We start from the raw sequence: 70,540 nt of genomic DNA, 5'->3' as shown, positions 1-70,540 counted from the left end.
ATGAGATTTTAATACACAAAGATGTGGGGTCCAGGGACTGGACCTAAAAGGGCTGGGAACAAGGGACCGCAGCAAGCCAAGGACACATTTGGGAGCTAAACCCACATATTCTGTTCTGGGTCTCAGCCCACCTCTGTGGATTAGGCCATGTTTTAGAGGGCACCCATAGGGCTCCATAATGGGTGACCTCTTGCCACCACTCCACTGAAACCACTTCCTCAAAGGTCACCTGTGACTTCCGGATTCCTGAATCCAAAGGTCACATCTTGATCCTGCGTCAGGCATGTCAACGTAGGAACTAACAACCACTCTGGGAATCTTAAGCAGAAAGGGATTTAGCACAGGGGATTAGGTGCTTACAAAATCCTCGGACATGTGCTCTGGGGGAGTGGGTCCCCAGGACACCGCACAAGTGACCAAGGGGAGCTGCTGCCAAGTCCACATGCAGGACAAATTATACTTTATGTGATATCTTTATAAATCATCATCAGTGCACAAAAACCATGATGAGCAAAATATCAACATAAATGCATACATACATAAATAAAAGTTATTTACTTAAATTTAAATGTGGATTAAATCAGAGTCGGAGGCCACCCCCAGACACCGCACTGTGGCTGCTGCCTGGGTGCAGGAAGCTACTGTCCCTCCCAACCCCCCATCGCTCACCCCTTAGGAAGCAGGCGACAGGACACTATGGCTCAGAGTCCAACCACTGCCCCCTTGATACCCACACCCACCAGGAGAGGCAAGGAGACAGCCACCCTCCAGGCTCAGAAGCACAGGGAAGCACAGCAGTGGGAGAGGAGGGCGGGAGGTGAGTGGGCCCGCCCGTGGCTTCATCACAGCCCCATTTCTCCCAGCCCCTCCAGATCAATCAACTCGGGGACACTTCCCCCTCTTTTAAGTACTTTTTAAACACTCCCGAGTATTGGCGTGGGCTCTGCCGCCTGGCTCTGCGGGCCAGTCCATCCACTCCGCTGCAGGGGAGAGAAACCCGGCCGCAGGGGCTAGAACATGCAGGGGTCCTGGTCTCGGTCAACATGGCGTCAGGAGGGGCCGGCCGAGGCCAGACCTCGCTCCAGCCTGAGGAAAGGCAGTGGCCCGGCCTTGGGACGCAGGTGCTTCGGGTCTCACACCCCTATCACTCTTAGACCATGGGACCCCAGGCAAGACACTCCACTCTCTGGGCCTCAGTTGCCCATATCTAATTCTCTAAATGTCTAGAGATTAGAGAGCAATAAATATTTTTAAACAATATATTTAAGTGTTATGTGGATAAATTTAAATGTGACGCGATATCAAATGGACAGTGTGGATATTGAGTGGCGTCACAGGTCGCAGCCAGGATGCAGACTCAGGCCATCTAAGAGCAGAATACAAGTTCTTAACAGTATGGGCAGATGGACAGATGGACAGGCGACAGAGGGAGAAATGGAAGCATGGAAGGGGGAAGCTGAAGGGGGGCTGGGAGGGTGAACTCACTGGATGGAGACAGGGGGATTCCCTGAGAAGCTTTCCCAGACTCCCCAGCTCCTTCCTCCTCCTCCCCACCTCCTCCCCTCCTCTCCCCCCCCCTCCTCCTCCCTCTCTCCTCCCCACCTTCCTTCCATCTCCTTTCCCCTCCTCCCCTCTCCTCCCCATGATGGGCTGAGCCAGGGTGAAGCCGGTGAAGCATTCACCTCAGGCACACAATCTAAGGGGAAGCTAAAAATTCACTAAGCAAGACAAATTATACTTTATGTGACATCTTTATAAATCATCATCAATGCACAAAAACCGTGATGAACAAAATATCAAAATACATGCATACATACATAAATAAAAGTTATTTACTTAAATTTAAATGCAGATTAAATCTTATCCAGCACTTGCCTAACCTCCCCCACCTCACCCTGGTCCAGGCCCTACCTAGCAGCCCGTCACCCCTCACCCTCCTCATCACCTCTCCACCCCTACCCTGTGGCCAGCAATGGAGAGTCAGGGGGGATTCCATGGAGAACAAGGAGAAGACAGGGAGACAGAGCTGCCACGCTCTTCCCAGCACCCAGCCCTGGCCCGCTACAGGCACCATCCACAGACTCCTGGGTGTCTGGGTGAAGAACCCTGTGAGGTTCCCTGCACCTCCGGAGCCCAAGCTATGGCTTCTCTGAGTGGCGTCCCTGAGGCCACCGCAGGGGGGAGCCTGTGAGCTGGTTTATGGTCTCAGGAGACTGAGGAAGGGGGTGAAGGAAGAGGCCAGACTCTCCTGGACCTCCCTGTCTGACCAGGGCTGAGCCTTCCTCGTTGGCCCCAGGGAATTCTGAGCCCTGACTGTGGCCATGCTTCGTGCCAGCTGCCTTAGGTGGACTCTGTCGGGAAATCCCTCACACATGCCATTTTTGCAGAAAAGGAAACCGAGGTCCGGGCAGGGAGAGTCCCTTTGGGTGGCACCTGGCAGTGGTAGAAAGGATCTCTCCTACCGCCTGCACTAGTACCTAGTGGGTGCCCAGAGCCCCTGTGTCGGTCTCCACGGCCCCTGGGTCTGGCAGAGAACATTCTGAGCAGGTCTCAGGAATAAAGGGGCCAGCAGTCCCCTTTTGCAGAGTTGGAGACCAAGGCCCAGAATGGCTGAGTACTTTAGCTCCGGTCAGACAGCTGAGGGGGACAGAGGCAGTGGGGAAATCTGCATCTGCCTCAGCATGAGCCCTGCGCTCTCTGTATCATCTGTGCCCTCCACCCACCCGGCATGGCCCCCACCGGAGGCCCCGTGACCTGGCCCACAGACTCAATGGGGCCCAGATAGGAACTCTAGCAGGGAGGAGTCAGGAGTCCTTTGCTTCTCTGCCTTGCTGCTGACTTCGGGCCCTGTCCATGCCTGGGGTCAAGTGGACAACCAGCACGCTCACAGCCTGGTCTGGGAAGAATGTGTTAAATGACAATTTCAGGACAGGAAGAGAAAGGGGAGCCTACAGAGGAGATGGAGAGGTAGACAGGAGGCTGGAGGGGATCAGAGAGTGTGAGCAAGTGTCCACGGGCACACAGCAGGCTGGTGGCCAAAACTTTAAGTCTGGTCTCCCCTAGCTACTGCACTCATATTGTACCTGAGAATTTTTTCCTTCCTTCTTTCCTCCTTCCTTCTTCGCTTTTATGTTGCGAATTTGTATCTCCCAAACCATCACACAAATGCACTGAAAACTAGGAATATGAAAGTAGAAAATCAAGACCAAGGAGAAAAAAGAACCAAATATGCCAAATGATGGGTTGCTATAATTGAGTTTCAAATTTGCCTGAGTTTCCTGGCAGTTGGAGTGAAAAGGGAAACAGGCATGTTATTCAGTTCTCCTTACTAGAAAAGGGGAAATAGACCAGTTTCCTGTGAGATAGGTTTTTCTGACAGCACACTAGAAGAAAGCGCTCATGGGCTCCTGATGTAAGGAGGACCGAGTGACTTCATGCCTTCAACAGCAAGCACAGACGTAGTTTCTTTATTTCTTGTAGTAACTTGTCTGCTAAAGGCTACTTGCAGAGCTCTTAAGTCCAGAGTGTATCCTGACACTTCTACAGAGCAAAGAGGACTTCATCTCTCTTGCAGGGGTGACAAGCATCCAAGGATATGTTTAAAATAGTGATTTCTGGCCCCTCCTTCAGAGAGTGGTCTCAGGGGTCAGAGGCCTGGTGGTCTGTCTCTTAACAGCCACCCTGGGTGATACAGGTGCACACCCAGGTTGGGTGTTTCCTGCCTAAGACCAGCTTTCCTGCATTTCAGAAAAAAACAGGCAATAACGCGAGGCCCTACTGATCACCAGGCCCTGGAGCACTTTGAAAACCCCACAAGCAGTGTAGGGAACGACAAGGGACCGGCGGCTGCCCCCACTGAGGCCCTCTCCAGGCCAGACACTGCCACCGTGCCCTCTGACCTCCGTGAGCTGGTAAGACACCGCAAATATCTCCGATTACAGGATCTGAGCCGGGAGGGTGCTGCCCTGGCTCGTGGGTGGTGGTGCTGTGGTTCCAAGCCAGGGTGGCCCATCGGGGCCCATTGAGCTACAGGCTGAAGAGAAGCAGCCGGTCCTCCCAGCTGTGACACATATCAGCCTTGTCACCAAACACAGCCTGAGCTCCGCGGGTGACAGAGCAATATTCATTCTCTCAAGAAGCATGTATGGAGCACCTACTGTGTGCCAAGTCTGTTCCAGGTGCTCGGGGTGTCCCAGGGAGCCAAACCAACCACACTAATATATTTAACTGTATACTAACCCTATTGCCTCATTTTCTTTATTCTTGGTCCTCAGACATCCGGGGCCTTACTGCTGGGGAGCCACTGCCCCTCAGAGGGTGAGCTTATTTCTAGAGGTGGCCAATGAGTGACCTGCCAACACATGGTTCATAGGCAAACCAGCCAATCCTGAGTCCGGACCCCCAGCTTGCCTCCCCTGTCTGGCCTTACCCCCCAGGAGGCAACAGTCCTCTGCCCTAATAATCCCAGGGCCATGCACCAGGCAACCAGAGACCACCGCTCTAGCCCAGAGCCCCCCAAATTATTCCAGCAAGCCAATCCTACGTCTGCTCCGCAGCATACCCTGCCACGCCTGTCTCTTCCCTGGAAAACCACAGTGAAGATTCTTGTCCCTACTTTCCCCTCACTCTTCCCCTTCCTACCCAAGCCTGGTGCTTGCCCGTGTGGCCCTGCGAAGGCTGCCGTGCCATGGCATGCTGGGGAACTGTGAGTAACAAACCCTCTTTTCAGTGGCAGCCATCTGTTCTGTTGGCCCCTCAACACCTGAATACAACCAGAATCCCAGGGAACATTTTGAAATACCCAGCCCTGTCCTCTTAGTCCACAGAAATGGTTCTGACCAAGTGATTTTCAAAACTGGGGGTCCCAGGAAGCCGCGGCACGGCTTAGATGGTGTGGCAACCATAGCACGAGTCGCTGGGTAGCCGCACCGTCCCGCATGGCACAGGGCCGGTGAACGCGGACGGTGGCGGGTGGGGTGGCGCTGAGGAGACGAGAGCAGAATGACAGAAATGGGGACGGGAGATCCCAGACAACACGTGGGAAAAGGTCATTTTGTTCAAGCTCTGTCATTACACTTTTGAGCAAAAAATGAGACTCCACAGTAGCCCAAACCTAACCCACGCTGACATACTGAGGTATCAGATTTCAGGCTTTTGAAGGACCACCAAGACTCCGGAGAGGTGGCCTCCAGCAGACTAGAACTGATGTCGCAGAAAGATGACTCAACCCTAACCACAAGAGTACAAAAGTCAAGACCCAGCTCCAAGCCGGAATCCCTGTGAGCCAGCAGCACCCGGGGGCACCCTGCGGCAGCCCCAGCCTCGGTTTCCTGCTCTCTGAAGTGGGGAGCGGAGAGTCCTCGGGCCATTCCCCACCCAGGCCGCCCCACCCGGGGCCCTCCCCTTCTCCTGCCAGGGCCCCTCCCCAGTCCCAAGTGCTCTGGGTCTCTGATGCTTTAACTCAAGCCAAGCGACTCCCTTCTTTAAAGCACCCTCCTCAGCCCGCCCCCTCCACTCCAGCAGACCCCACCTCCGGTTCTCAGCACCTCCTCGCTGCCTCAATTTCCCCAGCTCCCCCTGCCCGGTGCCCCCGCCTCGCCACTTCCCACCCCAACGGCCCCTTTGCTAACACACCGGAAGCTCAAAGACCTTCACCTCCCCCCAGAGAAGACACCGCTGACTACCTCTTGAAGGGGCCTCATCTTGGGGTCTCTGAGCCCACCTAGGTTTTGCCTCCTGTTGGTCCCTGTGGTGGCATCTCCCTTCGGGGCCCCACAGACTGTGCCTTGGCTCCTACCAGCAGCCTCTTCCATCCCACCTTCCTGGCTGGGGGAGCCTGCCTCCCACCTAGATGGCACAAATGCCAGGTGCACTGTTCCCAGGATCCTTTGCACCCAGGTGTGAGCATGGACCTTGGACCAGTGAGGTGAGCGGAGCCCTCGTGGGCATGGTCAAGTAAGTATGAGACTCCTGGAACTGTGCAGACATCTGGTGGCTATGAGGGAGGCATACCTGGTGACACAGGGGGACACTGCCTCTGGCTTGTCTCAGACCTCAGCCCTGTCGCACCCCAAGACCCAGCCACCTTGGCCCTCTAGAGACCTCCTACTTCCTCCAGGCCCCTACTCCAGTGAGCTCGGGAGAGGGGTAGAGCCTGGGGCCACCTCCTTCCTGCACGTGATATGCACACATGCGCTTGGTGGACAAGTGTGTATTTGTGTCCCTCATAGAAACTGCTGGGCTGGAAAGGGGAAGCGGGAGCCAGGGAGCAGCTAAGTGGACAGTGGAGGCTCAGGAAGAGGAGGAGGGGGAGATGTGGAGAGCAGGACCAATCAAATGGCATTGGTCCGGTCAAGGTAACATAAACTATATAAAACAAAGTGGAGTCACTCATGTCAACCAAGATGGCTGCCAGTCAGCCATGACACTGTTATTCAAGAGGGAAACTACCTAAGTCACACTAGACACAGCCAGAAGGAGACACACCCAAGATATCTGCACATGTGATCAGAACAGCCATGTCCACAGAGCAGGACCACCCACAGACAGGCTTCTGGGGAAATTCCACACTTGCCAACAGGGGTGCCAAGACATTTATCAGAAAGACCCAGAAGGGTGGCGTTCACCACTTTCCAGGTAAAACTGAGGCAGGCTCCAGACCACTGCTGAGACAGCTGAGCTCCACACGCCAGAGCACTGCTCCATGCCACGCTGACCTCCCTTGGCATCAGCCGCCAGAGGCTCTGCCCTGCTGGGCTGAAGACCTTGCCTGCCCTGCTGCCCACCCAACTCCAGAGATCCTTCCTTGCAAGATGCTGACAACTCCCTTGCCCACCATACTGTCTCCCAGACCTGCAGACTGAGAGTCTGGGACTCGGGTTCATTATCCCGCATTGATGCTCTGTGTGTGTGTGTGTGTGTGTGTGTGTGTGTGTGTGTGTGTTATAATTCTTTGAGATTGTTAGCGTGTGAGTAGGATATTAATGCGTGTTGATGTTCTGCTTTGAGTGAACCTGCATTCAATAAAAGTTGAGTGAGTAGCATAGTTACTGTGTGTGCCTCTTGCCTGTTCCTTGGTGCTGGGCTGCTCAGCAGGCAGCTAGCTGAGCAGATGCCCAGCTGACTTATAGGAAAGACTAGATCACAAACAGATGCTCCTGACAGGAGAGGAGGGAGAGACCCTAGACAGAACTAGATCCAGGCCTGGATTTACCCCAAGCCCCACCCTCATTCCATCTTGTGGAGAGCAGGACTGAACAAAGATGGTGTCAGTCCTGTCAACTAAGAAGCCATGTGTGAAGCCTGTGCAGTAGAATAATGACTCAGAGGGATGATGCAACCCCCCCCGAGCATGCGCAGTACAATACACATGTGCTTATCTGAAGGGTAACACCGCCTTCTCAGAGCATGTGCAACAGAACGACTAAGTCACCATGTGCTTATCGAGGGGGCACAAAACAACACGTATTGATATTAATCAAAGGCTGATGCAATATTGCATCATACAAGAGTATGAAAGCAAAAGCCAGAACTCCCGGCCAAGATGGAGGCCTAGACAGGTCTCTATCCACAACTAAGAAGGAACACAACTACCTCAAAACTAGAGACAACCAAAAGTGCCAGAAATTGAGCTGCATGGAAGTCCAAAAAACAAAGATATAAAGAAGAAATACTTATCCAGACAGGTAGGAGGGGTGGAGCCAGGGCGGAGAGGACACAGTGTGGTGGCAGCAGCAGCAGGCTGGTGGAAAGCACAGTCAGACATTTTAAAAAGTAAGAAGGGACACCTGGGGAGTGTTCTCAGCTCCTGGCCAGACTGTGCAGCTCATGGTCTCAGTGCCGGGGAAAATCAAGCCTCATTGCTTCTGACTGTGCAAACCAGTGGGGGTTGGGGTGGAGGAAAAAATGCCAGTCTCTCAGCAGAGTCTGCTTGTTTAAAGGGCCCCCACAGTCCTAGAATGTCCGAAGACCCACCCATTCTGGGAACAATGGCCAGGGCAACAAATAGAGAGGTGCCAGTCCCATATGGAAGTGGGAGAAGTGCCTGGAAAAGGGGCAAGTGCTGAGCAAGCAGCATCATTTCCTCTTAGACCCTCCCCCATATACAGCGCCACAACCTGGTGAAAGGGGTCAACCTGTACTGACAAATACCTAAGACTGTTCCCCTTACAATGTAACAGGAGCGATAGCTCTACCTAAGACACAGACGCAAACAAACACAGGAGCCTGTCAAGATGAGGAGACAGAGAACTATGACCCAAGAGCAGGAATGGATCAAGGTTCCAGTGGGAGAACTAAGTGATTAGGAGATAGCCAACCTAAGAGACATAGAGTTCAAAACACTGGTGATAAAGATGCTCACAGGCTTGACATGTATGCTTGAGTATGGCAAACGCATAAGGGAAAAAGCGAAGGCTATGCTAAATGAAACGAAGGAAAAGCACGCAAAGCCAATGGTGAAGGGAAGGAAACCGGGGTTCAAATCAATGATTTGGAACATAAGAAAGAAATAAACAGTCAACCAGTACAGTATGAGGAAACGAGAATTTTAAAAAATGAGGAGAGGCTTAGGAACCTCTGGGACGACTTTAAACGTGCCAACATCCGAATCATAGGGGTGACAGAAGAAGAAGAGGAAGAGCAAGAAATTGAAAGCTTATGTGAAAAAATAATGACAGAAAACTTCCCACGTTTGGCAAAGGAAATAGACATACAAGTCCAAGAAGCACAGAGGGTCCCAAACAAGCTAGACTCAAAGAGGACCACACCAAGACACACCATAATTAAAATGCCAAAGGTGAAAGACAAAGAGAAAATCTTAAAAGCAGCAAGAGAAAAGCAGAGAGTTACCTACAAAGGGGTGCCTATAAGACTGTCAGCTGATTTCTCAAAAGAAACTTTGCAGGCAAGAAGGGGCTGGCAAGAAGTATTCAAGGTAATGAAAAGCAAGAACCTACAACCGGGATTACTCTATCCAGCAAAGCTATCATTTAGAATGGAAGAGCAGACGAAGTGCTTCCCAGACAAGGTAAAGCTAAAGGAGTTCATTATTACCAAGCCATTATTATATGAAATGTCAAAGGGACTTATTTAAGAAAAAGAAGATTAAAACTATGAACACTAACATGACAACAAACTCACAACTATCAACAACTGAATCTAAAAAATAAAAACAAAATCCAACTAAGCAAACCAGAATAGGAAAAGAGTCATAGATATGGGGATCATTTGGAGGGGGGCGGGGGAGAAATGGGGAAACTGTGCAGGGACTAAGAAGCATAATCGGTTGGTACAAAACAGACAGGGGGAAGTTAAGAATAACATAGGAAAGGGTGAAGCCAAAGAACTTATATGCACGACCCATGGACATGAACTAAGGGGGGTACGATTGCTGGGGGAAGGGGAGTACTGGGCAGAGGGGAGCAAAGGGGGAAAAAATTGGGACTACTGTAACAACATAATCAATAAGATATACTTTAAAAAAAAGAAACCACATTTTCTATAAATATGCAGAGCTATAAATGTAAATTATTCACCTTCTCTTAACCAGAATGTTGCCCCCTCTAAATATCAACATTATATTATGCACAAAAATCTACATTTATACAATGTTTACTTGCCTTACAATTTTTCTGCTTAAAAAAATAAATTACAATATTCATTTTTAAAAAAGGAAGAAAAGAAAAAGCCTTTGAACAGACAGCTGAGACAGCCGAGAGGAGCCGAGGCGGCCGAGGGACTCTCCGCTGAGCCCGTGGACCCTCCTCTAGCTGACTCTGAAGATGCCGCAGACTGTGTCTTGCAAGACGCTGACCGGCTGCCTGCCAGACCCAGGCCTGAGCTGGACTCTTGGGACTCGGGTTTGTTTTCCCCCAACCCTCTTGTGTGATGTTACGGCTGATTGTTTCTGAGTGGTTGTTATTGTTATTAGGTTAGTATGCATTTGGATCGAATCTGCATGAATGAAAGCTGAGTGAAAGGCATAGTCACCTGTGCTGACTCCCTGGAATTCCTGGGTGCCGGTGTAGCCTGTAGGGCTGGTGGCCGTGTAGGCAGCCAAGGGCTGGAGGCTGGCTTACATGAAAGACCATAGTGTGGAGAATCGTAAGGTTAGAATGTGCTCGGGACACGGCTTATGCTGGGCTCATGCTGTTTCTTGAATCTGGAACACCCTTCCCCAGCCCTCCTGCAAAGCACAAACTCCTGCTTGAACTTCCATTGGATTCTTTCCTTCCTTGTACAAATATCCAAGACTCCAGACAGGCAGTCCACTCTGTGAAGCCCTTGCTGAATGGCTTATCACAGTGTTGTTGGTGGCTATTCAGTTTTCTGTCCCCAGAACCCAGCAGTCTGCTTGGGACAAAGCTTGCACTCGGGAATTCCTGGCCACCTACTCAGAGTGAAATGATGGCTCTCACCTAAAATCTGCTCCCCCTCCCCCCCTCGGAAGTCCACCACGCAAGGCCTACCCTTGGGTTGAAGCACCCGGGCACCCAGAGAGCAGGCACATTTCCAGCACAGAAGGGCCAAGTTCTCGCACGTCTGGGCTGGGCAGCACACCTGCCCTCTGTACACTGGGCTATGGTATTCACTTATTCGCTTTTGCAACCTCCTCAGCCACAGAGGAAAGAAGGAAGCATTCTTACCTCCCCTTTGCAGGTAAGGGGAGACCCACAGCGTAAAGTCATGTGACCCAGGCCATACAGGTAGAGCTGGGATTTGAGCCCAAGTCCATGGCTCCACAGGCAAGAGGGGAGTTTACCCGCATGGACCACCTTCATTGAGAATGCAGCTTTGGCCCCACGCTGCTCAGCCCCTGCTCAGGGTCAAGGCCGGTCTCCATCAGCAGGAGACTGATTGCCAGCCCTGCCCCAAGCACACCCATCTGGCTGTTGTCCTCTCTATCAGCTCTTCCCGTGTGCCCTCCACCCAGTCTCTTGTAGCTCCTGCTGTCTCTTCTGTTGTCAATGTTGTTGAATAAAACATTCAAATACACAGAAAATACGAAGAAAGTTTATCACCTTAAATCCCATGACAATGTCTGTTGACATTTTGATGACCATTCCCCCATCCTGTGTTTACATCTGAGGCATCAACTGCGTGAGCCAGGAGCCAGTTCTACCCATTTTGTTGGCTTTTACCTTGTTCTCCAGCTCAGCATTTTGCAATTAAAAACAAACAAACAACACTAAGTGATTCTTAATATCACACAAAAAATTATAAATTTGCCTATTCTTAGAAAACAGAGCTCCCATGTCTGCATGGCAACAGTCAGCTAGAGCTGAGGAACAGCCACTCACTTCATATGGGACAAGCCAATTCATTTTGCCATAGTCCCTCTCGTGCCCCCCAGTAGGTCCACTGCCCTCGTTTACTTACCTGCCTGACCCCCGTGAGAATGCAGGCTAACAACTCCTGCTCTAGGTAGGCATCTACAATAGCTCACATTTACCAAGAACCTACTCCATGCCTACCACCATTCAAACATGCTTGATATGAGTTAACGTGTTTAATTCTCACAGTAATGATATGAGGTAGGCACTGTTATTATGCCCATTTTACAGATGAGGACACTGAGGCTCAGGGAGGTTATATCAATAGACCAAGGACATGGAGAGAAAGTGGCAATGTTGGAATTTGAACCCAGGCAGTCTGGCTCTAGGGTCTGCCTCTGACCCCCATGTTATAGACACATACACTCAGCTATATGCTGAGAATAATTTTCTAGGGTCACCTAGAATAGTCTAGGTTCACCTGTATAACAAAAACAAAGCACAAAAACTTATCTCAAAATAGCAAGAGTGGGTATCTGTTGTTTTAATCTGCCCAGTGTTCCTTCCTTTGAGAAACTGCCCATCTCCGGGTGGTTCTGGTGTGACTGTCCATCCCCTCACCTCCCTTCTGACCAGGCATGTGACCCAGACCAGACCAATCATGACTCTATTTCTCTCACACTGTTGCAGTGATCGGTCCAGAGACGGGTACATACCCCAGGCCTAGCCAATCAATGTCTTTCCCTGAGAATTTTTTTTTTTTTAATAGGCCCTCTTTCTGAAGTCAAAGGTGATTTGATCTGAGCCTGGAGCTGCCTGTGGCCAGGCTGACTGACCTATGGGGAAAACCCATCTGAAGCCAGAGGAAGAAACAACTAAGACAGACTAAGAGAAGGAAGAGGGGAAATGAAGGTGGGGGAGGGAGGAAAGGAAGGAGAGAGAGAGAGAGAACAAGGATATTTGAGCCTCTGGTATTCATATCGCCAAGACCTACGCCATCCCTGACTCTCCAGGAACTGAGCCAGTAAATTCCAGTTTAAGCCAGACTGAGTTATGTTTACTTAACACCAAAAGATGCTTGAATTCTACATCATCATTCTCCTTAATGACTCACACTGGCCCATAGTCTGCAAGCAGAATAATTTATTAACCATTCAGCCCCTGAGGAGCATTTGATTCTTCCCCAATTTCCCAGTTATCAGTGATGCTGCAAGGAGCCTCCATGTGCTCATGTCTTTCCATGTGTGTGCAATAATCTCATTGGGGCAATTTCTAGACATGAACTTGAACATCAAAGTGTGCTCCACTGTCCTTGACCCCCGCCCCTGCCTTTGGCTTCCTGAATTATGGACCCTCACTGAGTCTAACTTCCTTCTGTCTCTCTATGCTATAGGCTCCCAGTAAGTCTCGTGGCCAAACCCAGACAAGGAATGACAGGTCTGGGGGGAACCGGGCACCTTTGAAGACCCCCTAGGCTTCTGAATCCCTGTCTGCTGCTTGGGATTCACAGGCCAGATGCAAGAATGTTCAGCATTTCCAAGATGCAGGACTGCTCCATCTGGCAGACAGGGGCTGTCTCCAATTCTGAGTCATTAGAAAAAATGAGAAATCAGAGAAAATTATGAAGGGGAGGGACTTCAGAGATTATTCATCTCAGACACATACCCTGCCCACCACCTGCCATGTCCTACTCAGCTCAGCTGACTCACTCATGTGCCCCATGAGGGCTGGGACTTTTGTCTGTCTGGTGCCAATGCCAAGACCATCACGCAGCACATAGTAGGGCTTCAATAACCATCGACTGAACAGATGGATTGGTGGACGGATAGATGGATGGATGGATGGATGGATGGATGGATGGATGGAGTACTCTAACTATGTGACCCAAATGGGTTCAAGGGCAGATACTGCCCCTTACTCACTTTAAGTCCCCTCCCTCTCCAGGTCTAGTTATCCCACGTATAAAACGAGATTATTGGATGAGACCACCTCTAAGCTCCCTCCAGCTCTCTTACCCTTGAGCCAGCTGTGTCCACGTGAGGAATTCTGAGCTTCGGGACAAACAAAAAGTGTCATTCATACGCTTTTGCTATGATTTGATTCAAGTGCTGGACCTTTCCTATCTCTCCCCTGGGGGTGGACAGGCCACTGAACTCCTTTCTAAATATTTAAAGTGATACATTCACAAGTTCAGAGTGGAAATGAAGACAGACAACACAGGGCTTGAATCTGAGCTTTGCTTCTTCCCGTCTGTGTGGCCTTGGGCGAGTGACTTACACTCACTGAACTTATAAAACAGGGGCTGTAAAACACTTCATTGGGTCGTGGAAGGGATTAAATGAGGCAGCGTACAAACACCTGGCACAGTGCCGGGCATGTAGTGACAACTCCATAAGTGCTAATGGTGGTTATTTGGGGACCCCCCCCCAGAGCCCATATTTGAGGACTTGTGTGTTGTCCCAAAATCAAGTATGAACCTGCAACTAGTAAACCTGGACAAAGCAGAGCCCTACTTCGGGAAGAAGGGCTGACCTCAGGCCAGAAAGAGCCCCGAGAAGATCCCTTTAAAGGGAGGCCTCTCCCACCTTCTTCCTTCTTCCTACCTCCAATTCAGGCACAACGGCTGGAGACCAGGCAGCCACTTTGGAACATGAGGAGACCTTGAGGACAGAAGCAGAAAGGTAGAAGGGACTTGCTCCCTGAGATTACCGGGCTTCTGTTCCCTACCTTGGGCTTTTTTATCAAAAGAGATAAATATACCTCTAATTTCTTTAAACCATTATTTGGATTTTCTGTTTTATGTAAGCAAACTTAATTTTCTCTGTGCCCATTGTGCAGATGACAAAAACAAGGCTCAGAGGGGAGACATTCACACAACTAACAGGTGCTAAATCAGGATCTAAATCCAGATCTCAAATCCTTTGCCACCCACAATGAGAGTGTCCCGCCCGCCCAAGCTACCCTTATACAAGCTGTTAGACATGACTAGGGCTGTAGGGATTGGGGAAAAGAGGTATAATCACAGAAGGCTTCACAGAGGAGGTGGTATTTTATTTGAGTCTTAGAGAACAAGATAGTAATAATAACTGGACCATTCAACCAGCCCTTCAGACAAAAGGAGAGGTCTACACTATAGCCCTGCGCTAGGTACCAGGACATGTGTCAGGAGTCCCCAAGGTCATTCCCAGGTTCAGTGATTCACTAGGGCGAGCGTCACATAACTCAGCATACAGTTTTACCTAGAGCTACGATCTAGCACAGTAAAAGAATACAAAGCACAATCAGAAAAAAAAAAAAAAATCTTGGGGTGAAGGCCAGAGGAAACCAGGCATGAACTGGGCCCCCTCCCAGTGGAGTCACCCAGAAGACACCTCGTTCCTCCAGCAACAAGCTGTGAAAACATATCAGGGATCAACCAGGGAGTTTGGCAGAGACTCGGTGCCCACGCTTTCTCCTGGGGGGCCTGCCATGCAGGCCTAGCACATCCCAAAATTCCCAGCTCCCAGAAGGAAAGCATGTGTTCAGTATAAACCACATTGTTTGTGCAAACAGCGTGGGCACAGTGGGCCCTCTTATCAGGGGACAGCAGGAACCCTCCCTAAATCCTGGGGACCAGATGCCAGCCCTGGGCTGAACTTGCAAGCAGCCTTTCTAAGGATGGCAGTCCAGGCCTGCTGTGCTGACACCTTTCTGCACAGACGTCACACCTTTCTCCCCATTTCCCTTTGGAAAGTGACCTGGAAAATGGTTTTCTGTGCCTCGAGCCCAGGTTTGTTAAGAAAAATTTAGTTTGCCATGGAGATAATTTCAGTACGTTTCCTAGAAAATCACCTTGAGTTATGCAAGAACCCAGGGCGTGGGCCAGTGTGAGGGGTCCTGAGAGCCCTAGCCTGTCTTCCAGTCCTGAGCTGGCCACTCACTCTAGTTCCAACTTGGCCACGCATGTCCCCAAAAAGGAGCCTTGCTTTTCTCCTCAATGAAATGAAGGCACTGGATTTCATCTGTATCAGCAAGCTTTCGCTGCATAAGAAACCACCCCAAAGTTGGTGGCTTAAAACACAAACGTTTATTATTTATAAAAACTCCATGTGACTGTGATTTGGGTTAGGCTCAGAGTAGTGGCTCTTCTGCTAGTGTTGCCCAGGCACACTCGTGAGGCTGTGACCAGGTGGCATTGAGGACAGCTGGGCCTTCCTCCCTGTGGCTTTGCATCCTCCAGCAGGCCTGCCCAGGCTGGTTCCCATGGCAACTGGACAGGGGTCTAAGAACAAGGGTAGGAGCTACAAAACTTGTTAAGACCCAGTCTCAAAAGTCACAGAGCATCACATTCTGGTGGTCTGAGAAAGACATAGCCCCATCCAGATTCAAGGGGAGAAAAAACGGCCTCCACATCTCAGTGGGAGGAATGGCAGGGTCAGTACAAAGGGGTGTGGATACAGGGAGGGGTAGAAATTATAGCTAACTGCTCAGCACCCACACCATTTTTTCTATGCTCTTTTCACTCATTCATTCTTTTTTTTTTTTTTTCTTTTTTTTCTGCACACTTAAACCCCCTCTATGTCCCCAGCATTTGCCAGACACGGACTGATAGGGAGATGGATGAATAAACCAATATGTGCCACAAAGTTATAAAGAAAGAACATTTATTTTATAAGTATTCTTTTATACCATACTTCTTTTCTGCAAATGATTTGAATCAACCTGCCAGAGAAGGTACAAGCAATAAAATTGTGAGTTTTAACCCAAGAAGAAAATCAAAACCCAACGAAGAAAGAAGATAGTGTTTACTATGTCCCAGCTTCTTACACATTATCTCCCTCCATCTTTTCCATGACCCTTTTATAGATAAGCAAACTGAAGTTCATTGCAGATAAGTGACTTGTCCAAGTTCAAACAGGGCTGAGTGGCAGGGTGGAAGGTCACACAGCAGAGTTTGGCCCTAAAGTCCATATGCCACAATAGGAGAGCTGTAAAGGAGCTTTAGATTTGACTGTGAGTTTCCTAGCAGTCTAGGGGAAAAGGGAAACTGAACCTATTACCCAACCGGTCACTAGCGAGGGAAAAATCAGACATTTTGTTGCAGAAAAGGAAAGCCTTTCCTAGCACTGAATTCATTTTTTTTTTCTCAAAGGAGACTTGATGAAAGAGTTTAGACTCCAATTGAGTAAACTTTCATTTTGTATGTGAGGGGGTTGCTGAGTAAAACTCCCCATTGTCCCCTGGAGAAGATTCTGTCTTCCAGTGACCATCTTCCTCTGTGTGTGTGTGTGTTTGTGTGTGTGTGTGACTCACTTTCTCTTTTCATCCCCACCCCTCCCTTCGTCTCTCTGTCTCTTTAGCTTCTATCCCTCCCTCACTCACACCCTAAACGTAAAGAGAGCCTGCTACTCAAAACTCTGTTTTTGTTTCTCCGTTTTATTTGTTTGGGTTTTTTTTTTTTTTTTTTTTTTTTTTTTTTTAGGAAGTGCTGCTACGTCAAGAGCCTACACACAGACCCCAACAGGACAGGACTTCCTCCCCACACAGGGCAGGGCGGGGCAAGTGTGAAGGGGCCGTTATAACCGAGGTGACACATTTCTGCCTGGCCAGCTTGAGTGGCAGGCAGCTGGGTCAGCAGTTCACCGGAGCACTGACGACCCTTCCCCGGAGGCTTCAGAATGAACTTATGCCACCCAGGTAAGCACTTGGGGCCGATTTCTCTGGCCTCAGTTTCCTCTTCTGTAGAATGGAAATAATAGTGCCTGTCTCCTGGGGTCCTGGAAGGACTTGGCGTGTAAACAGATGTAACACAGGTGGGAAATGCAGAAGCATGCAACCAATGCCTGCGGGCCCCGGCCAGCTGCCAAGCTGCGCCCCGGAGGCCAGGAATGCAATGCCCCTGCCCTCAGAGGGGAGACAGACAGGAAACACGTTAACGTCCCGTGTCAGGTGGTAACAAGCCGAATGAAGAATAGGAAAGAAAGATAAGGAGAAAGGGAGAGGGTAATGGAGAGGCCTCGGGAGCAGAAACCTGTCCTGGCCGGGTTGCTCAGTGGCTGGAGCGTCGTCCCGTGCACCAAAAGGTTGAGGGTTTGATTCCTGGTTGGGGCGCACACCTAGGCTGCGTGTTCAATCCCTGGTCAGGACGTGTAGGGGAGGCAACTGATCAATGTTTCTCTCCTACATCAGTGTTTCTGTCTCTCTCTCTCTCCACCTTCTTCTCTCTTTAAAATCAACAAACATATCCTCGGGTGAGGATTCTTTAAAAAGAGCAGGGATCTGAAAGAGGGGAAGGAGTCATCCTTGCGGGTTTCCAGGAAAAGAACATTCCAGGAGGGCAGAGCAGACAGTGCAAAGGCCTGGGGGTGGGACTGAGAAAGGTTGGTGTTGAAGGTGACAGTGTTGGTCACGACGATGCCTCTCTGGGTTGTACAAAGTCCCTGAAGCCCCTGTTTGGTCTGTGGGGAGTGAGGGTGGCCTATGGGGAGGCAGAGGACACCGCCCGGAGCCCCTGGAGGGGCCAGGAACAAGCAGGAGAGGACCATGGCTGAGCGCCTTCCCAGGAAGCAGGACCACGCATCTGGAGGGACAGAGAAAGGAAGGCTGCACAGCTGGGATGGGGGAGAACAGACGGCGCTGTGTTTCTCTGAGACAGAGAAGAGGGGCTGAGTCTCTGCACCCTGCTCCTCAGAATGCTCTGGCATTGTCTCTCCCTGATCGCTGTGGGCTTTGGGGGGCAGAGGGTTCACAGACAGCATGGGGTCAGTGAACACCTCTTAGGCAGGGAGATACCCAGAGAGGGGTAGCCTGGCTCAGGGTCACTTGGCAGGTGCCAGGGGCAGAGGAGACAGTGAAGGAAACCCACCACCACCACACACACACACACACACATGCCTGTATTTCCATCATTATCACTTCGTTCTTTGGGGTCTTCACCGATGGGGGTCTTGAGGAACAAGGATGGTCGTCCGCATGATGTAAATGAGGAAATGGAGCGTCACCAGAGTAAACCAGAGGAGAACACTGACTTGCCCAAATTCAGGTGGCCAGTAAATGGCAGAATAGGGGACAAGCCCCTGGGAGGAGAGAGAGCCCAGGTTACCTTGGGTTGTCAGAGGGAGGGGCATCCAGGGAGGCCCAGAAGGCGGTCACTGCTTTGCTTTAGGCTGATCCTGGAAAGGAAAGGATGCAATGGGGTCGACAAGGCAGTCTGTTGGAAGATTTGGGGCCTCCATTGATGGGTTCTTCTATTCACTCACTCATTCCACAAACAGCCCTCTGGTGTGCAGGCCCTGCCACCGTGCAGTGCTGAGGACAGAATTAACCCAGACATGAGCCCAGCCCTGGGGAGCTGCTGGTCTGCAATGTGGTGGAGAGGGGACATATCTGCAGGGCAATGGCCCAGAACAGATGTGCAAATGGGCATAGACCTGGAGCGTGGGAGGAAGCCACTCTTTCCACATGAGCAGGGCAGATCTGGGAAGACTTCTTGGAGGAAGCAGAAGGAGAAAGGGAAGATCATTCCTCTGTTACCCAGACTGGATCTTAATCAAAGCACCTCCATGGCCAGGTGACTACCCCTCTTTGAGCCCAGACTTGTCACCTGTAAGTGGGCATCATAATCCCTGCCTGACCTAAACAATGAACAAGCATTTGGAGTCAGCTAGACTTGGCTCAGTTCCCAGCTCTGTACCAACCTGCCAGTGGTCATGATGGGCCTCAGTTTCCCCACTTGTACAATGGACAGGACAGTGGCAAAGGTCTCCCCAGGGCTGCCTCCCCTCCTCTAGCCATGGGTGAGTGACATTCAAGAACAGGTCAGTCCCCTCAGCCCAGGGCCTGCCAGGAAGGGGAGAGGACCAGGCAAGGGAGCCCCAACAAGACCAATGACAGTAGCGGCTCAGTGCAGGAAGGACAGTGCATTTAAAAATAGCATAGAGGCAGCTCAGCTGTGGGTAGGAAGCCACACGATGCACCCACAGAGCAGGCTGGGGTGTGGAGCAGCTCCCCAAGACACCCCCTCCTGCCCCCGGGGCCATCCCACCAGACTCTGAGGAGCCTGTGCCCCGAGGGCCCCAGGAGAGCACCCTCCTCCTGCCCTGGAAAAGGGGAAGGCAGGCCAGCTGTCCTGGAAGCAGGGCTGCAAGCAGAGTGATTTCTAAAAATACGATGGGGAAGAGGAAGGACAAAGGGGAAGTGGAGAGGGTGGGGGAGAGGGTCGGCGGGCACCAGGCTATGTACGCATGCAGGCCGGGCAGGGGGTGGGTAGGGGCAGAATCTGAAGGTGGCCTTCAGGAGGTGTGAAGAGCCCAGAGCCAAGCGGGGAGTACACAGAGCTGTGTGGGGTGATGGTTGTTACTGCCACACTGTTATTTTCTGTGTTTTATTACTGTTATTATTATTACTAAAAATCTACCTCCTGTGGCCACACCAGTGCCTGGAATAGACTTGGGATCAGAAGCGGACACTCTCACTCTCAGGCTGAGTTCTTCTCACACTCCCTGAACCTCAGTGCCCTCAACTCTGAAATGGGAAGAAATCCCACTTTAAAAAAAAAAAAAAAAGATGATTTATTTATTTATTTTTAAAGAGAGGGGAAAGGAGGGAGAAAGAGAGGGAGAGAAACATCAATGTGTGTCTGTCTCTTGTGCACCCCCAACTGGGGACCTGGCCCACAACCCAGGCATGTGCCCTGACTGGGAATCGAACCAGTGACCCTTTGGGTCACAGGCCGGCGCTCTATCCACTGAGCCACACCAGCCAGGATGAAACCCCACTTCTTAACAAGTAGATGAAGGGTCAGAAGGCCCCTGTGTGCCACATGGTGGGTGCAGCTGTCTAGGGGCTCTCAGCACTGTCCCATAGGTTCAAATACACTTGGCCAGTTGCCACCTATCGGGGTCAAGGCCCCAACAGAGGGGACATTGACCTGACAGTGTCCACGAATCTACCTGTCAAACCACAAAAGGCTCTGTATGAAGAGAAACACCAAATAGCACCCCACTCCCCCCATGCCACCCCATTCTCCTGCGGACAGTTTCCAACCACACCTGTGCCTCGGTATACACAGCTCTATGATGTTGACTTTGTTTTATTTCTTACCCCAAGTAAGAAAAGGGGTTCAGATTGCAAGTGACGTTCTGCATCTTGTCTTCATTCCCAAACGTGTAGCCATGGTCAGCAGGTCTGATGTCAGGACATCCCGGGTTAACATCCGATGGGGTCTTGATGGTTCGCACGTCATTATCTGGCTTGGGAGGAGCAACGTCAGTACTGAGGCCTCAGAGCCCCAGAGGGGCCTGGATGTGAACCTCAGCTCCCCCACCTCCCAGCTCTGTCACCTTGGGCAGGTCACTTAACCCCCTGAGCCTTGGGTGTCTCAGCTACAGAATGAGATGAGAAACACCTCCCTTCCTCCAGAGCTGTTGTCTGGATCAAATGAGATCGTGGATGGGAAGAGCCTAGAGCACACAGCGCCTGGCACATAGTAGGTGCTCAACTAGCACGCCTTTCCTTAACCAACGGCTTAGCTTGTTTATTGAGTCACGTGACCCCAGACCTGCTGCAGGGAGAGGGAAGGAGGTGAGGGAGAGGGCGATGCCCAGAAGGAGCACAGGAGACTCCTGAGAGGGGACAGAGGGGAAGAGTCGGAGCTCCTGGGCAGAGAGGAGAAGGGTGGTTATTCTAGATTCGGGGGAGCAGTATATGCAAAGGCCTGTGGAGGGAAGAGCCCTTGGAAGCAAAGGAGGGATGGCCAGTGAGGCCTGGGGGAGCGGCGGGGGCAGGGCACAGTGTGAGATGGGGATGGGGCTGCACCCATGGGACTGCTGGGCCCGGTGACATTTGGGATCTTTATCCCCTGGACAATGGGAGGTCATGGAAGACTGGATTGGAAGGGCAGAGTGTGGACAGGGAGACATGGAGAGGGACAGGAGCCACGGACCTGGGTGAGGGTGGGCGCCACACAGACAGAAGACAGATGGACCAGGCTTGGTGAGGGAGGAGACATGGGGATGAGAGAGAGGTGAGTGTCAGGGGCCTCCTGGGGCCCTGGCAGGGGACTCTCAGGGACCACCCCAGAGCCTGGGGAACACAGGAGGAATTGAGGGCAAGTTCTAGGACTTCTGTTTTGGTCAAAATGACAAGCAAGATGACAGCGTGTGTCCAGGGGGATGGGGTGGTCTGATACTCAAGGAGGGGTTGGAGCTGAGGGCGTGCGTGCGGCTCCTTGGCCCCAGAGGGGATGAGGGAAAGGAGAGCCAGAGAGGAAAGGAGAAGTCACCCTGGGCAGCGGGAGCCCAGGGCTCAGCCCTTGACCGTCTACATTGGGGGTTATCCTTACAAACGCAAAACCAGCGTGGCTTCTCCCCAACCAGCAGCCCCTCTGGAATCCACCAGCTCTACACCGGCCAGAAACGCCCCTCAGGACACAAACGCCTGCCAACAGGAAGACAATGGGAAGTAAACAAACCAAACAAAAAAGTCTGATCTTTCACCCCAAAGTCAACGAGAGGTGACTGGGTTTTTCCATGATAGCGCTCAGCCTCCCTGCCGCTCCTGACAGAGGACTTCAGTGCTGCGTCCCTTACCAGGTCCCCACGCCTCTCTCCACGTGGAGGGCCCCTCATGCCTTCCATCCCCACACGTTCCCACAGCTGCAGAATCCTGGGACACAGTCTTTCTTGGGTATCGGCAAACCAGGGTTGTGATCCCAATCCTGCCATTGCTTGACTGTGTGACTTAAGGCAAGTCACTTTGTTTCTCTGAGCCTCAGTGTCTTAAACTAAAAAGACCCACTTTACAGAGTAGTGAGGATTAAATGACATAACTTATATGAAGCTGCTGGCATGGAGTAGGTATTTTTGAGCTTAAAGCTTAATAGAACTCTTGCTTTGTCTGCTGGTATGAAAGCCACCTCCCCAGTCTCCCGGAAACCAGAAACTCTAGACCCACAGAGCCAGAGTTGCAGAACAGAAAGGACAACTCCCAAGTGAGTCACTAGGAGGATGGCAGGGGAGCCCCTCCCCCTCCTGGCTCCTGGGTCCATGTAGATTACCTACTGGGGGCAAAGCACCACGTAATGGTCATTGATTTAGGGCGTGGAGGACGGTGCCCATCCAAGCAGGATACCACCCCTAAGCTGATACCTCAGCTGCACCTTCAAGAGGCTGCTCCATCACTCAAGTAGGCCAGCCTCTACCAGGCCAGCATCTTCTGGTGGTGAAATGCTGAGAGGACCAGCGGGGCCCACGGCCATCTGCTCCTCCCACACCTCCCTTACTATAAAGAGGGCCCCTCGGTCTAATATGACATCAGGCACTGTTCTGTGCTGGTGGATCAAACCCTCTGGAAGCCCTTGGACACTGATACTGGCTGAGGCTCTGTGGGCAGGAAAGGCCACCACACATTCAGAACATGAGTGGATTCCAGTCAAGATAAACTGCTGGCCTCTGTAGAATAGGAGGGAGCCAGTGTAATCAACCAGCTACCAGGTTGCTGGTTAGTTTTCTCCAGAAACGATGGATCTCTGTTGTCAGCAGTGGCAGTAGCTTGGGAAGGCTGGGTGAGTGGGTCTGGGCAGGGCCTCCACCCAGGCCCCATGGCTACTTTATTCATGGGCCATGGTACCGGCACTGGGCTGGCCCATCAAACGGGCTGAGGTCCCCCGGCTGAGTCATTCTATCTGCTCGGCGGTTTGGTGCCCCTCCTGAGATTGGGTGCCTGCTGGGGCATCCATAAGTGTGCTTTACAAAAGTCTTCCCACTCTGCATCCACTCCCACGGGGCCATCCACGCGCCTCTCCCCCAGACCTTTCTGTTCCTGCTCTTCTAATCGCTCTCCTTCCCAGCCTCTGACCCGGCCGCCCTCTACTGCCCCCGAACGTGTGTGTATTCTTCCTCCCTGACACTTCTCTTCCCACTTGGAATGGACGACCGAGGGCCCCGGCCAAAGCTCTGCCCTTTGGGAGGACTTCTCACCACTCTTTCCAGAACCCCTTTGAGCAGGGCTACAGTTCCATCGCGGTCCAGTTTTTACGTGTGCCCAAACACTGAGCCGCCCGTCCTGGAACCAAACCCAGGCGTTTTCCTCCTTTGCTAGAAGGTCACAAGGCAGCCCCATGCAGACATGGCGTGAGCTGAGGGACAGGCCCTGGTGCCCTAGCGGCGGATGACGTGGGGGTCTGGGCCACCTGTCCACGGAGCTCCCTGGAGTTCTCTGGCTCTGCTCACGCTAGTGAACCCTTACAAAGGATTGCTGTTGGCCTCCCCTGACTTCACCACTTGATGGGTCAGACAGACCCACCCTGGCTACTTGGCCAAGGGAATCATTGCCCTCGAGAGTGTTGCAGGACCCTTCCTTCTGGGGACTCAGCCTCTTCTGCAGTCACTAGATTCTGGGGTCTGAAAATTGGTTCAGGTCCAGAAACGAGGCGGGAAGTTTTGACTTTTTGTGCCGTCGCTGCCCTTTGGGAGGGACATAATCTCAGGTGAGGCAGCTCCATCTGGCTGAGGTAATTGCCTGGGGAGGGACTCAGATGGAAGCAATCGGCAGGCTCCCCGCCCCCACCCCGGCCGCTGGGAGAATGGGGACCTTGGTTCTGAGGAGGGGAGCTGCACGGCACAACATGGCACCCACTATACACGTGGTGGACCCTCCCCTTATGTCCAACACTTGCTGGGTGTTTAACAAAACTCAGCTCTTCTAGTCCTGACAGCCACGCTCTAGGTAAGGATCATGGTCATGCTTCTCGGATAAGGACACTCTGTCGGTTAAGTTTCAGGTTTGACCGTCGTAACAGAGAGACTCAGAATAACAGTGACTGAGACCTTCCCAAAACTTACTTCTCTCTCCTTGAAAAGTCCAGAGGGGTAGCTGCTGGTCGAGGTAAAATGATGCCTTTTCTCCGCACAGTTGCCCAGGGCCCAGGCCCCTTCTCGCTTGCTGCCCTGCCATCTCAATACCCAGCTTCCATCTCAAAGTCCAAGACAGCTGCTTAGGCAGCAGGAGGGAGAAGCCGGGAAATGGAGGACTTGTTAGCCTCTCTGCATTTGTTCAGGAGAGGTAACATCTGTCCTTGTAGAACCTGTAAGAAACACGACCAGCCACTGCCCGGAGTGAGGACTTGAAAGCCAGGGGGCATTTGGGTAGGCGGACAGGGGAAGGCACGCCGGTAGAGGAACTGCACAGGCAAAGGTGGGGGCGTAAGACTGAGAGTTAGACAATCTGGGGGCAGTGAGGAGCTGGCAGCCTGGACTGCGGGCTCTTGTTGCGAACGGGGAGGAAAAGGCTGGCTGGAGAGGCCAGGGAGACTGTGGAGGACAGAGGACTTTTTCCTTGAAGCATAATGGGGAGTTCGTGGAGATTTTGACTAGGAAATGTGGATGGAACAGGAAGCACAATGGGGGGCAGTGGTAAGCCAGCTGACCTGGGTGTGGGAATTGTCATAGCACCATCTACAGAATTCCGGCCCCCACATGCTGATCTCCTGTAATTCATTTTCAGGTGAACTGGAAAGAGCTCTGTAGTCAGGACAGTCCAAAGTCAGCCCTGGTTCAGCAACTCATCCCTGTGGGACCTTAGCCAGGTCACCTCACCTCTCTGAGCCTCAGTGTCTGGGGCAGAAACTGTCAAATGTCCCCCAAAATCAAGTTTCCCCCTCTCACATAGTAAGGATATTCGGACCACCCTACTATGAGCTCACTTCCCAGCCTCCCTTGCAGCTAGGTGTTGCAATGTGACTACATCTGGCCAATGGGGTGTGAGGCAAAATGATACACCACTTCCTGGTTGTGCAAATAAGTAAGCGAATAAATGATAAACAGATGATCCAGTAAAGGAATAGACTAAAGTTCCAGGGAAGAGTGAATGCCGTCAGCGGCTATTTTACGGAGGACCTGCTATGTGCCAAGCTCTTTCTAGCTGCTGAGGATGCAGCAGGGAACAAAATAGTTGAAGTGCCCGCTTTCCTGGAGCTGAGAGTATAATGAATGCAATGAAAAGATACAAGTACACAGGATAATTTCAGGACATCTGTACAGAGGTAGGAAAAAACAGAAAGCTGGGTAGGAGGGGAAGGTGGGGAGGGGTTGGCTTAGAGTGGTCAGGGAAGGCCTCTTGGGGGTGTTGACACCTGAGCTCAGGCTTGAGTGAAAAGGGCTGGCAAGTCATGGGTTTCTGGAGGGAAGAGGGGCCTGAGAGCTAACCGGTGTGGCTGGAGCTGAGTGGTGGAGGGGAGGCCGGTGAGTGAGCCAGTGAGCACAGGTTCTTTTTCTCCAGACCCAGCAGAGTTGAGCAGTGGGGAAACCGAGGAGCTGCAGCGGATCAAATGGCACCGACAGCAGCTTCTGGAAGACATCCAGGTGAGTGCACACTGACAGATACACATGTGCGTGTGTGTCCACATGCATGTTCACGCTGACACACTCTCAAACCACACCCACCCACAGATGCTCATATGTGCTCACACCCCTCCCACTCACTCCTGACCCAGCCTGGTCAGAGAAGAGGTCCAATGCCGGCCACACCCAGCCGTAATCCCAGCCCCCAGAAGTGGGGAGAACAGATCCCCAGGGCACTCCCCTCGCTGCTGAGCCAGAAGAGCGGGGAGGGAAGGGCAGCAATGAGTTAAGTCCCTCCTGTGTGCGGAGCCCGCCTGGGGCTCTATGCGCCCCATCGGGTGGTGGGTTCTTTTCCCACTTGAGTGGCTTCAATCAGATCCCATCCCTTCAAAATGCTTCATCTGCCCCTAAAATGGGGATCACTTGGTCAACATAGCACCAATATGGGCCCAGTATCTGCCCATTCACCAGTTTTTCAGATGTTGGCACATCTGATTCTCTGCAGCCTTCTGAGACAGGCACTGGTTCTGTTCCTAGAATATGCTGATCTCAGTCCTGCCCCTGGGCCTTTGCACTCATGGTTCCCTCTGCCTGAGACTCTCCCAAGCTCTTGTCATGGCTCCTCCTCATTATTTCACTCTCGGCTCACATGCTGTCTCCTCTTTGAGGCTGCCCTGACCATCCCGGCTACAGTTGCTGGGATCCCCACCTCTCCCAGACACATGTCCACCTCCTACTACAGGGAAGAATGATGGTACAGAAGCATTCACTCAGCAAGGATTTTACTGAGCACCTAACCATGTGCCAGGCTTTTCCTATATCATTACTGTGATCTCTTTCTGCACGGTTGCTTCATTCCCCATGACCATCATGATCCCAACCCCCCTAGACTGTGAGCCTGGGCCTATCTTGCCCACCACTGTATTTGCAGCCCAATAGTCAGAGCATAGTAAGTGCTCAATTAATACTTGCGAGTCAGTCTCCATTTTATTTATGGGGAGACCACTCAGTAATTCAGCGGAGACCACATGGACAGGAGCTGACTGGGCACAGATGTAGGCTCCAGGGTCCAGGTTCCATGCTCTCCCTGGGTTCCAGGCAAGCCTCTGGGACCACTCCCACCCACAGATATCAGGGGAGGTAGGTGAGGACTGGGGGCCTTTGGGGGGCTTGTGCTGATGCCCTGCAGGGGGATGCTGGACAAGATGCCACGTTACCCTGTCTGCTCAGTGATGGCAGTAGGCAGAGACAGGGACTCTCCTCTGCCACTGGGCACCCATGCAGGGTCAAAAGGGACAGACTTGAGGCCTGACTCTAATCAGAGGCTTGAAGTCAGACCTTAAACATCTCACTTCATCTCTCTATGCCTCAATGTCCTCTTCTGCAACTTCCACAGGGATTGCAAGGCCCCTGTGTTTTTTAGCACCTGGTGCATCCACAGTAGCCGGCACACAACAGGCACCGAGTCAGGGACCAGTGTCAGAGCAGACAGGTAGATGGAGGGAAGCTGGAGAGGAGCCGGGGCCCCTCATAGGGCTGGACTCTGAGCCTCCTTACTGGAGGGTGGGGGCAGTGGGAGCCATGGAAGGAGTCTGAGCGGGGGCAGGGCAGCACCAAGTGTGCTTCAGAACGAGGGCAGCTGAGTAGAGATGGGCTTGTCGGGGGGGCTTGGCTACAGCTGCAGAGGGGAGAGATGGGAAGGCCGAAAATAGAATGGGGCAAAGGGTGGGGACTTGGGGACTGCCTGCCCCAGTGAGGAAATGGTGGAAGAAACGGTACAGGCACAGGCAATAGTCTGGTCTGGGACTTAGAGGATATGAGGCATCTGGGGTGCGGATCTGTCAGGAGAGAGCAGTTTGGGAGTCACACCCAGGGGTGGAGGTGGGTATGGGCGAGGGTCATGAAACCCTGTCTATCCCAGCTTCTGCTCCTGGACTCTCCCTCCCCTTCTCCACCCCACAACCCCACAGAAGCTGAAGGACGAGATCTCCGATGTGTTCGCCCAAATTGATTGCTTCGAGATGGCGGAGGAGAGGTGAGGGGCCTGGCCAGGAAACCCCGGGAAGTGGCCCTGGTGGCTTCCTAGGGATGTCACAGAGCATGAGTGAGCAGGGGCCACACCTGGTCTGGGGCCCTGGTGAAGTCAGGGATGATGCCCCCTGGGGAGGAGGCAGCAGCCCCGAAACTCCAGGGCGCTGGTCAGGTCCTTGTCCTCAGGCAGTGCCTCCCCCGAGAGACAATTCCATCATCCCAGCCTCTGCACCCAAAGTCTCTTCCAACCCACCCTGACCCATCCGTTGACCAATCACCACCCAGGAGCATCCTGGGAGGAGCTTGGGAGCAGGAAAACTCGGCCCCAAGGATGAGGACAGGGGGGACAGGAGCCTGGCTGGCAGCAGGACCGAGGCTGGTTTACTTCACTCCGCCCACAGGCTGTCATTCACGCTGCCCTTCTGTAGGATGGCTCCCACTGGCTCTGTGTCCTGGGCTAGTCCTCTCCCCTCTCTGGGCCTCAGTTTCCCCACTTGTGAGATGAGACACTCCTATATCCAGTGTCCCAGGAAATCCCTCCCTGCCCCTGCGCCCACTTTAGTTCTCTGCTGCCTCTGATATCCACACCTGTGTAGCCTGCACACAGATGCACACAGACTCCCACACACGCTCCCACGGCTTGTCTCCAGATTCCCCGGTCAGGCCTCAGCAATAACAACACAACATTTCCAGAGCACCTACCGCCACCTGTTTTCAGCGCTTTAACCTCCCAACAGTGCTGGGAGGCAGGTGGAAAGGTGACCCCATTTTACAGATGAGAAAACTGAGAGGAAGTGACTCTCCCTAAGTGGCTGTGCTGGCGAGGGGTGGGACGGGATCTGAACCAGGAGGCTGGCTCCAGAGCCCCGACTGTCAACCCCAGCCTCTCCGTTATCTTGCCTGCACTCTAAGCACAGGGCCCCCTGCGGGCTCTTCCTGGAGCCACTCTGGGCTCTTGAGGCCAAGGTGCGGGGCCATTTGGAAGAGTCTGGTGTGGTAGCCCCGGGAGGGCCCTGGGGAATATTGGCTCTAGCTAAAGGGAGTCCTCAAGGTACCTGAGAGTCCTTGGGGACTGGAAGGGGGTGCCCTCAGGTCCTGGGACAGCTCACACTGACATCCGTGTGTCTACAGCCGGATGGCCCAAAAGGAGAAGGAGCTGTGCATTGGGCGCAAGAAGTTCAACATGGACCCCGTGAAGGTAGGCAGTTGTGGGGGGCTCGGGTCATGGGGTCGGGGTTGCCGCATGCTGGGCACCTTCCTAGTGTTCTCCTGTTTCCCTCAACTGACACAATAACCCACCCTACAGATGAGGAAACCGAGGCCCAGCAGGGCTCAGCATCTTGCCCAGCCAGGGGGGGTGGGGGTCTCTGTCACCGATGGCACAGCAGCCCCAGCCAGGAGGTGGGAGCCAGGAGGTGGGGCAGGTGCATGCAGTCTATGATGTCCATGGACTTGGAGTCCCTTGGCACTAGGCCTCTGTTTCCTCCTCTGTGAGTAAGCCATCCGACAGGGTGGCCCTTTCATTCCGGGGCTCAGCCTCCAGAAGTGTCTTCCGGCCGCTCAGCTCGGGGGAGCATGATCTGGGGTGCGGACAGAGAGCACTGAGGGCTCAGCCACTGCTCACCCCACCCCAACACGCTCCCCCACCCCCAGTAGCCTCAGAGCAACCCCAGCCCCTTCCCCTCACACTGCTAGGTGGCTGCGGGCTCCTTTCCTGCAGGAACACAGACAGGAGGAAGCCACAAGCTGGCATACAGAGGTGTGTCAGGGTCACCAAGGGGCCCTGGAAATTTGCTGCTCGGCCTTAGCGGCTGCCTCCCTTCCTTGTCTCAGGTCCACTGCATCGCACAGGCACTCGCCTCCCACAGCCGCAGAAACCGGCCCTGCCCCGTCCACCGGGAGCCCACGCACTGACTCACATGGCCATGCCCCCGAGCACCTGGGAAGGGCCACTGAGGGGTCCCCCAGACCCTGTGCTTGTCATTCAGAGCCCCCTCAAACTGTCCCCCGACTTCCAGAAGCTTCTCTTTCTCCAAAAGGAGGAAGGACATGAAGGAAGCATCGCAGAAAACCTGAGACCAGCCCCTCAAATTCCTAAAATGACACGGACACACCCCGAAGTGCTTGGGCCATGGGGAGAGATATTTGTGATACTGTCAAATCAAAAGAGCAGGTGTCAGGGTGGAAGGCATGCTATACTTCCACTTTTGTAAAGAAAGGAACAGAAAGTCACCTCCATGGAAACTGTCTGCCTCCGAGTGGCAGGACATGGGCAATTTCTTTTTTTTTAAATTTTGCTGGTTTTTCTCATTTTTATACAATGGACATAGATTATCTGCAAGAAAAAAAAATGAAACACTATTTTTAAATAATGTGAACTTTAAGGGACAAAAGAAATGGCTGAATCATTGAGTCTTAAAATTATAAATCAGTGGAATCATTGAGGCATATAATGAGAGTGTCAGACTAAAGGGAACCCTGGGGAGCACCTGGTATGAACATGGCTCATTGCAGAAACCGTATCTGTCTTTGCACGCCTCCAGTGATGGGGATCTCGCCACCTTACAAAGGCTTCTTCTATTAAGGAGGGACACAACTTCCCAGCACAGTCTGTGCCAACGCCGCAGGGCTCTGGCTGCGGGGGCTTCCTCCGGTCCTCCTCCCAGGCTGGCTGCTCTGAGGGGCTGCTCAGGGCTCTGTGTACCCCTTGCAGGGCATCCAGTATCTCACCGAGCACAAGCTGCTGACCTCCGATGCCCAGGACATCGCCCGGTTCCTGTACAAGGGCGAGGGCCTCAACAAGACAGCCATCGGCACCTACTTGGGGGAGAGGTAAGGGGGCGGGGCCTTAGGGAGGCAGGGAATGAGGGTGAGCAGGCGTGCGTGGGTTAGTGTGTATGCGTGTGCAGGCGAGTGAGGAAGGGAATTGTGTGAGGAAAGTTAACTCCTGGAGCTGGAGGGGGCGAACTGTCACTGAGCCAAAGCCCACCTTCCTTCCTTCCTTCTTTCATTGATTCAACAAGCAGATATTTGTTAGTATCTACCATGTGCCGGACACTGTTCGAAGCCCTGAACTTACACCAAGATTTATAGTGATCAAGACAGACAAAACTCCTGCCCTCAGGGAAGTACATACCAGTGGGGAAGACAGAGTCCCAAATATGTCAGACATGCTAGAAAATTACAAATTCTTTGGAATAAAAATAAAGTGGGGGAGCAAGGTGAGAGGGGCTGGGGACCACAGATGACTACAGTGCAGACAGGAATGGTCTCGTGAAAAGGTGATGTTTGACTGAAATTTTTAAAAAATATTTGTTTATTTATTTTTTAGAGAGAGGAAAAGGGAGGGAGAAAGAGAGGGAGAGGGACATTAATGTGTGGTTCCCTCTGGTGCACCTCCAACTGGGGACCTGGCCCGCAACCCAGACATGTGTCCTGACTGGGAATTGAACTGGTGACCCTTTGGTTTGCAGGCCAGCACTCAATCCACTGAGCCCCACCAGCCAGGACTGACTAACATGTAAACGAAGAGAGCAGGGTAGACTTCTGGGGGGACGGCATTCCGGGCAGAGGGAACAGCATATGCAAAGGCCCCAGGACAGAAGCATGCTCAAGGAACAGCAGGCCAGTGAGACTGGAGGAAAGCATGGGAAGGGGGCAGGAAGTAGTAGGCGACAAGGCCGGGACCCACAGGAGGGTCCTGCTCAGGGGAGTGGTCAGAGAGGACCCCCTGGCTGCTGGGTTGGGGGGCTTGGACTGTAAGGAACCAGGGTGGAGCTGACCAGAGAGCCAGCGACCCTTCTCCCAGGCTCTCCAGAGGACACGTTTCTTCTCCTGAGCAAGCAGGGAACACAGGTGGCAAGGAGGGCCGCACTTCCTGGTCCAAGAGCTGGGAAGAGGGAGGAACATGTCTTGGCAGGGTTGTCTCCTTGTCACAGATCACCGCTCCCCTGCCCAGGACCCTCCCGTGGGTCCTGGCCTTGTCGCCTACTACTTCCTGCCCCCTTCCTGTGCTCTCTCCCAGTCTCACCGGCCTGCTGTTCCTTGAGCATGCTTCTGTCCTGGGGCCTTTGCACATGCTGTTCCCTCTGCTTGGAATGCTCTTCCCCTATAGTCTACTCTGATCTCTTCCTTTAAATTTCAATCAAACATCACCTCCCCATGAGACCATTGCTGTCAACACAGATGTCACAGCCCTTGATCTGTGGTCCCTAGGACTGCTCACCTCACTTCGCTGCTTTACTTGTATTCCAAAGAGTGTATCATTTTCTAACATGTTTGAAATATGTGGGGAGGTCAAGTGATTTGAGAGGTGTCACCCAGGCAGGCAGTGACACCAGAAGGCTTTGACCCAGGGACAGCCCCCGCCGCCCTGGGCAAGGGCAGCGCTGGGGGGCCGTGGGGGGTGAGGGGGCTCTGTTTACATCCAGGAGGCCTGGCGTGCACGTGGAGGGGAGGAGAAGTGGGCTCAGATGGATGTGAGCAGGCCAGATAGCGGCTGGATCCAGAAGGAGGACGCCTATCCCCTCCTGTCCCTCGTGCACCTCCATCCCCGCCAGGAGGCAGGGACCAGAAAGTTCCCCAGTGCATCCCACCCTCCCTTCTGCCCCCTCCCCAGGGACCCCATCAACCTGCAGGTCCTGCAGGCCTTCGTGGACTGCCACGAGTTTGCCAACCTCAACCTCGTCCAGGCCCTCAGGTGAGTGGTCCAGGGCCCGGCCCTGGATGGGGGCACAGCCAGGGTGGGGGGTGCTGGGGCCATCACAAGCCACATGGCGAATAGCACCAAGTGTCAGGAGCAGAAATGAATGAACGGTGGTGCCCACCTCATAGAGCTGAAGCTGGTGAGATCACTGGCGTGGACTGCCTGCAATAGCACCCGGTCATTACTGCTGCTACTACGGGTGTTGCTCCGTTACATTACTGTAATAATATTCAATCGTTGTAATCATTAGTACTATTATTATTGCCGTTCCCACTACTTTTTAGAGTAGTGCTTGTTTTATTTTATTAGTATAGCTTAGCATGTATTGCTTTATTATTACTAATTATTTTTTAATTAGGTTATTATCATTCCTACTGTTATTTTTACAACTACAGGAAGCATTATAATATAGCGGTTAGGAGCACAGACTCTGGAGCCAGACTGTCCAGTTCATATCCCAGCTCTGCCATTCACCCCCTGTGTGGCCTTGGACAAGTCACAAAAAAGCTCTCTGTACCTCAGTTTCTTCGTCTGTAAAATAGTACCAACCTCATACAGGGGTGAGGACTAAATGAGAAAGTGCTTAGCATTGGGCCCACAATAAGTGTTTAGGACATCTTGGAAAATTAGCTCCCAAAAGGGGGCATTTGAACGGGGCTTTGAAGGATGAATAGGAGTTTTCAAGGCAGAGAAGAAAGAAGCCACCACTGTTCAGGCAATGTGGCCTTCCCGCCAACTACCATGCTCTTTGAGGGAGAGGGGTAGTTTCCAATATTCACTCACTCATTCACTCATTGAACAAGCCTTTATGGAGCAGTTCCTGGGTGCCGGGGGCTGCAGAACCCAGGACAGGAAGAAGCTCCCTCATTGGTTGAGGTGAACTGGGCCACAAAAGGTTCTAGGACTCAGCTGGGCAGCAGGCAGAGCGAACTCAGCTCTGATTTCTGAAAAAAAAGGGCATTTCTGGGAAACCTACTGCATGCCTGTGCTCACCAGTACAAATCCCTCTAGAGCTTTACGAGATAAACAGACTGAGCCTGGGAGAGGCAGAGTGGCTTGTCCAGGGTAACCCCCACCTCCAAGAGCCCCCACTCACCCTGCTGCCCATGGCCCTGTTCCCCGCTCCCCCCCCTCCAGGCAGTTCCTCTGGAGCTTCCGGCTGCCTGGTGAGGCCCAGAAGATTGACCGGATGATGGAGACCTTCGCCACTCGATACTGCCTGTGTAACCCAGGCGTCTTCCAGTCCACAGGTGCCGGGGTGGGGTGCAACCTGGGGCTCCAGAACCCTTTCAGCATCACCGGGCACAGATCTGCCTCCCAAAGCACCACGGCTACCCCACCCCCTCTGGTTTCCCCAGAGTACCCAGACCCTGGCGGCCCAGATCATTCCAAGCTCTCACTGAGTGCCAACCCGTGCCAGGCCCTCTGTGGGGTATTTGTTGGGCAGAGCTGCCTTGGGCATACCCCTTGGGAGAGGAGACAGGGAATGATGGCACAGGGTGCTTAGGGCAGCAGCTCACCTGTCTGAGGGCAAGGATGGGGGAGTCGGCATGTCCACGATGGCTTGCCAGAGATAGTGGGGTCTGAATGGGGTTTTGAAGGATGAATAAGAGCTCTCCAGGAGGTCAAAGGGAGAAAAGGCCTTTTGGGCAGGAGTTCTAGTTTGAGCAAAAGCCCAGAAGCATGAAAGGGCCTGGGCAGGACATAGGGGGAAAGGAGCATAGAAGGCTATGAACAAAGGTCAGCCCCCCCACACTCTCCCACACGGGGTGGATGAGAAGACATCACAGCAGACTTGTCCCGGCCTCTTCTCAGAACCTGAAGTTACCAGAACAACAATAACCGATTTTATGTGTTGAGTACTCCCCGTGTGCTAAGTGCTTTACCCAGGGGAAGTCATTTAATTCTCACAGCCAGTCCATGAGGTCTGCAGCGTTCTCATCCCTGCACAGGATACAGACTCAGAGAGGTGCAGCGACTTTCCTGCCGACGCGCCGCTTCTGGGCTCTGTGTGTGTCCATGGACAAGTCCTGCAGGGCACCTGCCCTGGCATGTAGTTATACATGGTTTTAGTGTTGGCTTGTTTTCTTACCTGTCAGCTCTACAAGCCTAAATGTCCCACACTGAGTGGGACCATATCAGAGTTATTCACCAGTGACTCCTCAGTGCATGGCACTTAGTAGGTACTCAATAAATATGTGTAGGAAGGAAAGAGATTTAAAGCACTGGACTTGAGTCACCATCCAACTACTTCTTATTCTGTAACCTTGGGCATGTAACTTAACCTCCTTGTGCCTCGGTTTCCTCATCTGTAAAATGGGGGTGGTGACAATATCTGCCTCCTAGGATTGCCATCGGGATGGGGAGAGCTTCGCACAGGGCAAGCACCAACCACATTAGGAGCCATTGTTATCAGAGGTAGAATCATCCATGTCCTAGAACATGAAGCCACTTCAAAGTTAAAACTCTAAATGTCACAGATGAGGGAGTAGAGGCTCAGAGAGGCCAGGGACTTTCCCAAGGACAACCAGAGAGTTGCGGGCATGCTGGACTTCCCTGGCTCTGGACACACACCGCAGAGCAGGGGTCCCCTCCCTCCCAAATACCCCGCCCAGCTGCCCCACCTCGCTGACTTGCAGAGGGTGGCAGCTCTGGCCCCAGCTGCCCCACCCACCATGCCCGCCAGATTACCAAGCAGCACAGGACTAAGCCCTGAACAGCAGTGCCAACAATAAGTGTTCTCCAAGATCCAAGAATGCAGAGAACAGAGTGGGCAGGGGATGGAAGACCGCGGTGGGGAGCTGAAAGAGAAGGAGCAATTCGATGGGTGGAAAAGGGAAGGGGAGGATCTGCCTGGCAGGGGGCCCCACAAGAGCCGCAGTGCAGGGGTGGGAAGGCACAGAGGGGCTCAGGAATGCAACAGCTCACTTCTTTGGAGCAGGGAGTCCAGCAAGAAGTATAGACAGTGAGGCTGGGCCTCAAAGGCCAAGCTAGGAGGACAGAGTGGACCTTTAGGCTTCCAGATGGCTGGTCCTTGATCCCTAGAAGGGTCGGGGCAGAGGACGGGAGAGCACCCAGGGCCCAGACTCTGACGCGCTGTCCGATCCCGCAGACACCTGCTACGTCCTGTCCTTCTCCATCATCATGCTCAACACCAGCCTCCACAACCCCAACGTCCGGGACAAGCCGCCCTTTGAGCGCTTTGTGTCCATGAACCGCGGCATCAACAATGGCAGCGACCTGCCCGAGGAGCAGCTTCGGGTAAGGGGGGGGCACCTCACCCAGCTTAGTCCCCAAGCATCTGAGAGGGGCCTGTCTTAGATGGACGGACCACCACAAAAAAGGCTGGTCCTGAGGTGGCCCTTCCCAAGCGGCCCCCAGCTCAAGAAGGATGCCTAGAGACAAACCACCCAGGAGGTGCTGCCAGCCTTCCAGCCTTGAGGGACTCTGGCACCCATCATTTACATCTTCCAGAAAGAAACAGCCCAAGTCCGTTTCTTGGAATCCCAGGTGCTTAGATTCTTGGTGTGTCAGAGTTGAAAACGCTCACATTCTGCACCCAAACTCCTCCCTCCTTCAGAAAGGAGGAAACTGAGGTCTTCTGCCAGGCTGCATGTCACCTCAAGAGCTGAGCAGTATCCAGGCCTCCCGTCTCTTCACCCAACGGCCCCCACCCCTGCCACGCTGCACCAGGCCCTGTGTCTGGCATGGGGCACTCAGGGATGAATCAACCACAGGTCCTGCCAGATCAACTTGGGGGTCTGGTGGGAAGGTGATACACATGTGAATTACAACCCTGGGTGATTCACACTGTGCTAACTATGGGAACATAGCCATGGAGACACGGGAAAGCTGTCATCCTAGGAGACTCCACAGAGGAGGTGACTTTTGAACTGGGCCTTGAAGGTTATATAAGAGGTCCCCCAGAGGAGAAGTAGGGAAAGGCCACTTCAGAAAAAGGAAGTGGCCAGAACCCAGGCCTTGCCTGACTGGAGACGGGTGGGGAGTCCAGAGTGGCCGGCTGGGGTACGGGTGCACATGGACAGTCACGGACAGTGAGGTGGGCACCAGCGGGGCCACGGTTTCAAACGATAGTTTCCGATGGGCAACAGGGATGCAGGAGCAGTTTGTAAACACTGGACGGAGAGTCAGAGCCTGGCTCAGCAACAATGAATGGATGGTTCGTGTCTAGGCCTAGAGCTTGAGTTTTATCCAGATCAGAGCCCAGTGGGAGTGGGGAGAGGGTGTGAACCCCACCTCCCAGCTCAGCGCCGCATGTACCTCCTGCAGAAGTCTTGGGGGGCTGGGTCTGGGATAATTCCAGTGCCCCTCCATGTTCAAGAGGGCCCTTCGCCCACCACCCTTCTTTGTCCCAGAAGAGAAAATCTACAGTGGTGGGGAGCTTAGGTCAAATCTCCTGTCCCCCATCTTCCTGCTGGGTGACCTTGGGTAATGACTCACCCTCTGAAAGCCACCGTTCCTCTGACCTGAGAATACGGATAATGATGCCTGCGTCACAGAGCTGCTGGGAGCAGTAATTTTTTTTTAATGTAAAGGGCAGAGCCCCTGCCGTGGATATAACATAGGCCCTAAATGGTGGCTTATGCCACTATTCAGTATAATTAATAATAATTTTAACACCCTGGCAATTAGTAAAATGACTGCAACATAAAGGACCTTGAGGACTGTTGACTCATCTCCTTGTGGCTCTCGGGCAGGAAGCTGAGCACACCTTGTCTGGCAGTTAATGAGTTAATGACAGTCCTGCCAGATCTCCCAGGTGCCACATTATTGCTGCAGCTCCCAGTCAGCCTTTTTTAGCATCTCCTTCCTTGGGTATTTTTCCCAACTTAAGCCTTTTGTTGATAACAATGCGAGGCATTTGTATAGAGCTTGTAACTTTCTACTCCTAGGGCTTTCTGGTCTATTATCTCAATTTAGCTTCAAACTCTGCCTGGGAGGTCTGGGAAAGTGTTTATTATCATCCCTGGCGGCCAAGAGAGGGAGGGACTCAGGGGGGAAAAGAACAGAGCATTGGAGTCAGGGCCACATCCAAGTCCTGGCTCCCCCACTTTCTGGTTGTGTGACATTAGGGAAGTGGCTTGACCTCTCTGAGCTCCCAGCTCATAGGATCAGTACTGAAAGGTGAGGTATTTAGCAAAGTGCCTGGTATAGGTGGGGGGTGGCTAATGAAGCCAGAAGCTTCCTGGGGGCATAGAGAGAACCACACAGGCCTGGTCCTTGCTATTCAGGCTTTCACGGGTAGCTGCTGTGGATTGAGGTAGGGTCTTCTCACCCTCTCTCTGGGCCTCATTTCCCCATATGGAAAGTAAGGACTCATCTTCAAGCACCTTCAGATATTCAAGTTTGCTGCTTTGCAGAAGGATTCCTCATGAAGCTATTCCAGCCTGGGCCCTGCCCAGGACACATAACGCTTTTCAGTGGCCTGGTTTATGAAATTAAGCTGCAGCAGGTGCATCACCTAATGAGAAGTCACCCAAGGGCTTGCAGACTATGAGGGTCCACAGCTGGGAAAGGCTTCAGAGAAGTGCGCTTGGGGGTGAGAGACAGGTGGGTTGAGCAGGTCTTGCTCTGGCCATCGTGATGGGCAGAGCACAGTGCCTAGGAGACTTAGGGCAAGGGTACAGGATGTGGACTTAGAGGATGGGAGATCAAATCCCGGCCCCACCTATATGGTGGTGTGACCTTGAGTCTGAGTCTCAGTTTCCTCATCTACAAAGTGGGCTGATGACACTGAGCGTATGTTGTTCTCCTAGAAGCAGATATAATGCACTTCAAGTGCCTGGTACTTAGCAGGTGCTGGAGAAATGAAAGAGGAATCACTTACCTTGAGCGAGGTGCCCAGAGAGGGAGTGAGGGTGGAGGAGAAGGAGAAGGAGGTTATAGGTGCAGACAGTGAGGCCCAGGCAGGGGAACAGTCTCCCAGTTCACGACATCTTCTGCTGTGGTGTCCAAGTTGACTCCATCAGAACTGAGCATGTCCGAGCCCCGTTCTGGGTACTTCATGCTCTTGTTCAGTCCTCCCAACAACCTTAGGCAGGAGGGACCACCCCCAGTTTACAGTGAAGGAAACTATCACTGGTCAGGGCGGGGTTTCATAGTTTGTGAGCAGTTTGTATTCGAACCCACGTCTGTCTGACTCCAGAGCCCTTCCCTCTGCAGACACAAGAGGCACAATTTAGGGACAGAGGACTTAGCTGTGTGTCCCTGCTGACAGTTGCTTCCTGGCTAGAGGAATCTCAGCTCATATAACAGAAAAAATATGGGATTGACTGATCTCCAGAGGTGTCGGCTTCAGGCTTGGCTAGATCCAGGTGCTCGGTGAGGTCAGGACTCGGTCTCATCTCTCCAGCTGGCACCAACACTCTCCTCCATGTGCACTTCCCTCTCAAATAGGCCCTCCTCTAGTTGGGACAGAGAGGGCCCCAGGCAGCTCCAGGCATCCATCTGGCCTAGCAGTTTAAACTGAAGTCCCAGAATTCAGGCTCATTGGCTGGCTTAGGGCACCTCCATCCCAGAACCTGTCCCTGTGACCGGCAGGGTGAAATGCTCTGAGTAGGCTGAAGGGAATCATTCACACGCTGCCCCCTGGAGCCTGGGGTAGGGGCAGCGGCTGTCAACTGGACAGAAAGTGTGTTTGGGGCGGGGGGGGGGGGGGGGGGTGTGCATCCGCAGAGGAAAACTAAGGGGGTGGAAAGGGACAGATGCAAGACCAGCAGAGCAACCCACAGGAGGCCATTGTTCATCTGATCAAGTCCACCCAGCAGCAGAAGACAGCCTGGCCCAGTGGTTTGGTGGTGGCAGGTGTGGGGGAGTTTTCTTACAAGGGAAGGGGGAGCTGGTACGTACAAGGTACAGGAAACGTGGGTGAGGTGAGCCGAGCTGGTTTCCTTGGGATGGCAGGAGGCGCAGGCTGATACGGTACCTGCAGAACCTACCAGGGCCCCCCAGTGGGTGTCGGGAGGCTCCCCTGCCAGCCTCCTCTGGTCTCCCAAATATTTGTCTGTGCTGACCAGGCCTTTATGCCGCAGGCTCTTGTTTAACCAGCCTGGGCCACTTGGGAATTCCCACGGCCAGGCGGGGCCTAAGTGGGAGGAGCAAGGGGGCTTCCCAGACGCTCCAGGGGGTGCAGGGGCTCCACAAAGAGCAATGGGCCCTGCTCTTCCCCACACCCACCCAGCACAGCCAGGCCGAGCCCAGGCACCCCAGAGTCCGTGGTGGGAAGACACCTCTGTGAAACCCAGGGAAAACTGCTTCCAGCCTGCCCCCCCCTCCTCCCCCAGCTCTCAGGTCAGAGAAGACCTTTAAGAAGCAAACACCACTGCTAAATCTTTGGGGGAATCAAGCAGTACTTGTGAAATTTTTCATTTAAAATTTTGAGGAAACCATTGGAACAGCCGTGCACACAAATGCAACGGAAGGAAATGATTTCATTATCTGGGAGATGGAGAACCAGCATTGTGCCTGGTTTTAATAAGCAGAAACAGACAGCTTAGAAGGCTTTTCCAAGCACTCGGGAGTCTGGGTAGGTTATTCATGAAGTGAAGCGCGGAGAGGGTTCAACACCCACAGGGATGATCCGTTGCCAGCATCCTCCGCTCGCCCAGAGGGAAGCCTGGGCCCCGGCTGGTGCACACCTCCGGCGACAGGACACTCATTGCCCTGCAGGGTTGCTCCTTCCATGTTTCAGCAGCTCTGGCTGCTAGAAAGTCCTCCATGGAGGACTGAAATCTGCTTTCTGGGAGCTCCCACCCCCACAATCGAAGCCCACCCAGAGCAGGTCGCTGCCTTCAAGAGCCGAGCTCAGCACTTCACCTTGAGTCTCTCCCTCAGTGGGCCTCGCACGCAGGCAACTAGTCCCAGTTCCCAGGGAGCTCCTCTGTGGCCGCCACCCAGGGTGCACCTGGGAGTCTCTGCTGCTGCACCTAAGCAGAGGGTGTTGCCCAAGGAGGCCTTGACCTTGGCTGCTGTGCCCCAGAGCGTACATCTAGGTGTCTGTGTTTGTATGTGTGCATGTAGGCACATACCTGCACATACAGGTGAACGTGTGGGAGTGTACAGGTCCCAGCCTAGTGTCCTTATCTTCAACACCCTCAGACACATCGGTCACAGTCTTTGACTGACCAGTAAGAGCAGCACCTAGTGGTCAGGGTGCCGGCGGGGGCAGTACCTCTACCTCCTCGTCACCTTCCCTTGGCTTGGAGAAGGGGGCTCTGACCCCCATGTAGTCTATTTACCCCCCCCCCACCCCTGAGAGCCCTGGCCAATCAGATTGTTCTCTCCATTTATCGAATAAGAACACGGCAACTCAGAGAGACAGCCCCTGAGTGACCGGGCTGGGATTTTAACCCAGATGGCCTGATGCCAAAGCCAGCGCTCTTGCCCCGCCATGCGTTTTCATGCCACCGGCTGGAATTCGGGGGCTGCGGGAGGGGGAACAGCACCCATTCAGTCAGCAAGCAGTTGCCAGCCTGCTTTAGGCCAGGCCCTGAGGGCAGCCTGGGCGTTGTGACACCCAGCCTTCCCTGGAGGAGCGCCCCCGTTTGGGAAGGTCAGCGCCAGCAAGCACGCGGGCCGTGGGTGAGGCAGTGGGCAGTCTCTCCGAGGTGTTGACCCCCACTCACTCTGCACAGGGGGAGGCATGGCGTGGGGAGGGGCGGGGGACACCGGCGGGCCTGGGGGAACCAGGGAGAGTTTTGCCAAGAAGGCCAGGGACCAACGATGAGCTCACAGGAGAACCCAGAGTTTGCCCAAAGGCCCAGTGACCTGCCCGAGGCCACACAGGCCAGGCGAGGCCCAGGCCCCGACTGGAATGAATGAATGTCGCAGCCCGTCTTCCCTCCCTTCATTCTCGCGGCAGAACCTCTTCGACAGCATCAAGAGCGAGCCCTTCTCCATTCCCGAGGACGACGGCAACGACCTCACGCACACCTTCTTCAACCCTGACCGCGAGGGCTGGCTGCTCAAGCTGGGTGAGAGGCACACACTCGTGGGCGCACTGCGGCACACGCAGGCACACACGGGCACACATGCTCATGCACACGCGGCCACCCGGTGGACATACACACACAGGTCAATGTGGAGCCTCAGGGTGGAGCCCGGAGGGCCTCAGGTCTCCCGCCTCCCAGTGCAGCTGTCTGCCTGCCCCGTCTCTCCATCTGTCTGTCTTGGGAATGAAGGGGACAGTGGGGGAAGGGAAGGGCAAGCAGGAAGGCAGGACGAATGCTGACAGGACCACAGACAAACCCTTGACGACAGTTCTGTCTCTCTTCTCCAAGGGCTTCTGGGGAAGCTAAAGTTCAGAGTAGTTAGGGCGTCTGCCCCAGGCCGCACAGCCAGCAAATGGCAGATTTTAGTGGGCAAGAGGTTAGACGTCCCTGAAGGACAGCAGTGGGGGGAGGGGGGAGGGACAGGATGTGGCTCAGGGGAGCTTCCCCTCAACATGATTAGGGGGGCAGGGAGGGCCTCAGGCCTGCAGAGAAGAGCTGTGGGTGCGTGTTGCGGTCGATGGAGGGGGTGGCAGCTGCAAAGTCTAGCGGGGGAACCGCAGGGCCCAGCCATCTGCCTCTGTCCCCACTCACACTCCTGGACGCCTCCCAGCTGGGGCAGCTTAGCCAGGGACAGCTTAGCCAGGCACAGCGGCCTTCTGGGGCAGACGAGGACAGCACCTCGTGCTGGAGCAGGGACCTTGGCCTGGGGTGCCCATGCCAGCCCTGCCTGTCTCCATGCCCACGTCCCAGTCTGTCCGTCTACAGCCCACGCAGCCTCCTTTCCTGCCCAACCAACTGTTCTCAGCCCCAGGGAGGCCCTAAGCTGCAGATCCCAGCTCCTCCACCCGTGTGCTGGCAGTCCAGTCGCTCAGCCTCCGCTTCTGCAGCTGTGAAGTGGGGAGGACACATAACCCACAGGAGGGTTGAATGTGTAGCAACATAGCCAAGCACTTGCCTCTGGAGCTCAGACACCAGGGTTTGAATCTCAGCTCTGCTGCAGGATCTTGCGCAGATGACTCAGTCTCCTCATCTATAAAATGGGGTCAATAATGATCTCCTCCTCATAGGGGGTTCTAGGAATTCATAAGTGAATATTTTTAAAATTTTTTATTGATTGATTTTGAGAGAGAGAGAGAGAGAGAGACATCCATTTGTTGTTCCACTTATTTATGCATTTGTTGGTTGCTTCTTGTACGTGCCCTGACTGGGGATCAAACCCACAACCTTGGTGCATCCAGACAACCAACTGAACTACCCGGCCAGGGCTTAAGTGAATATATTTTTTAAAACCCTCTAGAAAGTTGCCTGGCAAATGAAAGATGAAATGCTTATCCCAGTGCCAGGCAGGGAGCAGGCCAAGAGATGGACCGGCGGAGGGGTGACGGGGGTGGCGGGGGGTGGGGGCAGGGGTTGTGATGGGGAAGCCCAGGGAGTGACCAGCCACTCTCTGGGGCCTGATGGTGGAGGAGCCTAGAATGCTGGGTCAAGCAGCTCAGGGGGATTCTGCGGGTGACAGCAGCTATTAAGATTTTTGAGCAAGGAGGGAATAGATTTGGGGGGAAGTGCAGCAGGCTAGGAGTTGGGGGATGGAGGTGGGGGAAGCCTCCGAGATCCTGCTCTTTCATGGAGGGAGGGTCAGTGGCCACAGAGGAGGAGGACCGACTGTGCGGCTGGCCTCTTGCAGGAGGCCGCGTGAAGACGTGGAAACGGCGCTGGTTCATCCTGACGGACAGCTGCCTCTACTACTTTGAGTTCACTACGGTGAGCCTGCCCTGTCCCTGCCCCTGCCCCTACCCTCTTCTGGACTTTCACTAAGCTGTCACCTCACAGAGCTGGGACCCCTTTGAGATCACACAATCTACTGCCACACCCGTTTTTCAGATGGGAAAACTGAGCTACAACGAGGGGAGGAGCTGGGCCAAGGGCCAAGGCAGAGCCAAGGTTTAAAGTCAGGTCTCCTAACCCCCAGCTAGGGCTCTTCCTGGGTCTCTCCCCTGGCCCCTCCAGGAAGATAGAGACACTCCTCTTCGGCTCTGAGAGCCCCATAACTCACTCCCTCAAGGCTCCTGACCCTGACCTTCCCTCCTGTGCCCCTGCAGGACAAGGAGCCACGGGGGATCATACCCCTTGAGAACCTCTCCGTGCAGCAGGTGGACGACCCCAAGAAGCCAGTAGGTGTCAGAGCAGTGCCTGAGGCCGGAATGGCCCAGGGAATTTCTGAAACAGGGTGGGAGGGGAGGACAGCTGGGCTGGGCTCTCAGGGAGGCTTGGCCAGGCCCAGCTCACCTTTGGCGGGGGGCGGGGGGGCTCAGGGTTGCTTCCATCTCCCTCCTGGGGCCAGGGGCACTTTGCCTGGCCCTTCACCTCTCCCAGGAAGCAGGCCTGGGGCGGGGGGCGGGGCGGGTGCTGCTCTTGTTCCAGCTCTGGTCTTGCACGAGTGTCTAGTCCTCTCTGAAGCTTCTGGAGGGCTCAGCCCAGCCCCCCTCTCTCCCCACCCCTGCCTGCCCTCACCTGGCTGCCTCCCCACAGTTCTGCCTGGAGCTCTACAACCCCAGTTGCCGGGGCCAGAAGATAAAAGCCTGCAAGACAGATGGTGATGGCAAGGTGGTGGAGGGCAAGCACGAATCTTACCGGATCTCAGCCGCCAGCGCCGAGGAGCGGGACCAATGGATCGAGGCCATACGGTAAGGGGCGGCCAACGGCTGGGGATGGGCCTCCTGTCGCTTCCCAGAAGCCCCTGCTTCTCTCGGGCCTTGTTTCCTTGTCTGCAAAGGAAGACAATTCCAGAATCTCCCTCCCCGTTCTGGCATGCAAATTCCTCCCACCCGTATTCTGTGAGCACGTCCTCTGTGCTGGCACGGTGCCAGGCTCCAGGACACAGGGGAGTGAGGCACCAACTTCCTGCCACTGGTGGGAGGAGTAGGTGCGATGTGGCGTGTCCAGCTCTTTGCCCAGCGCCTGCCACTTAGTAAGTGCCCAGGAATGGCGCTGTCGTTAGCATCAGGATCCAAAGTGGCCTAGGAAAGACCTGGGGGAGATGGAGGGACAGATGTTCCAGGTGGAAGAACCAGTGCGAACACAGATGAGAGAGCCAGGCAGTGTGTGGCCTACCTGGACAGCACCCCAAGTCCCTGGGTGGCTGGTGCTGGGCAATAAGGGTCTGACAGTGCAGGGACAGGGCACTGTGTGGGCTGGGCTGTGGGAGATGAGGCTTCAGAGGATGGCAAGGCCTTGGTCACTGTGACAATGAGATTGCGATTCTCGGGGGCACTGGGGAGACCACAAACTGGTAAACAGAGAAGGGGTGTGGCCAGGTGAGAAAATGTAAGGGCAATGGAGGGACAGGTGAGGGGCAGGATAACAACCCTGACTCTGGGCCAGTGGGGAGAGGCAGACAAGGGTGGGTTCTGCAGGTCAGAGGGAGATATAGGGTTGGTCTCCGGACTTGGGCCATGTCCCTGAGACGTGCAGGGTGTGGAATTGAGGCCAAGAGAAGGGAAGGACTTGCCCAGGGTCACACAGCCAGTGAGGGACAGAGTCAGACCCAGCAAGCAAGTTTGCTGACTCCATTCGGGCTCCTTCCGCCACCTTCTGAGAGTCTGAAGAGGGTCCAGGGACGTTTGGGGGGCAGAATCCCCAAGGCTTTCAGCTCCCAGTTTCGCTCTTTCTGGCCCTGCCCATGGGACTCTGGGTTAGGCCAGTGAGGTTGGACCCACCCTTGCCTGGTCCCAGTTGGGATCACCTGGCCTTTCCCCTGCAGTGGGGCAAGCCAACCCCTCCCTGGGAAACCCACGCCCCTACAATGAGACCTGGGAGGTAGGACCCCCCCCGTGGACAGCTCAGCTCTGAAGTCCGTCCACCCTCTGTCCTTTCAGAGCCAGCATCACCCGTGTCCCCTTCTACGACCTGGTCTCAGCTCGGAAGAAGAAGATTGCCAGCAAGCAATGAGCCTTATGGGAGGTGGTGCCGGGGTCTGGCATCCTGGGAACCCCAGGACCTCCCAGTCCAGGTCACCCTTTCCTGGCCTACAGACATCCCCCCCATCCCCCATTACTTCAAGCTGACAGGAGGGGTGGGGCAGAGCTCAGGAGGGTGGGTAGGAACCACTGAGGGCCCAGAGCCAGCAATGGGGCCCCTCGGCACCCGGCTGCTGCCCGGAGAGGCCTGAGGAAAGCAGACGGAGAGAAATCAGCTGGAGATACCCGGCCCCATGTCCTTTCCCTGCACCTCAGTTTCCTCGTCTATGAAGGTCTCCTCGTGCTCTGAAACACCGTCAGTCTCTGCAGTAGGATGGGCTGTGGGGCTCCTATGTGCTGTGCACCCTCTGTGCAAGCCTCACCCCTCCTCTGACTCTTGGAGAACAGCGACGTTTGGCTCTGTGCTCTCCTCCATTCCATCCAGTGACAGAAGCTGCAGCCCCAGTGCAGGTCCCAGCAGTCAGTGAGCTGGCTGCCTCCCACCTCTCGAATTGCTTCCTCCAGGCAGAAAACAGGATTGCACCAGGTCTTCCTAAGGAGCTTCCAGCTGGAGATGACTGCACTTGTTCACTAGCTGGAGGGGACTCTGGACTGAAAGCTGCTGGGGATCTGAAAGCAGAGTGGGCTCCACCCTCAGGATGGAGAGGCATTTCAGGGGAGAGGCATGTGGGACTCCTCAAGAAAATGGTGCAGAACATCCCAGACAGATGGACTCAAGCAAGACCAGCAGGCAGCCAAGAAGACAAGAGCAGCCAAGTCAATGAGTGACACAGAAGCTCGTGGCAGAGTCTCAGCCAAGACTTCCTGGCAAGACCATTGAGCGGGATCCCCGTGGTGGCGAGGGGCAGCCTGGCTGGCTCCCCGCATCCTGAGACCCTCTGCAGCAGCACTGTGCAGAGTTTAGCTGGCTTCCAGCACGCTGGGACGTGGCTCTGTCTCCAGGGAGGTCCCAGCCTGGAGGAGGATTTTCAGAAGCACTTCTCACCCCCTCACTCGGGCCCTGGGGGCGCCCCTGGAAGGAAGTTCCCTGCAGGAGAGCTGGATGTGAAGTTGCCTCTGCCAGCCTGAGCAGGAGAGTGGGAGCTACATGGGTTCCCCAGGAGCAGGGAGGCAACCTCTCCTCCCTCCACCCCCACATGCACACCTTCCACGGATGAGGACAGAGCAGCTGCCTTGTGAACTGAGATCCCCGTCTCTGGGACTATGCAAGGGCCTGGTGGTGGTATTGCTCTGAAGAGGGTCTAGGTTGGACAGCTGCAGGACATCTTGCAGGACATTTTAGGGCTTCCAGAGACCCCATGTCAGCCTGGGGGCTGAGCACCACCTCTGCCACCTCATTGGCCCAAGTAGGGGCTGCCAGGGGTCATGGGAGGAGGACTGGTCTGGGGGTCATGGAGCCTGAGGTCCTCCCCTGCCTGCCCCTGGCATACACTGGCTATATGATCTTAGTCTACTCTCATCCCCTCTCTGGTCCTCAGCTCCTCCCCAATCACTGAGGGGGAATCAGTGAATTTCTGGACATGAGTAGCATGAATCACTCAGAAGAGAGAATAAAAGTTGTGTTCCATCTCATGAGTGAGGCTCTGTCCTCTCTGTGACCACAGCTGCCATCTTTGACCCCACCCTGGTGATTCACCTTCATCACCTTCCCAGCTGAGGGCAGGAGGCCCAGACAGGGAAGAGCAGGCGCTCAGAGGGCCCTGGACCCTCATCCTCAGGATACTTGAGGCTGCCACACCGGACAGATGTCCCTATGGGCTGGATTTGCCACAGGGATTCCCTCAGAGCAGGGACTGGCTGAGCAGCTTCTGCCAAGACTGAGGGAAATGCAAAAGAACTTCCCAGTAGGCAGTGCTGTCTGAAGAGAAAGAGCTGCTGCCTTGGGAGACAGATAATGAGCTCCCTGTCTATGGAGGGATGCAAGCCCAGGCTGGCTCCAATGATCATTTGAGGTGTCATAGAGGGGCCCAAATTCAGTAACCTTTATTTATTTGTACTTTCCACAAGAGTTATGAAATATTTCCAGTATTCCAGGCAGTTTCAGGTGCTGGTGGAACACGACAGAATCTCTGCCCACATGGGGCTTACATTCTAGCGCTTCTGAATTCTAACACTCTAGGCCGCCCCACACCCCCAGATGTGTAGGGCTTCCCAGGGGATCCCACACCCTAACCCAGCCCCTTCTCTGACATTCCACCGGTGAGTCACTCTCAAAGACCTTAAGGCACGGATCAACCAGCTTATCTGTGTGTGCACTCATTCCGCCCCTGGTCCCTACTGTGGACCAGGCTCCACACAGAGCCAGGGGTTCGAAGCCCTTGTCCTCAAAAGGAGCCCAGATCAGGTGGGAGAGACAGGTGTGGAAGAGCAGGGACGGACTAGGCCAACCAGTGCTGTTGCAGAGGCGGGCACAGGGGCCAGTGGAGGCTGAGGGATGCTCTGGGGAGGCTTCTCGGAGGAGCTGTGCTTGAGTGTTGGCAGCCAGGTGGGAGAAAGGACACACACCTGGGAATGCAGTAAGCTCACCTTTTGTCTGTTCTCCAGCACACACCTACACACACACACACACACACGCACACATGCGCACTACCCACACTCACACTAACTCCTCACAGACCGCACTGTTCCTAGGACACAAAAGTACAAAATAATTGTTGGTTAGACTGAAGTCAACCAAAAAGTCAGCATGAGCAGGTGCAAATGTATGGAGGCTTAGGGAGCTGTAGGAAGGGGTGATGCTGCTAGGGGGTGGGGGAGTGGCGGGAAGGGGGGGCATGGCCATGTCCCAATCCCGGACCTGTGGGGCCTCTGACTCACTGGCCCAGGCCCCCTTGCTCCTCCCCTGGGCAGCCTCTGCACACCCTCCTGCCATTCCATCACTCCTCACTCTGGGCGGCAGGGGGCTCCCACCCCACGTGGATGAGAGGTTCCTTCAAGCAGCCAGCCAGGCCCACACCGCCTGCCTCTGGCAGGGAGGAGCAGCTGCCAGAGTAGAGCCGTCGCCTGGGCAGGCTGGAGGGGAGGCGCCTTGTCCACTAGGACCGTCAGGCTCAAGCTCCTGCAACCCAACTGACATCATGGCACAGAGAAGCGCTGGCCTCCCCGCCCTGCCCCGCCCCCCCCCCCCTTCCTGCTGGGCTCAGCCTGGGAGTCAGGAGACCCAGCTCTCTCTCACTTGCTGGCTGTGGGCCCTCGAACCAGCAGCTGACCCTCTCTAGGTACGCTCTTCCTCCCTGAAGGCTGGCCCAGGTGACTTCCACCACACAAACCTTTAACGGGGACTTCCGTGTGCAAGGGTGTCTCGGACATGGGGATAACAGCCCCTGTGCCGGGATGGACTGATACAGTGGAGGAGAGGCGTGGCAAATGAGGAGGAGCTGCAAAGAGGACATGGGATGGTCCTGAGAGCCACCAGAGCGGCTGAGTTCAAGGCCCAACTCTCCCTGCGTCTTAAGTAAATTTTCTAAGCTCTGTGAGTCTCAGATTTCCCATCTATAAAATGGGAATAATTAAATATATGCAAAAATATTTAGTGTTGAGCACCTACTCAAGCTTATGTTGAATGGTATCATTTATTATTGCTGTTGTTGTTACAAGGCAGAATGTGTATGTGCCCTCATGGAGATACAAAACAGGCTACGGCCATTGGAGGAGAAACGTTTCATGGGGATGGGGAATGTAGATCTGGGAAGGCTTCTTGGAAAAGGTGGCCGTTAAAGATAAGCAAAGTGGAAGCTTAGCTCTTTTAGCCCGTGGGACCAGGGCGAACAAGACAAGGATGCATAGGAAGGCAAGGTATTTCTTGGACTCCCTTGGACTCCCAAAACAAGCTTCAGAGGGCCAAGAGAATACAACTTTGAGGAGGGCTGGGTCCCGGCAAGAGCTGAGCTGTGCGCACAACGCTGCAATCCCTTGAATCTCCAAGGCCACCGTGCCCCTTGTCATGAAGCTCTGACTGGTGCTCCAGCAACAGGCCTGCTGAACAGAGGCCATCCATCGCTGAACGGGGGAGGACATCTTTGGTTCAAGATGCCAGGGGATGGAGTAGGAGAGGGCCAGGGGGCTCAAGAAGGCAAGTGGGCCCCCGCCCAGTGCCTGAGCAGTGGGAGCACACTGGGTAACCCAGAGCTGGCTCTGGGGCCCTGTACCTGAATGCCAGGGAGCAGGAGAGCGAGGAGGAGGGATGGGGAGGCAGCCAGCAGGGAGCAGGAAAGGGGGGGAGGGGCGGAGGAGGGGCAGCCGGCAGTCAAGCGGTAGGTGTGAGAGACCTAAAGAAATTGATTTATTAGGGACAATGAAAGGAGCTAAATCTGTTTTCCGGCTCTGTGATGACTCAGGCGCTCCCCTAGGGGTCCACAAAGTGTGAGCATCAAAGTAAAGACTGGCCCCCCCCCAGCCAGGACTCTGCCAGCCTTGAACCCTCCTTCCCAGTAATGGAAGGACCACCCATGGAGTGTCCTGAGGGCCTGGCCTCCGAGGGGCAGGAGAGACCCAGTCACTCCAACCTTCATGTGTGCCACCCCCTCCCCCAACCCTCTCCAGACCGCCCCAGAATGACTGAAGAGCAAAGCCTCCTGGTGAGACACATCTGGGTCGGAGTCTTGGCCTTGCCCCAAATTGCTGTGTGATCTTGAACAAGTGGCTGGCCCTCTTTGGACCCACATTCACTGGAGAGGATAGCTCCCCATGGAGCCAGGGCTCTGCCCCCCACTTCCTGCCTGGCAATGTCATTCGCATCCCATTCAGCTTCTTCCAGACAGCCGGGAGCACAGCCTCCTCTGCCTGAAACCCAACGGCTTCCTTCCAGGAGAAAAGCCAGCTCCCACAGGGCCTCACTGGGGAGGATCGTTCTTCCGGCACAGGGTTCCAGGCTGGTGCTGCGCTCTGGGAGAAACAAGGATGAATCAGAGTCTGCGGCCCGAGGCAGAGCAGCCAGAGGCGGTAGACATGACCTCCTCACGGGAAGAGGCGCCGGGGGCTGCAGTAGGGGTGTGGGAAGGGGGCCTGACAGGAAGGGAGCTGGGAGGAGCAGAGGAGAGGGGTCTGTAGGATGACCCAAGGAGACCCGGGCTGCTCTGGATGGCATAGGCTGGGCACTCATCCCAGGAGCCCAGGGGCTACTCAGGCCTGCCCTAGAGAAGGACACTGTGTCACAGAGGTCCCTACCCCTCCCAAGCCCATAGGGCTTCTCCTGGGCCCACAGTGCCTAAGGGCCTGAGGCCTCTGCCACGTCTGTCCCCACAGGCGATATTGATGGGGGTTTCCCTTTATAGTCTCCTGTGAGTTCCTAGCAGCAAATGACACTCAAAACAAGCCACAAAGACCCAGAGCTCTAGATTTCACTGACGTGCCTGCCCTGCCCCCAGCATGCCCAGCAGCAATATGTCATGGCCAAGGCCACCAGTCATGGAGCACTAACTAGGGCCAGGCCCTCTGCCAACATGCTGTCTCCCAGCCTCCCACCACTCTCCAGAGTAGGCACTACTATTCCCACTCTACAGATAAGGGCTCTGAAGCTCGCAGGACACATGGCCCTGCTAGAGGGGTCTGAGCCAACATGGAACCACGGCCATCTGACTGGAGACCTATATGGATTTAGGGTGGCCACGCAATCATCATCCCAAATGGGACTCCCTGAGAGTGTACGCGCTGGATTAGAGAGGATGCCGGGACAATAGAAGTACACCCCAAGGCATGTGGTCACCCTGGAGACTGGACATGTCTACAACAGTCCAGCAAGGAAGTGGGGACATCCTAGGTGGCCCTATGGGCTTGAAGGGAAGTGACCCATGGCTTCTTAATCCCGGAGAAGCAAAGAGCAGCTATTTTACTCAGAGCAGATTGGGCTCCAGGCCTCTACTGCCACCCAGTTTCAATGAACATGTCCCCTTTATTAGTCTTTCCAAGTCCTGCCCCAAAGGGGTGCCATGTAAGCTGATCATGCAAGCAGCAAGCTTGGTCCCCTATCTGCCCTCTGCAAATATTAGTTGCCACTGTGTTTTTGATGGAGTGTCCCTTACAGGACTGAGAGCAAGGGCTCTGGACAGAACCACCATAAGTACCAGGGGCTGTCTATCCCATCCTCCCAGAACCGGCTGAGGTCCTCCTCATACAGGAAGTCCTCCCTGACCACCCCAGTCCCTTCTCTCTGCTTCTGCACAGAGTCCTCTAGCCCTGCTGAGGAATGCCTTAGCATTCCTTCTCCTTCTTCATGAGGAAACTGAGGCTCACAGAGGATATGGGACAGGTGCTAGGTCACCCAACACAGAGGAAGACAGAGGCAGAAGCTTTTATTGAGCATACTTCATTTCATCTGATCCTATAGTCCACGAGGTGGCCAGGATTGGGATTATGCCCATTTTAACAGAGGAGAATGTGGAGGCCCAGAGCCACATGGGCCAGGGAGTGGCAGCCACACATCTTGTCTCCATCAAGTTGTTGCAGCCAAGAGGACTCAGGGACCACAGGCAGTTTTCAGCAGAGGTGGAGGATTAACTTCTGACCTTTCCAGTCCCTTTGATCCTTTAAAGCTAACGCTGAACTCTCTTCTCTTCCTCCCTCCTTCAAGGGATTTGCATGTTATAACTAAGAACACAGAGAGGATCCAGCTTTGACCCAAAGAAATTATTTTTTGAATAAAATGTCACCTATTTAAAAAATAATAAAACATGCCCTGGCTGGTGTGGCTCAGTGTACTGAGTGCAGCCTGCAAACCAAAAGATTGCTGGTTCAGTTCCCAGTCAGGGCACATCCCTGGGTTGCAGGCCAGGTCCCCAGTTAGGGGCGTGCAAGAGGCAACCCACACAGGGATGTTCTTCTCCCTCACTTTCTCCCTCCCTTCCCTTCTCTCTAAAAATAAATAAATAATACATTCTTAAAAATAATAATAGAACATGCTCATTGGAGGAAATTGGAAAGTGCAATGATTGGGAAGAAAAAATTTAGATCAAGGCTTCTTCAACCTGATATAATAAACATTTCATATTATTTCCAACACTCCTGTCTGCTTTCTGGGTTTATCTCTGCCCTGCAACTACACAGGCAAGTTTGCAATGTGTCCTTAACACCATGGAATCCATATTTCCCTAGTGTATCAGTCAGGACAGGCTAGGTTATGCTGTGGTAACAAATAAGCCCCAAATCTCACTGACTTCATGCACAAGACTTATGTCTTGTTCACACTGCATACTCAGTGAGGGCTTGGGCAGGGGTCTCTGTTTATCACAGTCACTCAGGGACCCATGCTGAGGAGGTGCCAGCCTGACACAGGCCGCCAGAAACACTGTCTTGATTTGACACATTGCTTCCACTCACACTCCATTGGCCAGAGCAAGTCACATGGCCACCTAACTTCAAGGGGGCAGGGAAGAACCATCCAACCACCTACCGCTTATATCTAGGCTGACCCATTTGTCAGGACAAATAGGTGTCCTGGAATGCAGGACTGTCAGAGCTGAAACTGAGAAGGTGTGGGCGCACAAGAACACATCATTTACCCTCACTGGGTCGTGTTATACACTCTTCACACACTCAGGTGAGTCACGGTTTTTCTCCCACATCCCCAACTCTGGGAGACTTGGATTGTGCCCAGTTTCCCATGTTTATAAATACCCTGTCTTAAATATCTCCATGACTAAAGCCTTGTCCGCCTGTCCTCTCGGAAGTGCAATTACTGGTCACTCTTCGGACTCAGAATACACACTCTCCATTCATGTCTCAGGAGGGTTGGACCTGCGTGCCTTGCCTTCCCCACCGTAAGCAGGTGCCCACCTCTGAGCACCTTCTGGAGCCCAGAAGCTTCCAAATCTTCGCATCAGAATCATCGGGACGGCCTGTTACACAAGGACTGCTGGAGCCCAGCCCCGGAGTGTCTGATTCAGCAGGTCTGAGGTGAGGCCTGCTATCTGTAGTTCCGACAAGTTCCCAGGTAACGCTGAGGGTCCTGCTCTGGGACCACGCTCTGAGAACCACTGGCCTGCTGATCAAACACCGCTGCTTTGTCAGCTGGCAGGCAGGTGACTACGCTCGGCTACTCACCAGCTGTGCAGCCTTGAGCAAATCACATCATGACGCTCTCAGCCTCAGTGTGCTCACCTGTGAGCTGGGGCCACTGCGAGGACGGGCACAGCTCACGCCGGTGCGGCCCTGAAAGGTGTGTCACAAGAATCCAGTTAAAGATAGCTGCATTTTTTAAACATTTGCTCATTTGAATGGAATTGCCCTTATTAAAGCTCTCATGCCTTTTATGTCTGAGTGGAAATGAATTTTTTTTTCCCCACGTGGTGGTTAAGCATTTGATTTTCCTTTTAGTGTGAACTGTCTGCTCCTGCTCTTTGCCCGGTACCTGCAGGTCCCTGTCTTTCCTTGCGGTCTGTCTGAGCTCATTACAGAGCAAAGATGACAGACCCCATTTGCTACAAAATTTTCCAAGGTTGCTGCTTGCCTGTCTGCTGAGGTCATTTCTCTGGCTTACCGAGTGGTCAAATGCATCTGACTTGTCCATTTTTATTTCCTCTATCACTTTTAAGCTTAGATTGTCTCCCTGCACCCCAATGTGAAAAATATAAAGGAATTGGATTTTGAATGATGGGATGTCGTGCTCCTTGACAGTTGGGGGCAGGGTTGGGGGAGGGCACAAGGCAGAGGTGCACGCCTCTCAGCCCTACCCACCACCCGTGCCCGCAGCTCTGCCTCAGACACAGCCCTGTCGCCTGTCTCCCCAACTGCAGAGGCCCCTCGAGAGAGGCGCTGGCCATTTCGGAGTTGTAGCCCTCCAGCTACAGACAGATTGACTTCGCATGGGCGGCAGACAGCCCCGGGTTCAGGTCCCCGCTCTCCTGTGAGCGCTGCCTCTCCGAGTCTCTATTTTCTCATCTCTAAAATGGGAACGATAAGGCCCGCAGCAACGGAAGGGTTTAAAAAGATCAACAGCCACAGTGCACTTAGCACAGTGCTGGATGCAAAGCCCCGGCTCTTTATGACCAATTCTGTGCCTTTTGCTGTTTGGACTGAATTTGCAGCAACGCCCCCAGTCCCAGGTCTCAGGAAATGAACCTCAGCGCCCCAAAGCCCTCGCGGGCCCATTAGCGGGCTGGGGAACAGCGCCTCCGGGCTCCACTTGCGCCAGAAGAGCCCAGGGGGCTGCAACGCCCACCCCTGCCTCCTCCCAGGCGGCAGAGCCAGCGGGCGTCAAGCCGAGCTGCCTCCCGCTCCCCCGCCGGCAGGCGCGCTGCTGGGCCTGATTTCCATAATAATCAGCCACAGATCTCCCGAAAGGACCGAGAGCGCCGCCGCCCACCCGGGAAGCTCCCGAGACTCGGCACCCCGGAGGGGGCGTCCTTTTAAAAAGCTTTTTAAAAACCGCCGGCGCGAGAGGCGGCTGGGAGGGAGACGCCCAGGATACGGTCTGGGCTTCGAGGCGGGGGTGGGGAGCGGCTGCACGAGTCTAGTCTAGATCAGGCTCAGAGGCAAGGAGCGGAGGAGGGAAACTGAGGCAGCCAGGGAGGAGGCACGTTTCCAGGCTCGTTCTCACGCCCCGCTTTACGGATGGGGAAGCTGAGGCCCGGAGGTATTTCGGGTCTTCCCAGCTGGTGAGAGGCTGGGCGGGACCTCCTTCTGGGCTGGCCGATCCTCCAGGACAGGCCTGGGAGCAGGTGGCAGCGTGCCTCCCGAGATGACCGGACAGCAGGAGGCAGCTAGGGGCGCAGGCTGGGAGGGAGGCCGAGGTTGGGCGCAGCACGTGGATGGGGTCTGGCCTGGAAGCCCAAGGGCCTGCATAACCGAGTTTAAAGCAAGTATAAACGGAGCTCTACCACCTCCCAGCCAGGGCTGGGCAAACTCAGCCAACTGGCCAGCTCCTTCCTGTCCACCAGCTGTGTTGGTACAACTGAAATTAAGCATGGTTTTTACGTTGTTGAATATTTAAGAAATCAAAAGAAGAAGACTATTTCCTGATTTCAGTGTTCATACATATGCATTAGTTTTATTAGAACCCATTAATTTTTGGTCCTGAATAGAGCTACTTTTCTACTATGGTGGCAGAGTTGAGTAGTCTGGGCCCAGAGGTATGGCCCCCAAAGCCAAAAATATTTACTACCTAGCCCCTTCCAGGAAGTTTGTCCACCCCTGCACTAAAGGGACAGGTGCTGAGGCCTGGGGGCCTCAGTTTCCTTATCTGAACAAATGGGAACAATAATAACTGAGGACTGAGTGAAAATAAAACAGCAAAGCACCACACAGCTTCCTTCTACTCCCCCACCGGAAATACCTTTCCTTTCTTCTAGCCCCAGTCCCTGGCCGCCTCCCAAATCCTGAATCACAGCCACCTGGATGAAGGCACCTTGACTCAAAGTGCCTACAATACCGCCCCCCCCCCCCAATCCTGCTTGTCCTCATTCCATGCTCACCAGCTGACCCCCAGCCCAGTGACCAGGCCTGGGTGTTTGCAGCCTGAGGCCACCATAGCTCTAGCACACAGTAGGTGCTCAGCAAACATGTTCTAGATGGATGGATGGGTGGCTACTTTGTCATCTTTCCCTCTGCTCTGACCTTCATTGTCTCCTGCCAGGTCTCCCCATCCCCCTTGAGATCTCTCCATTTCATTTCCCACCCTGAAGACAGGGTGACCTGCCTATGTCACCCCTCCCCACTGGCTTCTCTCTGTCCCCTCCATTCAGGCCATGCTCCCCAGTGCGGTACATGAGGAGCTGAGCTAGCACCCTACTTCAATCTTACCAAACTGCCAAACCCTGAACCCAAGAAACGGGATCAGGCCTGCAGGTGGTTTGCTTATGCTGTTCCCTCTGCCTAGAATCTTCGTATCTTCCATGGGCTCAGCACCCCCTACTCAGTCCCCAAAGACTCAGAGCAGGCCTGACTCTATGAAATCTTTCCAGGTCTCTCACCCATCTCCTCTGCCCCCAGTATACAAAGCTATCTTGGCACCCGTGGGACATCAGTGCCATTATGAATATTCATGAATATAAATGCATAATTATCCAGGTGAGCCTGTGAGCCCCTTGAGGGCAAAGAGCATGATGGCACTTCTGTATCATCAGTCCCAGCAAAGGCATGGTTCAGAGATGGCACTTAGTAAATTTTTTCTAAATGGATCAATGAAAGAAGGAAGGAGTTAATGCAGATGGGATCCTGTCCCTTCCCCACTCACTAACTGTCAGTGGCTCCTCAGCTCCACTCTGTAAAGGCCAGCCACCCAGCCTGGTCTTCAAGCCCCGTATGAAGTGGCTCCGCCCCACCTACCTGTCTTGGCTCAAATTGCATCCTCCAAACTGTCTTCGCTAAGCAGTCCCAGCTTCAAACATTTGCTCATGCCGTTCCGCCTCCCTGAATATCCTCATCACTCACCTGCATTTGTGCCTGTGGGAGCCCTGACCATCCTCGGAGACCCACAGGGCTTCGGGGACCCAGCGGCTGACTACTCTCACAGTCCCCAAATCCCACAGCAACAGTGAACAGGGGCTCTGAGTAGGATGGACAACTTGCCTCTAGGGTGAATCCTGCCAACGTCTATGATGCGGACGTGGCTGCGCCTCTTGGAGTAAAATGGAGACTAACACCTGCCATGTAGCACTGTTGGGAGGTTAGAGATGCTGTTGTCTAAAGTTTCTGGCACACAGTAGGTGTTCAATAAACAGCAGCTATTTCCAGCCTGGCCAGAGACCTCCTGCGAAGAAAGGAGACTCCGGAAGCAGACCGAGAGCTCCCAACCTGCAGTGCGCCCCTCTCCTCACTCTCCCTCACCCCCGACTGAGCCTGCAGCCCGTGATTGATGCTGCCATGGACAGAATGGCAATGAGACCAGGACCGAAGTGAGCCCACCTGGGAAGCTGAGTCTGGGACACAGGCTCAGAATGAAGACCGTGCTGGACAGGGACGGCGCTGGCAGGACAGAAGCAGGGGTAGGAGAGGGGCAGTGTCTGGGGTAGGGGTTCTGGATGAAGCTGGGGCAGGCGCTGGGTTGGAGAGGGGCAAAGCGGGGCAGGGCCAGAGTGGCAAAAGCACAGGATGGGGGCTGGGATGGGGCAGGGCTGGGGCTAAGGTGGGGGAGTTGGCGGGGGGCGGGGGAGAGGAAGAGGGCTGAGGCAGGAGCCATACTTAACAGCCGGAGCAGGGGTTAGATATAGGATGGAGATGGGGCTGAGGCAGGACTGAGATCAATACACCCCCAGGGGGCAGGAAAAGAGGCTGAGAGAGTTAGGGTCACCCCAGACCAGGGGAGAAAAGGGAGCAGTTTGAGGAGTTAGAGAGAAAGAAGGAATTCAAGAGGGGCGTGTGAGTGGGGAGAGAGGTAGGAGTCACTGATGCAGCTCACCTGTGCCAGCCTCCTCTGTTGGCAGGTGCGACTGGTGTGGCCTGAAAGGGCCAGGGATTCACCAGGTGCCGGCAAAGGGGAGGCAGAGTCGGGACCAGGCTACCTCCAAACCCAGAGAGGAGGTGGGAGGGAGGACAGTGGGAGGGGGGTAGGATGGGGGCAGGGTACAGCCAGCACAGACTTCTGGGGCGGATGCCCAGAGAGGCCCACATCACAGATGGAGGGTCTGATGCTCACCACATGCCCTGCCCATCCCACCTCCCTGCATTTGCCCAAACCAGTGCCCCCGCCAGCCATGCCTTTACACCCTGACTCTACGCACCCATCCTCCCAACCTGAACTCCTCCCCCGCCGGTGTGCCCTGACCCTTGTGGCCCTCTGACGCTCCCGCACTGACAGCCCTCAGCAATGACAGTCTCTCTCTCTCTCTCTCCCTGGGTATTGTGCTGCGAGGGTTACATTCTTGTGGTCAAGGGTACATGCTAGGCCCCCATAAATGTGCTCAGTTTTCACAAACATCACAGGAAGCTTTGTAGCCGAATGGGACTCTGCCGGACCAGGTTCAAGCCTCAGTAGCTTCATTTTTATAGAGCAAGCCCAAGCCAGAGCTGTCCGGCTTGGGAGAAAGGCCCATTGCTCATTCCCCTTAAGTCTCTGCAGCACCAACGATCAATTGGTCGCCATGGAAACCAGCCCTCCATTCAGAGGCAGGCACTTCCTGGCTGAGGCAGCACCACCCACTCACCCACTCAGGCCACCCAGGCCAGGCTGTGTGGGTCCCTCACATAGAAGCGCTCTGGGGGCGACAAGTGGCACCCTAGCATCATCTGGATGCACCCGCCTGCATCCTCACGATTCTGAGATCCCCAAAGAGAAAGCATTTTGGGGAAAGAGAACAGCAACCCACTCCAGCTGGCCTCCTGAATTTTACGAGGTTCATCCCCATATATCACCAGCCTTGGTGCTCAGAACAGACCTGAGAGGCAAGGCTTATTAGTCCATTGGTAAGAGGGAACGCTGAGACCTGGCTGGAGAGCCAGTGGGAACTGGGCATATACCCACTCCCTGAGCCCCCACCTCCTGCCCCTCCTTCCTGGCCAGAGGATCGGGAGAGGTGTTCTTCACCCCACTACAGCCACCCTCCCCCTTCCCACTACATCTGCCCCTGACCCTTGCAGTGACCACTAGTGCCAGGCCCACCAGAGACCATCGGCCAAGATCAATGGGCCTGTCCACCCACCCATGCCAGGCTTCATTGCATAGAGCCCAGACTCTGAGTCAGAGAGCTCCAAGTTTGACAGCCTCTCGCTGATGAGCCTGAGCAAGCCGGATAACCTCTCTGAGCCTCAGTTCCTCTGTTTGGAGAATGGGAGTAAGGATGCCTGTCTTATAGAGGAGTGGTAGGTCAAACAAAGGGCTTGGGCTGTGGCTCACACTCAGTAAAGAGAGAAGCCCCTCTCTCCATCCCCAGTGTCCCTTTGCAGGGACCAAAACTGTCCCTTGGACCTGAGCTAAGGCTCCCATAGGGCACCCTGGCTAGGAGGAGGCAGGAGGCAAATGCTGCCATTATTAATAACCAGCCCAGGGAAATGTCAATTACAGATGAGATTTAGAGAAGGGCAGCCACTCGCCCCCAGACACAGTGGGGACGAGGCCAAATGAAAGCCCAGGTGTGTCTCATTGAGATCTGCGCCCTCCCTGCTGCCGCTAGGGCTCTCCTGGTCAGTCCCGCTGCAGTCAGAGCCGGTCACCCTGTGCCACAGCGCTCAGCACTGACTGCGCTCCTGCTTCCTGCCTGGCACACTAACACCCACCACCACCTACAGCCCCGTCGGTGCTACAGAAGGGGGGTCAAGGAGTAGTTTAGGGTGATGGCGAGACTTCTGGGAGGAAGGAAGAAGTTCTTCTCCCTTTTCAGCTGAGGTCCTGGTCCTACACAGCTGCTCCTGCTGGCCACTGCTTAGAGTTTTGCCTTCTGCCTAGAAATTCCTGTGGTCGTGCCCTGTCTCCTGGGACCCAAAGGCTGCTGCACAGAGAGCCCTCTGGCCCAACACCCCGAGTCCAGCTTAGCAGGGGTTAACTGTGTCAGTCCCATCCAAGCTGACTCCAGCTTCCTTCTCCTCTCTGCAAACCAGACTTCAAACCCAGTGTTCTGTTGCTTGTCACCTTTACTGAGCACCTACTAGGTGCCAGACACTGCAAGAGGTATATTTACAACTGTTAGCCCAGCCACCCCAGGGTTAGAGATGAGAAGATGGAGGCACAGAGAAGTTAAGTGGATTTCTCAAGGTCACACAACCGATAAATGCCAGAACCAAGATTTGAACTCAGGCTTGTGAGACTTCAAAGGCCATTACATAGGTGCAACACCTGAAGGAAGACACTGGGGCTTCCTCTGTTAGAGCTGCCTCTTCTCCCTGCCCCTTTCCCAATGACTCCTCCTGTAGGACAGGACATAACAACTGGGGTCCAGCTGTTATCATATCTCTGCTTCCTTCTTCCCTCCTCTAAAAAACAAATTGACTCATTAAATTACACCTTTAATCTGTCCTGGGGAAGGGGAGGGAAGAGCTTTGACCCTCACCCCCCACCCCCTGCCCCAGGAGAAAACAGGACTGATAATCAGCCCATCCTTCCATGTGCTGGGAATGCTTCCCTATGCTCTGCCCTCCCATGATTAAATACTAATTGCTGCCATGCTCTCAAATTGAGGACTTTAATTTCCCCAAAACGAAAAGTGCATTTCAATCAGTTCCCCTCCCAAACCAGCTCTCCTAAGAGGAGCCAGGGCCAGACCAATTCCTCTTAAAGGTCACAGACAGAAGTGCCTACTTTCTGTACCACTGCCACTTCTGTCCTTCCCAGGCACCCCCTGGGGAGGGGACACTGTGGACACTTGTGTTTAAGGAGCACCCAACAGACTCCTACAATTGTGGGCCTAGAAAAGTGAGACAGGGCCCCTGGCCTGGGAATCAGAACCAGGTGACAAGGGCACAAAGACAGGCAGCCACAAGCAGAGTCAAAGCTGTGTGCTCCCCGTACACCCCCAGGTCAGCCTGGTCCTTAGATGCTTCATCTCAGCCCAAAAGAAAGGGCAGAAGGCTGGGCAGGGGCGCAGTGAGGAAAGAGACTGGGAGGGGGCAGATGACCTCCCCTCTCTGGGTCTCAGAGGCCCTTTGTCCTATGCCTCCCAGGCACAGGTCTGGGGGCTGCAGAATCCCCCCACTCAGATCCTGGAGATGCTGGCTTACCGGGTCTGAAAAGGGGCCCAGGAGCTAACAATTTTAAAAAGCTCTCTAAACACAACTGGGGTTTGAGAACTGCCAGCTGGTCTAGCTCCCTTAACTGACAGCTATGAATGTGGGCCCAGGGGTTGGGGGTGAGTGTCTAGCTCAGGGTCCCACAGCAAGCCAGAGGGTTAGGCCAGATGAGCTAACAGCCTTTCCGATTTCGGTACTTCAAAGAACAGACAAAGAGTGAAGTGGGGGGTGGGAGGAACTCGGGTGTGGCACCCACTGGTGGAAATGGAAGGGTTTGTGAAAAATAATATAACCAGAGCTACTTTAAAATGAAGCCAGGAGGGACAACTAATAGAACAACAATTTTTAAAAAAAGAAATTAATTAATTTTAAAAATTAATAAAATAAAATGGAGCTGGAGCTGTCATCCCAGAGGAATACCTCGTACGTATAATGCCTCAAACCTTTGGAACGTGTAAAACAGGTCAAAGGAGCATTTGGCCTGGGCCTAAGCAGCCACGTGAGCCAACGAGCTATTTCCGAGGACAACAAGAAGGCAGATGTGATGACGACCGGACTGAAAATTAAAAACATTACTTAGGATTAGCCTCACTGTGTTGTCATCTGCACCAATAGAAACGCCTTCCTTCCACTGATGTCATCGTTTCCCTTCCCTTTCTCATAAATCCCCCCCTTGCCTTGGTTTCCTAACCGGAACACTATTTGACTTCTGCCTGAATCAGTGCGCCCTGCGTAGCTCTTCTTTCTTTCTTCTTCCTTTTCTGAAAATCTCAAATACAAGCTTGCTGCCTCTCACTCTGGCCTTTTATTTTTAAGTTAACCGGTTGCTGAGCAGTCCAGAGACCAGAACCCTCAAATTTCCACCTGGGCACCACACTCCCTCCCCAGCATTGGCTGTAGACCTTGAGCAAATTACTCCCCCATCTCCGAATGCAGAGGGGCCTGGGGACCTCTCCAGGGTCCGGGCCTGGCTCCAGAAGCTCCAGCCAGGCCAGCTGGAACCGTGGTTATCATAATTATCACCATCCTCATAGTCAGTCTGCCAGACGTGCACTGAGCATTTACTCATTTCAGGCACTGAGATAGCAATCGGCATGGACTACCCTTTTCTATCCTCTCAACCATCCCAAGAGGGGTTCTCTTCCCCTCACCCCCAGCCCTTACAGAGGAGCAAAGTGAGCCTCAGGGAGGTATCTCTTGCAGAGAGAAACAGCTGCGTTGGGATTCGAACCTAGGATACGTTCCTGGAGCAGCACTTCAGGGCCAGAAGGGGCATGGGGACCCGGCAGCGTGGCGCGCTGCCCCAGCCCAGAGCTCATTAGCCGGCCTTGGCAGGGAAGGGGTGGGGGTGGGGCTTCTTTAAAGGTCAGTGGTGCGGAGGCTGCCCGCGCCGCTGACACAACTAGGCGCTCCGGGCTCTGACCTGCGGCATTGGCCTTGGAACGGCTGCGAAGGGGTCCCGGGGCGAGCGGTGACAGGGCCACCTAGGATCGGGGACCGCCCCTCCTCCAAGCCAGGGGAGTAGGGGGAAGGAGTGTGAATTCAAGATGCGTGTGTGTGTCACCAAACAGGGGTGGCGCAGTGTCAACATGGAGTAGCTCAGAACCTCCGGCTTCGCCCCCAACCGCCACTACACACCCATTTCACAGGTGGCTTGTCCAAGGTCTGACGGCAGGAGCAGGACTAGAAGCAATTACTCTCCGCCGGGTTTCCAGGCCTGCCTGAGGCTGGGAATTGGGAGGCAGGGGAAGGAACTAGGACCTGCCCGGTCCCTGGCGGAGAGTTCAGAAGGGGGGCGTAGGAAGGCAGCCAGGACGCGCCCCAGCCTCGCCACCCTCACCAGCCGCCGGAGCGGAGGCGGTGGAGCGGAGACCGAGCCTCGCCCGCTCCAGCGCCTCTGACGCGTCCCTCTCCCGCCGGGCTCGCGCCCCCGCGCGGTGCTGTCCCCCCTCCCTGCCTCGCGCCTCCGCTCGCTAACCACCCCCTCTCCTGGAGAGCTCCTCTCCGCCTCCAGCCTCTCTTTCCCCAAGCGGATCCTCTCCCCGCAACCTGCTTCCCACCCCACGGATTTACCGCGGTCGGTCGCTGCCCACCTCCCCATTCCTGCTGTACGACCGCAGATGAGTGTCTTAACCTCTCTGAGCCTTAGTAGGGGCCTCCGGTATAAAATATATTTAAGTGGGAAAAAAACAGAAGACCCGGGTGATGGAGTGCCGCCTTCAATGGGTTAAAGGGGGGGGGGCTGTTTGTGAAAAATGCTTTCCGGTGCATGTGTTTATGTGTTTACTAATCTGCACAGACAACATGGAAGGGAAGCGAAGTCGCGGGTGAGGCGGGCTGCCTCCGGGGAGGGAGCCTGATCTCTGGGGATCGGGATGAGGCGAGGGAGACCCGGTAGTGCACACACTCTTCTTTTAAATATTGCAACATTTAAATGCATTATCAACTCCATCTAATAGGTTAAATAAAAGGCAAACATAAACTAAACTTCAGAAATAACATTAGTACCTGGAGGTGTTGTGAGGATTGAGCAAGATAATGCGTGTGAAGCAGCCAGACACGCGGAAGTTTCCGTAAACCATCCTATTTTGATTGTCACAGCTGGCTTGCTGACACTCTCGCCTCCTCTCAATTTCTGTCCCTCTTTTCTCTCCCTCCTCCCTGCAGTCCCTCCCAGTAGTGGAGCACCCTGCCACCCCCCACCCCCCACCCTCTCCTCTGGGAGGGTGTCCAGAGCAGGTGGCAGTGGATCAGGGCAGCTGTGGAGCCAGGGGAAGGGATAGGGGCAGCTTCACCTCCCACCAGCCCCCAGGACCCATCTTGGCCGGGGATTCCCAGACCAGCTTCAGGGATACCCCACTCTTGGAGCATGCAGGGTCTCCATTTAACCATGGATAGGTGGGAGGAGGTAGTAAAATCAGGGGGTGCAGCCTCCAGTGGGCCACTAGAATCCCCAGTACACCCCCTTCCGATACATACGCCCCAGGATGCACACACAGCCGGCGACAACATCACCGGGACCCCACCACAACTGCACACTGCAGAGCCCCCGCCCACTCCTGTCCCATTTCTCATTGACAGGCTCCTCCCCCCTCCCTGCCCCAGCCTCCTCCAGTTCTTCCCTTCACGTTCTGGGCCAGAGATGGCAACAAGCATTCAGGACCTGGGGCCAGTCTGAGGCTTGGCGGTGTGACCTCAATGAAGAGCACGAAGGACTCAGTGGGACTGGCCCAGGAACTTGGACCCTTTTCAGAATCCACGCAGCGGCGTATGCCAGGGCTGAGGGATCACCCTAGCAGACCCAGAAAGCTGGTCTAAGGGGCGGGGCTGGCTGGAAACCAAGGGAACTGGGTCTCAAGACCCCCTAGAAAGACCCTCTTCACTAGGCTTGCTGTTTTCAGCCTCACTCCCTCCTGGCCACTGGCCACTGGCCACGATGCCGGTCTTAAAGGGCCTGGCACTGGGCTGGGTCTCAACAGGTCTCTCCCTCTCTGCAGAGCCATCGGTAACTCCCACAGTCTTGGGGATCATGTCAAACTACTCAGCATGGCACTCAAGGCCCTTCAGACAGGGCCCCACTGGGCTCCCTCATGTTGCTGGAGGAAATCTTCCCACCTCCTTTTCCCTCCCCAGATGCCTGGCTTGCTCCCGTCCCCAAGCTCACACTGTGAGCACAAGAAACAGGATTCCCAGTTTCTAAACACTTCCCAGCCACCCTCTCTCCAACGACACACACACTGAGCCTGGGAAGCCTGGGGGGAGCAGGGGATGGGGACTGTGTAGGCAGTGTTGGTCACCCAAAGGCCACAGGCCCGATCAGACTCTGCTTTGCCCAGGGCGGCCCCTCAAGCCATGAGGCTCTGCTGGCCTGTTCCCTCCTTACCCAGAGAACCCCAGGGAGAGGTGATGTCAGCACAGCCCGAGGCAACCTCAAGGTCTGGTCACCTGGGTCAGCCTTGGAAAAGAGACACTTGGATCTGCCACAGGGCCTGGTGGTCCTGGCATGTTCCCTGTGAGACCCTGGGACTGACCTAGCCCTGGCCCCTGCCTGGCAGAGGTAGGAGGCTGCCCTGGATGTGTGAGCGGGGCACTCGGAGTGAGTCAACCCAGGGGCTCTTACCCTCTGGGGACCCCAGAGTTCATAGCTTTCTCTTCCTCATTGAGATGGAGTGACAGGCGAACCAGGGAGAGGAGGAGGAAAGGATGGGCACAGGCAAGCCTGAGCAAGCCTTGTCTCTGTGCCTCAGTTTATTCATCTGTTAAAAGAGGTCCTCTGATTATGCCAAGCCAAATCAACCAGGCACAAAAGGACAAGCATTGTCCAATTGCATTGACATGAGGTACCTAAAAGAGGCAAATGCACAGAGACAGAGGAAGAGTGTGGTTTCCTGGGAATGAAGAGAAGGAGGAGGCAATGGGGGTTTGTTAGACATGGGTACAGAGTTTCTGTTTGGAAGATGGAAAGTTCTGGAGATGGATGGTGGTAATACAATGTGGATACACTTAGTGCCACAGAACTGTGCACTTAAAAGTGGCTAAGATGGGATCCCTGGCTGCTGTGGCTCAGTGGATTGAGCGTCGGCCTGCGAGCCAAGTGTTCCTGGTTCGATCCCCAGTCAGGGCACATGACTAGATTGCACGTCAGATCCTCATTTGAGGGCGCGAGTGAGAAGCAACCACACAGTGATGTTTCTCTCCCTCTCTTTCTCCTTTCCCCTCTCTCTAAAAATAGAATAAATAAAACAAACAAACAAATAAATAAGTTTTTTTTTTCCCAGTGGCTAAGATGGTACATTTTATGTTAGGTAATATTCTACTATAATTTTTTAAATGGGAAGGAATTTGCCCCACCCCACGGGCTTGGCTGGGACTCATACCAGGGAAGGATGTGGGGGCCCGAGCTGAGGGTCTGGGTTGGGCCAGGCAAGGGGGAGGACTGCTGGGAACGTTGCCTTCCTGCTGAGGCCTACAGCTGGCCCTGAGCTTAGGGTAGGGTGGAGAGCAGGAAGAGCCAGGGAGGTCTTGGGGGCTCTGCTAGCCAAGCCCGGCACCCAGCGCCTCATCTCGTCACTTGGTCTGCATCTCCACCGGCAGCTCAGGGAAGTTCTGTCCCTTCCACTGGAGGCAGGGCAGGAGTCGTCATATGCACTTCCCAAGAGAGGAGACCAAGGCCCCAATAGGTTCGGAGACCCCCTTCCTGGGCTCAGGTAGGTGGAACTGGAGACCCCACTCCCAGGCCTCTTCTGCTGCGTTTAAACCCAGCCGGGCCCCCGGGAGCTGCTTTGGAATCAGGCACTGCCTAGTCCAAGTCCTGCCCAAAGTGACACCCCTTGCTTCCCTAAGTGTCCCCTTTAGTGGGCAAATGCCTCAGGTCTCCCCTCCTTCCCCTCTCCATGGTGGCCACCTTGAGAAAATCGGCACAGGAAAGAAAGGGATAGAGGAGACTCAGAAAATAAACAAATATCCCCATGAGAGGCTGCTATTAACCTCCTGGGAGGCTCTGGAGGAGAATTAGCAGGGACTTGGGAGCTCCTGGGACCTCCCTCACGTGGTGGAGAGCAGGAAGGAAGCGGTGTCAGGTGGTGGGTGGGTGGGAGGCACTGGGAGACCAATGACTTCCACCACAAATTCCCGTCCCCCGTCTGGCAGCTACCACTGAGTGAGCACCTGCTGAATGCTCAGGGGCCTCAGCAGGCAGGGCAAGGCTTGCGAAGCGGCAGCCTGGGTACTGACCCCATTGTACAGATGAGAAAAGCGAGGTGCTAGCAAGGCAGTGGGCACGTGGACAAGGCTCCGCAAAGGTGATACAGCTGAGAAATGCCTGGACTGGGACTCTGGAACCACATCTGTCTGAAGCTAAAGTCAGAGAGAAAGACAGAGAGAAGGACAGAGGGAGAGAAGAAGGCATGGAGCGGAGAGAGGGGAAAGGGAAGGACAGAGAAAAGGAGAGAAAGAGGGAGGGAGCAAACAAGAAGGATTATAAGGACAGCAGACCACTGTCGCCGCCACTAGCCATGGGGCAGCTATGTAAACGGAAATCAGGCGCGGAAGTGGATTGATGTGGCTGCAAGGAGAGGATGAAGGTGGAGGCCTTGAGGGGGACAGGCCGGCCTCTGAGGGCTCTGGCTGTCACGTGGGGGGGGAGCAGTTCCCAAGAGCTGAAAGGGGCTCCGTCCCCCATGCCACTGCTGCCCACTTTTCATCACTGTGGCTGGTTGCCATGGCACCTGCCCTCCCTCCTCCTTGCCGCTGGTCTCACTGTCCAGCTTCCAAGCCAGGGAGCACTCACCACAGCTGGGCAGTGTCCACCCTTCCTCCCCAGCTCAGGGAACGCCAGCCTGGGCCCAGAGTTGGGGGAGAGTCTGAAAACCTGGGTCTCAGTCCCTCCTTAGCCACCGTGTGGCCTTGGGCAAGTCACTTTCCCTCTCTGGGCTACGTTTCCAAGCTGGTTGAACATTTCCCAGATAGTTCTGTTTCTGGGGCTTTCATATCTGACACCAGCACCCATCCAGAAAGTTTTCTGGCACTGTCTGGAAAGCACCGATTCTGGAGTCCAAAGAAGGGATTCAAACCCTGACTCTCATCTATTGACTAAGCACCTACTGTGTGCCAAGCACTGGTCTAGAAGCCAGAAATACTGGCTTCCTCGGTGACCTCTAACCCTTGACAATACTGAGTCATGGTTTCCTCATCTGTAAAATGGGCCAGTGAGGGAGGGAGGAAGGAAGTGGCACCAACGAGGCCATTTAGGGGAATTCTTCCCAAAGACAGATCACAGCCAGGATGTTCTTCCTGCCAGGGCTCTGCGTCAGACAGACCTAGGCTCCGAGCCAGGCTCGGCCGCTTACCACTGCGTCACCCTGTGGGGAACCCTGAGGTAGCCTGGCACAAGGGTGGCACTCCATCTGTGTTAGGTGGGTGCCATCCTCAGTCACCGCCTCCCCTGCCCCACTGCTCCATGCAACCCGGAGAAGATGCAGGCTTGGGTCCTTGGAGACTAAGTCTTCCTTTGAAGACCCCCTTCCTGAAGGGGCTGAAGAGAAGACAGGTAACACAGAGCCTTCCACATACTCATCTTCTGCTCCAAAACCTTCCACGTCTCCTTACTGCCCTCCAAATGAGCCCAACTTCGCCCAGGCTTTCAGGGCCTTCTGAACAGGACGCCCTCTGCCTTCTGTCTTCCCCTCCTCTCTGCAAGCCTGCCTCCCCACCATGCCATTCCACCCTCCTTTGCTGGGGCCATTCCCCTGCCCAGAGGGCCACCCCATCACCTTATGGGAAGAAGGGTCCAGCTGTGGGAGGAGGAGGGCAGTCTCTCGCCCTGTGCCCTGTGAGGCCAGTGCACTTGAGTGTGGCCGTCTCTCTCCAGTCCCCCCAGATCCCATAGCCGCCCCTGGTTTTTTTCCACTCTGCTCCTCCGGAAATCCACTGAAATTTCTCCAGGGGCCTGGGAGCCTCTGGGCTTCACTGTTGATTTTTCACAAGTGATTATTGGCGGCAGAATTTGTCACCTGCACAATGAAAGGAAAATGAACCTTTCATCAGAGCCAGTCCTGCAGAGGCTTCAAGAGCTGGGGGGGGGGGGGTGGAGGAAGGGGAGAGGTAGGGAGGGGTGGGGAGGGGAGGGGGGAAGAAGGGAAGGGAGGAAATGGGAGCCGCATTCATAGGGCTACTCTGTACCAGGCCTTGGCAGCCAGGTCCATTTCAGGCTCCTTTGGAGCAGAGGGAGACTGAGGCACAGAGAGCCTGAGAGAGTTGCCCAAGGTCCCATAGCAGCTAAGGGACAGTCCCGGGTAGGGTGCTTAGCTGTGCCCACACAGCACCCCGTTAATGCCAGCAAGATGGGTTTCACAGGGTTCATTTACAAAAGCTAAAGGGAATATGATAGATGGTCTAGTCCAAGGCATCCTCCATCTCTCAGAGAGATATGGCCCACAGAGGGACAGTGACTTGCCAAGGACACACAGTGAGGCTTCACAGGACAGAGACTGGACTGAGGTCTCCAGCCCTCAAGCCGGCCTCCTTCCTCTGTCCATCGGTGAAGACGGGTAAGGCAGGTGGAAGTCCCCAACCCAAGGTCTAAACCACACGTGCGCCCCTCCCGTTCCCCTTCCCCTTCCTCCCCCTCCTCCCACAAAACCTCAGGCTCCGTAATCCCAGGATGGTAGGGGGACCACCTGACCACCCTCAGGGGCCGGGGGCCCCACAGCAGCTGACCTGTGCCCGGCACAGAGGAGGGGCCTGCCACCCACCTCCCCTCACCCGAGGCCACCTCCGCTCTCAGCCCCCGCGGCTCACTGTCTGTGTGTTTGCTGCCTCCTCCACCTCCACCTGGGCGGGCTTCCCGCTCTGCTGCTAACCTGATGGGGCACCCCCCCCCCACTGCCCCCCTGGGCTCCCGCTGCTCAGTGGTGCTTGGTGCTAAGAAGATGATCAAAACTCCAGCTGCCTGCCAGCCAGCCAGGGAGGAGAGGCGGCAGAGAGCAGCCTCGCTGGCACTTTTCATCTCAGCTCAGGAATCTCCGTGGCCCCCCAGTGGGCCCAGCCTCCTCCACTGACCCCGTGCTCCCCCTCAGCCCCTCCAAACCTCCAGCCCCCTCCAGGCCCTAAACTCCTCTGGTCCCTGGTCTCCTCCAGCCAGTCTCCTTTCACGCCCCCAGGCCCCACCCTGTCTAGTCCCCTCTCAACCCCCTCCAGCCCCCCAATCTCCCCTGACCCTTTCCTATACCCCCTGTCTCTGGATCCCTGAGGCCTGTCCAATAGAGGGTAGGGCAGAGCAGTGGGGGAAGGATGGAGGTCTGAGCACTGTTCGCCCACCGGGCCACCTGATGGGACCAGGGTCTCTGAGAGCCACACACAGCGCCTACACTGCAGTGGACAGCCACTCCCCACACACACACACACTGCCAGTCACCAGGCCCACGCCCTCTCCCCATCATGAGTGACAGACACCCTCCTGCACTGAGCTGGCTATACCTTGTGGACACCCATCACCATCACATACACACACACCACACACATATCTACATACACACATGGCACTTATGCATTCACACAAACCCAGCAGAACCTCAAACACATTCACACAAACCTACACATACACACACACACCAATGACCCAGAAGCTCTAAGCCCACCACACAAGCCCCCAGCCCTGCTGGCTCTCAGGGGCCGGGTGGACAGAGCTTTGAGAGCAGACAGACAAGCCTGGCCTCGAGTGCCCCTGTCACACCCTAGGAAGTTCTGCCTCAGAGTCCTTCACTGGCCCCAGACAGGCTGCTTGCCTCCCCTGGTCCTCTTCCTCCTGCTTCTACCAGGAACACCCTCTCCACTGCCCCCTCCCCATCTTCAGAAACCACCTCCTCCAGGAAGCCCTTCCCACATACTCTGTGGGGTGACCTAGGTGGTATGCAGGCTTTGGACCCAAGATATCTGGGTTCTCTCCCTGTTTCAGACCCCAGGCAAGTGACACCTCCTCTCTGAGCCTCATGTGTTAGTTATGTGTAAAAATGGACTTATAAATGCCAAAGTCCCTGGCATACAGTAGGTGCTAAACAAACCTGGAAGCACGCACCTCTCCCCATGAAGGGCTAGCCTGTCCTCCCTGTTTTTCTGGATTTGGCTGTTACTCTGC

General features: G+C 54.5%; 1 protein-coding gene across 1 annotated transcript; it reads left to right on the top strand.

Moving 5' to 3' along the window:
• The first annotated feature begins 16,816 nt into the window (after positions 1-16,816).
• On the top strand, positions 16,817-46,571 carry CYTH4 (cytohesin 4). Its single transcript, XM_090272480.1, has 13 exons — positions 16,817-16,949; positions 25,530-25,612; positions 27,562-27,626; positions 28,754-28,820; positions 30,336-30,454; positions 32,241-32,321; positions 33,465-33,577; positions 35,440-35,588; positions 41,209-41,320; positions 43,023-43,099; positions 43,438-43,509; positions 43,868-44,022; positions 45,214-46,571. The coding sequence occupies exons 1-13, from the start codon at positions 16,931-16,933 to the stop codon at positions 45,284-45,286; spliced, it is 1,185 nt and encodes a 394-aa protein (XP_090128606.1). The 5' UTR covers positions 16,817-16,930; the 3' UTR covers positions 45,287-46,571.
• The last annotated feature ends 23,969 nt before the right edge of the window (positions 46,572-70,540 follow it).

This window comes from Furipterus horrens, unplaced genomic scaffold (assembly GCF_987537825.1).
Source record: "Furipterus horrens unplaced genomic scaffold, mFurHor1.1.pri manual_scaffold_4, whole genome shotgun sequence".
Lineage (NCBI taxonomy): Eukaryota > Metazoa > Chordata > Mammalia > Chiroptera > Furipteridae > Furipterus > Furipterus horrens.
The sequence above is the reverse complement of the archived record's forward strand: the minus strand, read 5'-3'. Positions and strand labels throughout refer to the sequence as shown.

Excerpts from the sequence above, each read along its gene's own strand:
- CYTH4 (XM_090272480.1), top strand. Across the intron at positions 25,613-27,561 it reads AGCTTCTGGAAGACATCCAG|AAGCTGAAGGACGAGATCTC; the intron begins GTGAGTGCACAC and ends ACAACCCCACAG. Across the intron at positions 43,100-43,437 it reads ACTACTTTGAGTTCACTACG|GACAAGGAGCCACGGGGGAT; the intron begins GTGAGCCTGCCC and ends GTGCCCCTGCAG.